Below are 72,089 nucleotides of genomic sequence, written 5' to 3'. Positions count from 1 at the left end.
GCCCACAAAGAATCAGAGCAAGCCATAACACCTAGTTCTGATATTTATTAAATATTTTAGACCTTATGGATTATACCCCTGAGGGAACTGGGGTTGTTTAGTCTGGAGAAGAGGAGGCTGAGGGGAGACCTCATCGCGCTCTACAACTACCTGGAAGGAGGTTGTAGCAAGGTGGGGGTCGGTCTCTTCTGCCAAGTAACAGCGATAGGACAAGAGGAAACGGCCTCAAGTTGCGCCAAGGGAGGTTTAGACTGGACATTAGGAGAAATTTCTTTACTGAAAGAGTGGTCAGGCCTTGGAACAGGCTGCCCAGGGAAGTGGTGGAGTCACCATCCCTGGAGGTATTTAAAAGACGTGTAGATGAGGCGCTTAGGGACATGGTGTAGTGGGCATGGTGTGTTGGGTTGACGGTTGGAGACGATGATCTTAGAGGTCTTTTCCAATCTGTATGATTCTATGATTCTATGCCAAGAAGCTCCCCTCTCTGCAGACAATATTAGGTATGGAGCCTTTGTTCTGAATACATTACTGCAAACGTGCATCTGAGATTGATTTCATATGATTTTTATGTGACTGTTACTGGATTTTGAGGCTAGACTGGGTTTTAAGCAGATCATTTTTGGTCAAACACAAGTTTCTTCCACCCTACATATGTGTTCCTCTGTCAGCAAGAAAAGGAAAATATGTAGAGCACATCATAACTGCTGTAAAGAAAAGATAAAGCACTTTTTATTGCTTGTATAATCCTCCAACAAATCACTGGCAGGTTTAGAAAGGACTCACTCTTCAGCTAGAGAATAAAGCAGAGTTCCCCAGGGAGCTTGCTACCAAATGTGGCTTTAAAGCCTAAAAATATCACCAGCTAAGAAGGAAGTCTTGGTTTTGGGAGATGCCCAGCAAATAACCCTAAATAAAACAACTTGCAATGTTTAAACCACTATTAAAGAAGAAAGGGGAGGGGGGAAAAAAAGAAAAAAAAAAATCAACAGTTAATGGTATGCTGTTGACTCATAAAAAGTTGAAAGCTGGAAGAGTTCTCTGAAGCACTTTGTTTGCTCAGGAAGCCCACACATTTCAGGATATAAGTAACAAATGAACATTCTGGCAGAACCAACATAAAGAAGAGCAAACAAATTTTTCTTCTTAATAAATATACTTTGAATTATGCTTCTTGGAAAAACCTGGTTATCCAATATTTTAATTCAAATGCAGTTTGACATGGCCAGGTTTCCTTTACTGCACAGCTTGTTAAAAACAAAGGCTACTTTTATGAAAAGCTAGGAATGATTTTACATTTCTTTAGTGACTTTGCACATCTTCTTTTCCCCCTAGAAAACGTTTCTGAAAATAGAGAACACCCCCCCCCCCCCCGATCTAGTTTTGCAGCAACTACCGGAGAGCATGGGGCACTCTCCTGAAGTTCTGCTGAAACACGCTGCGGCGGTGGAAGACAAAAGGACGAGTCGAACAACAAGAAGGAGCGGTGCACGAGGAATAGCACATTGCACAAACGAGTCCCCTGTGAGAGGAACAGCCTGACAGCAGCCAACAGGCACTGGTTTGCCATCGGCCTTCTTCTCACGATTCAGACAGATCAATTCATGTCAACATTCCTTTTTACTAACAGCAGAGGAAGAAACAAGCGCAACTTAGCAAAATTTAAAGGTAGTCAAAAGGTCTGAAAACAAAAAAAGTTAACCCTTTTCTAGTGCTATGGCCTGTTGCAGTGGTTCTTCGATATGTGTGTCTTTCATTACTTTACTGACAAAAGGATTAACGTGACTCTGTCTGCAGAGGCACAAAAACTGAGAAGACCAAGGACTATCTAGTGATGGGTTTACTACACAGCAGAAGGCGGTTGGTTTAAATGAGTAAAACCTGAATTTTTGTCACACTCACTGTTTTGATAATTACTCCCCAGCAAGACTCAAAAATATTTGGGTATCTACTAACCAGCAATAACAGACCAACGCTGTGAAATCTAACTCCTTCTCCACCTCAGAGGGAGCATGTGTGAGAGACCTCGTCGCTAAAATTCATAGCAATGTTTTCAGAATCTGGCCCTGGATCTCCTCTTTCACATTAGCTCACGTTAGTAACACCTCCTGCAGTGCTTTGGCTACTGACGGTGAGTAGAGAGACTATGCACAAGCCTTCCTCCCCGCCCTGAAAAAAGGGAGGAAACTTTTTAGGAATATTGCTATGGCTTTATTCCTGCACCGGCTTCTTCGGGTCTGTCAAGACTTTCCTTTTTAGTAGCCTGTATTTCAATCTCTTTTTCACAACCAAATCTAATAGCAAGTGTGTCTTAAAAAAACAACACACAAAGCAAAGAAAAAAGGCATCCTGATTTTTCCAGTTTTGCTGCTGCTGAGCAACACTGAAAACACAGAGTCATACCATCTTAAAAACAAGCATTACTTATTCTACACCTACACTATTCTTTAACAAGTCCTGCTGCTCACTTCTGAACTGATCCCACAGAATTTCTTCTATAAAGCTTTCTGAACACTTTTACAAGTATAAGTTTTCATAGCATTGTATGCATTTACACAGCTTTACTCTTCATAGTTAAAAAAACAAAAGGTATCATTAGACCACTGAATCATGACATACCAGAAGAGATGGCTTTTTCTATTTTTCTTTTTTTTTTTTTTTTTTTTTTTTTGAAACAAACCTAAAAACACATACCAGAAGAGTTTGGTTTTTCTATTTTTTCTTTAAAGCAAATTTTAAAACACTAGAGAAAGGTGAGAAGAAAAGCTCCTGCATAGTTCTTAAAACACTGGGTGTTGAAACGACAAAGTCAGACCCTCAAAAACTGGAGATGAAGAGGCATGGCATACACTAGTTACAGCACTTCAAAAACACGAGAAGATCGTGACATTCCAAAAAACATCAGTAAGCAAGCCATGCACTTGAAGTGATGATGTCAGTTTTGAGTTCAGTCTCCTTAAGAATTAAATATATTTTGGAAAGATTTTGTACAGCAGGTGTAGCTTACACTGACAAAGAACCATCTGACAAAGAGAATTTTCAAGATATTCTTTTAAAAATTGTAAATTCATATACGCAATCTGAATAATTAAGTTCTAATCTTGACAAAAATAAAAATCCCATTATTACAGAATGACTTCATGAACAGAAACTACCATAAGGTGATTACAAACTGAAATCTGGCAAAAAAGTGCTCAGTTGTCCCCATCTGAGCTCAATTTGAACTGACAATTGTTCTTCAAAATGTGTATTTTTATAGTTAACATAAAAGAGATTTTGAAAAAGAAAAATACAGATGTACCATGGTATAACAGGCTACTACTAGAGAAATAAGTACTTCCAACAACTACTAATTCAGGTTGCTATTCAACAATTTTATATATATATTTAAAGTATATGAAGAGCTCAAGTTTCAGGTGGTAGCACGCTGTTCCACTCTTACAGTCATTTTTGGGATAAAGCACCTGGCTGACATTGTGGAGAGTGACATTTTGCTGCTGGTTTTATTGGAGACATGAGTGAGTAAGGGGAACCAGGCTCCACCTACCACTGTTCCAAAGCTTGGAGGTATGGATATGAGCAGCACATTCCAGACTTACCTGAAGGGTAAGCATTCCATTTTTAGTATCACGTTTAACCCCACTCTTCTGCTTTCAAATGTTAAGTAGCTGTTAGAGCAGTACCCTCTCACCCAATTAGCCAAATCAGCACCGGGGCACTTGGGTCACAGAGAAATTTATGCACGCCAGGTGAGAACCGCACTGACAATTGTTCAGCACAGCTGGTCCTGCCAACAGGACCACCCTGAATAACTAAGTTCCATATAGATATTTCAAGTGTTTCAGTTAAGAAGGCTTTTCAAAATTTTGTGCTGATCTAGTCACATCTCTACAGTCCCACAGCCACCCGTTTTGTATGGATGAAACATACCACTTTCATAACAGATTTTTTGCGAACATAAATGCCATAGGAGGTTAGTGACCAGCCTGCCCTTTATTTTGCATCTTAATCACACAAAGCATCCTGGGGAGAGGCAGATCAACACTTGGCACAGAAGCAGAATTGCTGGGCTGAGAACTTCATTCGCAAGAATAAAAACTCATCCAGAACAAACTGAAGTCAGTGCAGGAGGCAGCTGCTCACAACAGGCCTGAATGGGGCTTTCTGGGAGAAATCATGCACTCGCAGCCACACAAGTACTCTGTGAACCTAACTCACCTGAAAACTAAGAATAGGAGGAAGTAAGTTTACTTTCAAAAATAAAACGGCAGCACAGATAAAGGAACAGCCTGGGCAGAAAACATCATTGTCTGGTTTGCGTTAACCGATGATCGGATTTCAAATCCTAGGCTTCACTTTAGTAACGGCCTTTCGCAGCTTCTGCTGCAACTTGACACAAGATGGGCAAGTGAGACCACACTGGACCATAGTCCTGCAGCACTCCTGCAGTCTCCAGTACAATGTTAAAGTGTCTTAATCCTATAAACAAATATTTAACCCCCAAACCGAAGAAATGCAGTTCATTATCACAAGAGAGCACTATACATGGCAAATTAAATGTCTGAAAGAACCACATACTTACGCTCTGTTAAGTGTCCATATAACCTAGGGCTTTGGTTTGCATTGTTTTGTTTGCAGGAAGGGTGTTTTATTACCTTAAGTCTCTGATTGAAAGCATCAAACAGCAGTTTGATTCCATCCTGAGTCAGGTTAAGGATGAGGTCATGGCTAAGAGGTGACTGCAAAACAAAAAAAGCTGTTAGGCTTTTAATTTCAAGGCTTCTTTGTAAGATATATATCATTGTATGAGTATAAATTGGTTACTTTGGAAAAACAAAACTGGCTCAGAAAACAACCACTTGTTCAAAGAATAACCGTAACGAAAACACATTTGGCCAAACCTCTCAACCCCTTCAGTTTCCTTATAAAAAGAAATAGAAGTGCCTGTGCGAGACCTGCACCCTGCAAGAACTCCCAAAAGAGTAGCTGTCCATTACTTTGAGTGGGGGAAAAAACAAAACAAAACAAACAAACAAAAACCACACAAAAAAAACCCCAAAACAACAACACAACCCCAAAAAACCAAACACCTTGAAAATGAACATTCCAAGTTTAGCAACAGAGACATCATGCAGGGACAGTCTGTTGCATTCTTGGCGCACAAAAATAATAGCCCATCTCACCGAGCCTCGCGTCAGAACCAAGCATACACTTGACAAAAAGATGGGGAGAGGGCTTTCCACTTCAAAAATCAAGGAGTGTCACAGTCTTTTTCAGGCCTCAAAAGGAAGGCTTCAGACTCTTATGTTGTGAATTTAGGTTTCCTTAGTTACTGTGAATCATAACAAGTAAAGGCTTAATTTGCAGTCTGCTGGAGTCAATAGGAGACATTCCACTGGCTTCACTGGTGTCTGTATAGGCTCTACGCCATCTCAGTCTGCTGCGACACTGGAAGCTGCCCACTCCCGTACCGGTGCAATCCACACATACACAGTCAGTTGGCCCTAATTCAGCTATTTGATCGTGTACCGTCTAAAACACATTTGCTTCAAAAAGCTCTACCCTCCACAACTGTCTCCTCAGAGGAGAAAAAAGGCTGAATTCCAGGCAGGCAGCAATAGTCATGCCCTAGAACTGCATTTATGTAGGAAAAGACAGAATGGGGATGAGACATCCCGGGCATATACAGGCTTCTAATGCGGGCAGCCACACCATATGAATTAAGCATAAGCTTTTTATGAATTAAGCATAAGCTATCTTAAAAACCGTTACTCTCCCCTTTGCTCTACTGGGAGAAGGTCTGTGTTTTGACTGTCAGAAGTCTAATTTTCATCCTAAATTTTCTCACCTCTTTATTCTCACATCAGCACTGTCTTCTAGCCTGGATACTTTTTGTGCATTCTCACGTGCATCTCCCACCCCTTCCCAAACCATGTATTTAAGTAATCAGATCCTAGACTTCACATTGCTAGGTCAAAACAAGCCACAGGGCTTTCAATCCCCTGTGATGCAGATTTCCCATTCCCCTCGATCACTCCAGTAGCTTTTCCTGAAGCAGGTTCAGTTCGAGCTCATCCTTGAACACCGGTGATCTGGCATGTAAGCTGTCTTCTAAATGAATTCTTCACAGCGCCTTGCACAACGGCATCAATACTTCACTATTGCTGGCAAACTTTTATGATACTGTGTAGAATTGAAGCAGTACTGCAATACAGCCTTAAGCCTGAGATAAAAAGGTCTACTGCTGATCCTGACAGTCTTTTTTTAAGTCCCTCATAAATCTAATTTAGAAAGGCTACAAACAGAGCAAAAAAACCTGTGTCATGTTGCATTTAAATATACCAACAGAGTTGTTCTGATATGGGATATGCTCTGCATTTCACTGGTTTCTAAGCAGAATTTTCATAAGGTCATTCCAAAATTAATGAAAGTATTAAAAGTACTTTTGAGTGGGTGGAAAAAAAAAAACAACCAAACATCTGAGGAAAAGCTTGATAATTAGTACAGCAAATAGCTTCTGTTCTATGCTGCCATATTTTCTATTAGAAGAAAAGTTTCAAGGGCACAAATTTAGTTCATGTGACTTTTAATACACAAAATAGAACCTCAAGTATGAAAGATGATGCCAGGAAGCAACAGGAGAGTCCTTCCTGAAGGAAGCAACTCAGATGTGCAGTTACACTGTCTAATCTACATAAAGCTGCAGGAAAAACTGTTATCACTGAACAATCCCATCGACACAAATCCAGAGGAAGACTCAGGAGAACGTACAAAGACAATTAAGTACCCCACTTAAACTGGCCAAAAAGGAGTTAAAATGCTTTAGTCACAGAAAAGGGTTCATTAAGCTTTTTTGGCACAGTTTGGGCATCCCATTTATGGCAAGTTAAAAAGAGCCACAGGCAGATCTAATTGCATTTAATTGTCATATAAATTTTTGAAAGGAAATACTCACTGCTGGAGTTCCAGGATCAGAAATGCAGTGCGTTAGATGCAACAACTTTAAATAACATTTGATCGCTATGCTCAAAGGTGTTCTTTTAGAAAGCAAAGAGGAAAGACATGAAGGCTTTCGGTATAGTTTAGCCAGATACAAGTTGTGCATGGCAAAGTTTATTTAAAGCTTTGAAACTTCCAAGAACTGCAGCAGCAGCTCTTTGTGCTCAGCTGCTGCTGAAGTGCAGGAGGGTGAAGATACAGCCAGACAGTCAACTGCAGGCCCCGAGTGGCATGTGGAAAAAATTGCACTGATACCAGGCAATGAATCGGAATCATATACAGAAAAAAATATCATCAGCACAACTACTCCACAAAGTCAAGAACTACTATTTTGTTGGACCATGCAGATGTTAAAAACATCTTTACATTTATCACAGTTTGGGGAGAAAAACCTTAACCCCCACCGCCCCTGCAGACAGAATAAAAACTCAGTGTACGTGGTCAAGCACAATGCAGCTTTCCATGAGGCGTAAAAAGCCAAGCAGCAGTATACCTTGCTTTCTAGCACTCGACCACTAATCCTGCGATTCTACAAACCTGAGAGGAACGGGAATCTCATCATTTATCTAAACAAACATAGAGATAATTCTGGAATGCACTGTGATTAAGAAAAACTAAAAAACCTCCAAAGCATACAAAAAACAAGGAATGCATTCACTGCCAGAAGGATGCTCCCATGTATTATGTACAAGGAGCTAGATTTTCAATTTGCAATTCAGTCATCATAAACCCCATAAATCTACATAATGTGAAACAAAAAAGGATAATTCATTTAGTTACATGAAATAGGCATCCAGCAGTAAACGCCAGAGTCGAGCTTGTTCCTCAGCCATTCAGTATTCACTGTGAATGCATGAGGCCTCAATCAGTATTTTGATACAAACTGACATTTTAGCAGACTTTGCCTTTTTCCTGATGCAAAGATCTGTAATCTACAACATATGAATATCATCTTCCGATTAACGTGCATTTCACATAACGCCCATTTGGAGAGTCACAATCCTCCTTTGTCCCGTCTCCTCTTCCCTTCCACTTCCTTCAAAGTAGAGGTGGGTATATAACACATTTTATTTGATCTAGCAGAAAGGTTTCACTTCCAGTCCCGTTTTTGATGGAAGTCAAACGTATTAGGAACTTAATGCTTAGTTAGGAAGAATGACTAAAACATCTACAGCTGGTTTAAATTATTGCATCCACTTTCTGCAGACAAAATTGCAGATCCAGAGAGAAAGCGTGGAAGCCTTTTCAGGGGGTTCATCACCACTGAACCAAACATGAAAGCGGGAAGTAATGAATGAGTCAGTACTTCAAAAATACTGCAATGCTCGACAATGATAACGTAAAAAGACTAAAATTAAATTATCCAGCTAATTACAGAACATTTCCCTTCTTAAAGGAAAAACAATACTACCCCACCACTGCATACACAAAACTGATACCTGTTACATCACTGCAGTGTGCTGAGGATTATTACACTGTTATAAAAGCTACAGCTCTGACGCGGTGGCACTAATTTGGTGTAATTCCATTTCAAGTAGCTCCACAATCCATACAACACGTTTGTTAGCATGACACAGTACCAGTATACCCCCCAATGCCTCAATTCCGGGACACAGCGAGGTGAACGACCTGGCCAGACCACGCACTACTCACCTGCTCACTGTAGAGAACCTGGACGTTTTTGATAATGCGACAGTGTTTCTGAAGAATTGCTACAGCCTGAGCCAACGGCATTCCTGTAAATAAAAACAGTGGCATTTCTTCAGTTCGGAGACCAGCTAACAGCGATTTTTAACAGAAAGGTTAGAGATGAGGTAACAGAGCCGTCATCAGCAAACAGAACATTACAACAGAAAGGTATGCAATCAACAAATAAGCCTAACTGATTCATGATATCGGCACAGACCTGTTTTTCTGAAACAGAAAAGTCACTGTTTATGTACGGGTTTGTTAGGCATATATGAAAGAAAAGTATCTCTAGCCACAAAATTAAACAGCAAGGTTCAGGCAGAAAAAGCACAGATCTTTCTACAATCTGTGCGCAAAATTTTCTGCTTTTTGGGGCCAACAATCCAGTAACTGATGCAATAGCCTATACCAAGCTCCAAGAGCTAGCTAGGGCACTCCTGTACATGTTCAACAGGCTCCTGGACCGCGTTTTATGGCTTACCCTTTATCAAGCTTGATGGAGTACTGAGTAGTCGTACAAGATAGAAACAAATACTAAAATGGAGCAATGATTCTCCTCAGACCTAACAGGCCACATTAGCTGCTGATACAGCTACATTTGCGTCGAGGAAGGAACTTTATCTTCCCAGTTTACAGACAAGATAAACATACTAAACAATTTGGTTCAGTTGAAGTAATACACTTAATAGTCGTTCACCCTCTAACACAATTTCAAGGGCTTTTTTTTTTTTTTGCTGTTTTTTTTTTCTTCAGTGTATATCTTATCTTTACAGCTATAAATTTTTGAAAGTGGAATGGAACAGCTGATTCTGCAGAAAGAACCACACCATCTCATCCTTTATCACGCTTAAAACCTTTGTTGCCTTTCCAAATGAAATGCGATCATGTTCCTGGATTCAAAGCAGGCATTTATAAAGCGAGGTTATGAGCTCATAACTGTGAAGTTTTATTTCCCTACTAATTGCTGCAAGTCAATTTAGATTAGTTATCTGACATTTTATTTGCATTCTTTGCCCCTTTCTTCTCTATTTATAGTTTTAAACATTAAGAAAGTTGCCTTGATTAGGGAAGATTTACCACAGGACCTACACTTTTATTTAGGTAACAGTTCAGGCATTCAAATTTTTAGTTACTTGCGACACCTCTCAAACTCAGACCACGTTCCAAAGCACCTTTTAGACATTATCTACCGTACCAAAGTGAGAAAACTCCCTCTCTCTCTCACACGCCTAGATCACCACAGGTACTGCTTTAACCTAATACTAGCATAACGCTAAAAAAAAAAAAATTATTGTTTTCACTGTTGCACTAAACTACGTGCCTGTCGCGCCCATACATTGCAGCTTTTCTGCAATTATGACATCAAGTTTTGGCAAAACAGGCTTATAGATTAGAACTACAGTGATTCAATTTGTAAATACTGTATACAACTGTTTCTGTTTCACATTAGCCCGTAATCCTGGAAACAATTTTTTTTTTGCAACTAGAAATTACACACCAGAAGATGATATAAAATCAAAAAGAATAGTTATTATTTTAATAACGGTAATAAAATTAAAACGCACAGAGCCACACAATAAAGCAGCACTGTTTCCCATTATCTAGGAAATAGCAGTTGCCTTGTCCTCTAAGCAGCTGAGTTTTAAAAAGACAGTTGTTATGTATTAGATAATATTTTCAAAATGGAACAGAAACATAAATAAGAGCAAGAAGGTAAGATCAAAGACGCCGCTGTGAAAGTTTCACACTTCTTAACCTAGTAAAAGCTATGATTCCAAAAAAAGTAAAGATGATTTAAAAGTATAAAAGCCATTTTCAAAGTCAGTATTTCCAGGAGACTTGCAGAGGTAAGACCATGAGCTCTTTTGAAAAAAGAAGCGGCAAAGGCTCAAGCAAAGCCAGCGAACACGCTGACAGGATCTATACGCCGATGGCAAGCGTCAGAAGAAGGTAAGGTTTCAGTAAAAAAGCATGCGGTTAAAAAAAGTGCGCACAAACACGAAGTTCAGTTTGTAGTCCGATGTAAACTGATGCAATCTTGGGCTGGTAAGTGTGCAAACAGATGGCTCATGTGACTCTCTTACTCAGAGCTTTCCCAAGCTGCAAGCAAATGGACATGGACTGATTCTGTTCCGTTTTCAGCAACTGAGAATCAAGCAGATTTTGCCAGGCAGCTGCTTAGCAAAGCTACGACGAGCAACTTAAGTTCTCCACGAACAGTTCGCAGAACCTAAAACGTGCATGGAGGAGCCAGTATCCTCCCTCTGCCTCCAGTAGCAGAGAGCCAAAGGAGGAGTAAAGAAACTGGGTTATTTTTCTCCACCCTTCTCACGCACACACACAACACCCCCTTTTCCTCAACATTCGTCAGCCTTTGCAGTCAAAGAGGAAAACAAAGAATTCTTTTTCCCCTGCTCACCAGTCAGGGGGAACGGGGAAGCAAACATGGTTTCCAGCACATCAGAGAGTCAACCAAACGGAGCCATGGCAAATAACGCCCACAAAGACCAGTGCTAGGGCTCTCCTATCACAAACTTTTCCCTTTTCTAAACGCTAGAGTGATACAAGCGACACAAGACACTCCTCTCGCATACGCTGGTCATGAACAACACGGCTTGAAGCGTTAGTCTATGCTGAGACAGTGCGTCTTGAAGGGGAGGGGGGCAGAGAAGTGAATAAAGATTAAGAGAGAAGAATACAAGAAAATCCAAGAGAAGATGAGTTGTAACACATTAAATAAAGAGAAGTGAAACTCAGTAGGAAAGGAAAGTATAAAAAACAAGAGAAATGCAAGTACGCCTGAGAAATTATATATCTCAAACGCTAATAATACAGCTATAGGCACTACAGAATAAGTATTTAATTGTTCTCCTTTAAAACGGCAGGAATGTAGCCCGAGAGGTGCAGCGACACAGGTATCTAATTGAACACAAAACTCAGCCTTGGTTAAATTTTTTATGCTCTGGTCACACAGTGAGTCAACACTGGAGCCAGAAACAGAATCCAAAAACTCATGTAAAAAATTTTCCTGGCATTTCCCCTCAGTCATCTCCATTGCGGACACAATACTGGAAGCCAGAGTCAGCAGCAGTTCAGGAATACTGCCATTAGTTCTGCTAAGAGCAGATCTAAACAAACGATGAGTAGAATACCGCTGGCAGCGAGAATCCCATTTACACGGGCGCTTCCAACCTCGCTACCACTAACACAGCCGAACCAGCTTTATCAGCGGGGACAACTTGCATACAATATCGCTAGCGCAGGACAAAGTTAAGTATCTTAATACCTAGTCAGCCTCCTGCTCTATACCAGCAGGTCATGCTAATTATATATTAGATGCATCACGTGGTGGCTATGTTTACTCCAAGAACTACAGCTGAGTTTCCTCCCTCTCACATCTATGCATGTGTGTGTCTGTACACATAGACAGAGACACAACGTATAATTTTAACCAGGAGATTGCATTAACGGGCTTCTTTGGGGGGGGGGGGTCTTGGGAAAATGAAAATCATTTTCTCTCTTCCCTTTTTTTGTTTTTGTAAGGAGGACGGGGGGAAGCCGGTACTACATATTTATGAAGATTGCCAGGGTATATACTTCAAGATAGCGTTTCTTTTCAGGTAATACAGGCACTGAAGGATGGCGGAAGGTCACGCAGAGCTGAGAGAGCGCAGTAACGTGTTAACGGTATAAGGAGATCACCGAGATTTCAAAGGGTGGGACCCGAGATACTATAATTAGCCTCCAAAAGCCATTCTAACACTCCCTGTAACCATCAAGTTGTACCAGACTCCGAAGTCGCAGCAGCATAAACAGCCCTTTGTGTTTGATGGGTTTCATATAAACAACTCCACGTCACAGCACCACTCCTTTGGTGCGACCCAAGTTCACGGCAGCTGTGTAACAGTGTTTTTAAGGAACAGCCTGTCCCCCTGCTGTCACAGGTGACAACAGCAGCAGCAGAAGTAGAAGTGTAACTCAAGTTCTGGCAGGTACAGATGGCTGCCACGCGGAACCCTGTTTACATGAGCCAAACTACTACTTCTACCATTAACTTTAGACAGAGCAACAGCAAAGATGGAAACCTGAGAGAAAGAGCCCAATGCCGCTGTCTCAAACAATCACTCGGAAAATGCGACAGCTACAGTATTTTCTGAGAGTTTTAAGGACTACCAACATCTGCTTGAAAGCACAGGCCATCTGAAGAGTCCATACCATACCATCCAATCCATTACCATCCGAGTTTCAACTGTAAATTTAAGTGCCCTGGGCTGAGCACCAGCCAAATTTCCATCAGCTGGGGACAAGTCCTTTCTCATCGCAGTAAACAGAGCAATGAGCGGTAGGGAGGGACCGCTCAGAGATGAAAAACACAAATCACTGGGGGGAGAAATACTTGTTATCTAACCCTGAGAAAACCTCTCAAAAGTTTACTTTCTCCACTATAATGTCGCAACCCAGCAACGACACAAAGAAATTGTGAAACTCAACCCATATTTATGGAGTTTGTACAGAAAAGCACGGTATTTATGCCAAGTATTAGCACGCAGTTGAAGATGCTGATATCACCTGACGTATTCAGGTGACAGTCAGTATATCCACGCCTCCTCTTTTAGGAGTTATTTTAAAAAATGACCAGTCTAAGACGGCAAGGCAAAACAAAACAAGGTAAACGAGTAGAAGAAAGCATACAAGCTGACAGACAAAGCACAATTCGGTGTGCAAGAGCTAAAGATGAGACTACACGCTACAAGGGAATCCTTAAAGCTCGTCCATCAGTATTTTTAGCGACAGAGAAAGGTGAGCTTTGACTCTCTCTCCCTTTCACTCTTGAACTCCCTGAAAGCGTTGGGAGAAACCTTACGGATCACGGGTGGACCCGAGCCACCCCGCTCAGGCAGACGGGGCCCCGGGGCAGCCAGCCGAGCTCCGCGGGGACACGGACACACACTTACCCAAGGTGAACTCCCATTGCTCGTTCCCCAGAGACCGCTCGGGCACCACCTCCAGATCTAGCATTGGCTCAGGTAGCGCGGAGGCCGCGGGCTGGCACGGCAGGTCACCCGGTCGCTGCGCCGGACCTCTGAGGGAAGCAGGAGGGACCTCTGAGTCACAGCGGAGCCCCCCCGGGCCGGGCTGAGGGCGGGAGCCCGGGCACCGCCGCCACAGCGACCGGCTCCCCCCTCACCGCCCCGCTGTCTGCGACACCCCCCCCCCCGCCCTGCCCCGGCCGGCCACCGGGCGCGGGCAGCCGCTGCCCCGCCCGCCCCCCCGGGGGAAGGGGAGCCGCCGCCGTCCCGCCGCTGGGCCCGGACGTACCGAGGGCGGCCCCGGCCCGGCGGGGGAGGGGAGCGGGGGGGGGCTATAACCCCCCTTCCCCCCGCGCTGCGGGGCTGCGACTCACCTCACTTGCGGCTGCTGAAAAAGTGCTTTGCAGCTGTCGTCAGGCGAGCCCGCGCGTGGGGCGGGGCGGAGGGCGGGGGCGGGGCCAGGGGAGGTACGCCCCGCCCTCAGACCGTGGGGGAGAGGGGAAGGTGTCGGCCTGGGGAGGGAGAGCCCGCGGGTTCGAGTCCCGCCGCGGGAGGCTGAGGGCTGCCCGGGGGGCGGTGGGTACAGCCCCACTGCCACCCCCTGTCCTTGTCTCCAGACGAGTGTCAGACCTACAGCACAAGCCCTAATTACACCGTGTCACAGCCCGCACGGTAAGCTCAGGATTAAAAAAAAGAAAAAAAGCAAACCCAAACCAACCCAGTGGCATCCAGTTTTTCCAGTTGAAAGGCCAGGGTGGGGGAAGGAGTTAAGGAGAAATTAGTCAGTGGCACGAGCAAAGTTACCGGAACAGCTCAGGAATGACTCAGAAAGGAAGAAAGTCCTAACGAGGTCATTGGCTTTGCAATGTTATTTGAGAAAAGAGGGGGATGGCCACCCAAGGGGTTGTGGTAGCCAAATCCTGAGCTTTTTTCCCTAAAGAAGTCCAACCTTTCCCCTGAGGTGGTGGTCACCACACACGAACCTGCTTTGCTCAGACCCAGAAGACCCCGGGTGCAAGCGGTTGGCATCCACGCAATGAATGAGGATGACGGAGCTCTCCCAAGACGCCGAGATGCTGCCGCCCTCCCGAGGCCGCCACCACCTTGGACACCCCACGTCAGACCATCACCCATTTCTTACAGCAAGAAATTTGATCCAAGAGGGATGGCACCAGGTCAAGCATTGCCCAACATAAGCAGGGAATTAAAAATAAACATGACAAAACCCAAGGGCACGTGAAGCGACGTGTCCGCTCGCACAAGTGATGGAAAAGTCAAGAGGGTCCAGAGGGTTTGGAAGCGGCTGTAATTCCTTCTGCTGGCAGGTCGAGGCTCCAGGAGGGGCAAGGAGTGGGGGGAGATGCATTTTTTCCACGTTTATTTGAGGGTGGTAGGAGAAAAACCTCTCCTTGGGTGATACCCATCTCCCGTCCCCTCTCCTCCGCTGCATCCGGCGGGGCGGTGATGCTCGGTCCTGCCTTGGCCCCACCATCCGCACCTTCCCGCGCGCCCCGTCCCGCGTGCCCACCGTGGCCCAGCGGGGGTCTGCAGCACGCCAGCACCGTCGCACGGAATAGCCATCGCACGGAATATCCATCGCACGGAATACCCCGCAGCGGGGTGGAAAATACCATTTAAGAAAATCCTTTGTGCAGCTAACTGCAGAAGTTTGAGTTTCTCATGTTAAAAAAAAAAAGAAAAAAAAAAGGGAAAAAAAAGAAAAAAAAGAAAAAAGAAAAAAAGAAAAAAAAAGGCAAAAAGAAAAAAGGCAAAAAGAAAAAAGGAAAAAAGAAAAAAGAAAAAAGGAAAAAAGGAAAAAAGAAAAAAGGAAAAAAGGAAAAAGGAAAAAAGAAAAAAGGAAAAAGGAAAAAGAAGAAAAAAGAAAAAAGAAAAAAAAAGAAAAAAGAAAAAAAGAAAAAAAAAGAAAAACAAAAAAGAAAAAACAAAATCCCCGCTGGGTTTTCCACCGCCTCTCCTTCCCACCAGCCTTCGCGTCAGACGCTCCGTGTGCTCCTCGGGTCCCCAGCCTGCTCCAGAGGTCCTGGCTCTCGGGTGGAAAAGCAGGAATTTGCTTTTCCCTCCTGCCCGAGGTGCTGCCGGGCGGGAGCTGCCGGGGGGGAGCTGCCGGCCGCACCCCCGCGGCCTTTCCACGGCAAAGCGCGGCTTTGCTCGCCCACCCCCACGGCCCGCAGGCCCCCACGGCGCGCGCCGCCTCCCGCCCAGCTGCGAAGAAAAGGTGTCCATTACAGCTTCAAACAACTCTTTTAACAACCAGTACATACAAATACCAACAGGCGTAGTCACACCCCTTTTTTCCAGGGGGAATCAAAGCGTTAATAAACAAATCCCGGTGGCGCTCGGGAGCCGGCGGGGCTCTAGCCACCGCCTGCCGCAGCACGGCCCTCGGGTCACGGAGCTGTCACAGCAGGCCGGATCTGAATGTGTACGGCGTGGAGCGAGCCCCGGGGCAATCAGCTTTCCCTTGAAGTCAGCTGCGCCTTGCTCTATTTATTATTCATGCCTCGCTTACTTTTTTAAAATCTAAGCACGGTGACATCTTAATATGCTGAAGAGCGCAGAGGTGCTGCCAATTTTTCCCCTTCCTTCCAGCCCTCCGACGCGTCTTCATTAGCTCAAAAAGAGAAACGAGCGGGGGCTGAGCCTCCATCACGAGCCTTCTAGTGCTCCGTATACGTATATGGTGACATCCATAAGGAACGGACTTCAGAGAAGAAATACCTTGCTAGAAAACTTGTGTGCCCCATTTATTTAATAGGGGGTGAAGGACACCCCAGCACCCAGCTCCAAGGGGGCCCGGGAGCCCGGCAGCCCTCGGGGAGGGGTGCTGGGTGGGAGGCAGGCAGCTGCAGCCCGGCCGGGCTTTGCGGAATCTCTTCTCCCGCGTTGGGCGATGCCCTTCGAACGCCCGGCGCTGCGAGCGGGGAATGCAACCGGGCTTTCGTTAAAAAAAAAAAAATGCAGTATCCTTTGAAAAAGATTTAAAATAATAAAGTTCAAAAGAATAAAGTTTAAAATAATAAAGTTCAAAAGAATAAAGTTTAAAATAATAAAGTTCAAAAGAATAGAGTTTAAAATAACAAGGTTTAAAATAATAAAGTTTAATATAATAAAGTTTAAAATAACAAAGTTTAAAATAACCAGCAGTGTATTGACAGGGGGCTCTCACCCAGGGAGCGTGCCAGCCCCGTCTACGTCTCCGAGCTTAAAATGCACCCCTTAAATAACTGGGAGGGCAGAGCGGGGCTGCCGGGGGCAGGCGGGGCGGCCGCACCCCCCGGCGGAGCTGGGTGCTCCTGGCCAGCCCGCGCGACGGCCGTGACTGCCCCGGGGTGCGGGCTGGGGGCGGCAGTAAGTCCCAGCCGGCTGCAAATCCCACCACAGCACCCCAGAATCGCAGAACCATTAAGGTTGGACAAGACCTCTAAGATCATCGAGTCCAACCGCCAACCCAACACCCCCATGCCCACTACACCATGTCCCTAAGGGCCTCATCTACACGTCTTTTAAATACCCCCAGGGATGGTGACTCCACCACTTCCCTGGGCAGCCTGTTCCAAGGCCTGACCACTCTTTCAGTACAGAAATTTCTCCTAATGTCCAATCTAAACCTCCCTTGGCGCAACTTGAGGCCATTTCCTCCCGTCCTATCGCTGTTACTTGGGAGAAGAGACCAACACCCACCTCGCTACAACCTCCTTTCAGGTAGTTGTAGAGCGCGATGAGGTCTCCCCTCAGCCTCCTCTTCTCCAGGCTAAACAACCCCAGTTCCCTCAGCCGCTCCTCATAAGACTTGTGCTCCAGGCCCTTCACCAGCTTCGTTGCCCTCCTCTGGACACGCTCCAGCACCTCCATGTCCTTCTTGTAGTGAGAGGCCCAAAACTGAACACAGGATTCGAGGTGCGGCCTCACCAGTGCCCAGTACAGGGGCACCATCACCTCCCTGCTCCTGCTGGCCACACGACTTCTGATGATAGAATCATAGAATCATTAAGGTTGGAAAAGACCCCTAAGAAGGAGAGCAAGCTGGAGACGGAGCACCTTCTGGTGCGCGTGCCCGCCGCCGAGCCCCAGCTCTCTGCTTCCCCGGGGCGCAGGAGAGCGCCCGCCGTGCCCCCCGGGCACCCTCCCTGGAGGGGCTGCTTTCCTTCCCGACCACAGCTCCCGTCCCACGGCCAAGAGGAGTAAAGAAAAAAAAAAAAACAAAAATCCCAACTCACTAGGAGGCAGAAAACCCACCCGAGGCTTCGTCCGGGTGGCCGGCGGTTGCACCACCGAAGGCCAGCGGCTCGCAGGCGGCTGTCGAGCCCCTTGCTGCGAAGGCAGGAGGAGGGGGTGGGCTGCCGAGGGGACCCTCGGCTCTGCAGGGGGGCTGGGGACCCGCCTGGGTCACCTCCATCTCCCCCGGGGAAGCCGTCCCGGGCGGCGATCCAGCCGCAAGGCGGGGTGGTTTGGGTTTTTTTGCACGGCTAAGGCAGTGGTTATGAAAAAATCCTGGCTCCCCCAGCACCAATTCTGCTCCTGACGCGGCCAGCACCGGCGAGCTGCCCGGGGACAACCCGCAACGGGTTGTCTTCAGGGGTGGGGGGGTGCCGGGGCCGGAGCTGCCCCCCGTGTCCCCGCCGTGGAGCAGGCGCTTTCCCTGGCCGGGGCTGGCGAAGGTGGCAAGTGGAGACTGATTTGGGCAACTGAAAGCAAACACCCCGAGAGTGACCCAGGGGCCCTCCCGCGCTCCCCCGGTGACACCAGGCGGGACGGCATTTTCAAGGCAGGCTGGGCAAAGCACCATCATTTCGGCAGCGGCTGGGGATGGGTAAAAATTAAAAAAAAAAAAAAAAAAATTGTTATTCTCACTCTCCAGATTATGGAGCAATTCTTGGAAAAGGAAAATACCCGAGTCCGGCTCAGGAAGCAACACACGGCTTTCTGAGAATTATAATCACTTTTTTTTTTTAAAGACCAGCTCAGTTGTTAATGTTTCAGACCAAAGGAAGGGCAGCGGCTGCCTCCGTCGGAGGTGATCCAGGTTCCCTGCTACCAAAGGCTTGCGATGCCATCACGTTTTGGGGCGGCATCGACAGCTATCGGGAATTACCGGGTTTTTACTTGATTTTCCTAAATTCCAGACATCTGCAGGGAGACGTTAGCAGGGAAGAGCTGGGTCTTGCAATCCACCTGTCAAAGGAAAGGGGAAAAAAGCTACCAGGAAGGACCAAAAATGCACCAGGGCTTGCAGGGCGCGGGGCTGCAGCCGGGCACGGGGAAAAGCGCCGGCGGCTGACGGTGAAGGCGAGCCGCCCTCTCCCGATGAGATTTAACAGCGACGCAAATCACGTCTGTAAGGAAATCTGCCCTGCGGCTGCCGGAAAAATGCGCTGGAACCAGACCCCAAACTTGGCAGCGCTGTTTTGGGAGGGGGGAAGATGTTTGCTGTAAAGCTCTGAAGTTGCTCTTATTTTTTTGGAGGTGCATTCCCTGCTGGAAAGCTTTGGGTTTGCAGTTAGGAAGGTTTCCAAACAGCGTTTGCAGCTCCTCCGGCTGCAGGGCAAGGGGGGCTTTGCTGGCGCTCCTGGGGGAAGCGTTGAGACTCTCCGGGGGGGATTTATCCCAACTCTCTGGGGGAATTTATCCACCTCCTCAAGGGGATTTATCCCACAACCAAGAGCTTCGGGTGCCCTGGGTTCCACTGAGGTGGGCAGCACCCCTGGACCCAGCTCGGGCAGAGCGATGCCGCACCCCGCACCCCGTCAGTGCCAGGGCGGGGGTCCCCGCCGGGCAGCGCCGAGCCCGGCCCCTCCCGGGGGAGACCCCTGGCTCCGTTTTCCCTGGCTCAGCGCTTCTCCCCTCCTGTCTGCACAAAGCTGGGATGTTTTCAATCACCCAGAAACCCTCTGGAGCGGCGGCCAAGGTTAACCCGGGCAGAACGTGCAGGGTCAGCACCCGGCCGGGCTGCGGGTTGCTGCCCAGCTGCGCTGCCGGCGGATGCTGCAACCAAGGGCCAGCCGGGCAGAAAGCGCCTTTTTTCAACCGGCCGGTTCCCTGCACGCACAGTCTCCAGCGTGTCCTGAGCCTCGTCCAGAAAGCCTCCGTGGGCCGGGGCTCGCACGCTCCGGGAGAGCGTCCTCCTCCCCGCCGGCCCCGGGGGACACTGGGCTCACAGCCCATCAACAGTACAGATTTTTGAGGTGATTCTGCGCTTGGCCAGGGGAAGGAAGGCGATGTGCGCCCGGCACGGGCCGGAGAGGACGGCGAGGCTTTCATAGAATCACAGAATCATTAAGGTTGGAGAAGACCTCCAAGATCATCGTGTCCAACCATCAACCCAACACCCCCATGCCCACTACACCATGTCCCTAAGGGCCTCATCTACACGACTTTTAAATAATTCCAGGGGTGGCGACTCAGCCACTTCCCTGGGCAGCCTGTTCCAAGGCCTGACCGCTCTTTCAGTAAAGAAATTTCTCCTAATGTCACTTCCCGCATCCCAGATTCGGGCGCCTGGCAGCTACAAAACCTCCCCTGCGGTTTTGCACCGTGCTTGGTGTCTAGAGATGGGCAGAAACGGGAGGCTCCCAGCGCCCACCCAAAGATGCCAAAACCCAGAAGAAGAGCAGGCGGCACGGCCCCTGCCCCTCGCCGGGCATTTCGCAGGGCCGGGGCCGGGGAGGAGGGCTGGTGGACGAGGACGAAGCGTTTCCAAGAAGGAAAGGGAGCAGCAGTAAAAGCTGGGGCAGGAGGGGCTGGTAACCGCTGGGCAGGGAGCCGGCGGTGCGGCAGGGCGAGGGTGACGGTCGTTCGGATCGGTGAGGACGGAGCCGCCGGTGTCGGGAGCTGGCGCGAGCGGAGCCTCCTTCGAGCGAGCGGGCGGCCGCTGCGTCCCTCCTTCGGCTGCTGCCTAAAACCCCGGCTTGGGGTTTTTAAACACACGTCAAAAACTCGTGGGAAAATTCACCCTGGGGCAGAGCACGGGGTTTCTATTAAAAAAAAAAAAAAAAAGAAAATTAAAGCACAGGTTTTATAAAAAAAAGTAAAGGATGGGTTTCTACAGAATCCCACAAAACTCTTATCCCAAGGGCTTACGGAGCCGGGAGTGCTGCGCGGGTGGTAGGGCTTTCACCTGGCTGAGTTTCGCCTCCGGAGACATTTCCAAAGGGGGTCTTTGAGCTTCAGAGCAGGCGAGGAGGAAGGCCCACGGGGCAAAGTGCATGGGGGGGGCAGAGGGGACGGCCCCCCACCAGCTCCGGCGCTCGGGGCTGCGTCACGTCTCGGGAGAGGAGGCAGAGCAGCAGGCGGGGGGTGGGAGCCCTCCCGGACCCCTGCAGAGCCCCGGCTGCCCGGCTCGTCCCTGACTTCTGGCGAACGAGCGGCGCGGGGGAGACTCGAACCTTACTCGCAGGCTGCGACGGAGAAAACAAACAAAAGAGCTGCGCGTTACGCCTCGCCCCCAGCCCCCTTTGCAGCCTGCTCACTTCACAGCGGGAAATTGCTTGGTCCGACACACGCTTTGCTGGAAATTCCTCCCCGCGGCCGAGCTTCCCTAAATGACGTTTGAGAGCGACCCCGGTCCCCGCAGCGCCGGGTTTTGGGGAGCAGCACGTGAAACTGCCCGGGCGCTCACTCAGGCGGGCGGTGGCTGCGTTCCCCGTAGCCATAGCTACGTTTCTGTCCCATTTTTGGTTTTTTATAGTTGTGGGACAGCAGCCAACCCCCCTGCAGCCCTTTGGGGGGCCGGGAGGAGCACCCGCACCCACCCTACGCTGCCGCTGGTGCTGCTGGCAGGGACTTCGCTGTGCAGAACCCCCACCGCCAGCCCAGCCCCGGCAAGAAAGGATCTCGCACCCAAAGGATCAGTTTTGCACCCAAACCAACGTCGTGCTTGCTGCCGCTGTCTCGTGGCATCCAGCCCACAGGGCAGAAAGCCATAAAACACTGAAAATCTGCTCTGCGGGGAGCTGAGCTCCCCTCCGCGCCTGCCCCAGGGCCGCACCGCCGGCCTCCCGAGCAAACCCTCCATCTCCGTTGACCGGTGCGTCACCATCACCCATATTTTCTTTGGAGCAAGAAATAGTTTCAGAGAGGTGGGGGGGCAGATCCCGTGCCACGTGCCGGGGGGTGAAGATGGCACGCAGGGAGCGGGAAACGTCCGCCGGTTGCTGCTCAGTTAAAGCCCCCAGCCTGAGCAACGGGCTAGAAGGCAAGGCAGGACATTAAAAGGGTGGCAGATCGTCAATGCAGTAACGAGGACAGCTTTTCAAAGGGCCCACTATCCGCCACCATTAAAAGTCTCTTACGAACTCACGACAGCGGAGCACGAGCTGGGTTTGCTGGCAAGAGAAGAGGTCCCGCTATGGCCGGCTGCTGCCGGCTGCCACGTGCCGTGCCGGAGAGCCGCGCGGGATGGCCGGCATCCCTCCCTGGGCAGAGGCGACCAGCTGGAGCGAGGTCCCTCCCGCAGACCCTGCTTTTCCACCCCGCTCCTGTTCCCTTTCCAGCCATCCCTTAAGCTCCTGGACCACAGGGTCTCATCACATTCCAGTTTATTCCCTCTGGTGCCAGTTTGCAGCAGGGTGCCCCATGGCCCCCCAGCACCTCCTGCCCTGGGTGCAGGAGCAGAGGGTGAGGTGGTTTGAAGGACACGGTGACTAAGACACCTGGGTGGGGTTGGTGGTTTCGGAGAGTCCCGCGCCCCGTGGGCCACCAGGTCCCGGCGGTCATAAGCCAGACGGGCTCCGCAGAGCAGAACCGAAAGCAGAACCAAAAAGAGGATCTGTCCTCTCCGCTGTGTGGGAGCATCCGCCGTGCGGCTCCGGGCCAGGGCCGTCGCTGCTGGGAAGGGGCTCGGGGGCTGCTCAGCGGCCGCAGCAGCTCTGGCCCGAGCCGAAGGCGAGCGCAGGGCAGCTCAGGAGCGGTCTGTGTGTGCCACGCTGCCTGTCCCTCCTTCCCTCCTCACCCTGGCTCCCAGTCCTCAAACGCAGCCGGAGCAAAGGACCTGGAGCTGCAGCACAGCCCGCGGGGCTGAGCATCCCCCAATGGCCCCCGCTCAGGGCTGAGGCAGCAGCGGCACAGGCTCCTGGCTCCGGGGATGGGCTACCCGGGCTGGCAGCAAGGTAGCCGAAGGCCCCGGGGTGTTAGGGAAGGCCACTGAGGAGCGGGACGGTGCTGGGAAGGGGACCGCAGCATCCCAGCATCCCTGGAGCAGGGGGAGAAGGGGCCGGGGTGCTGCACAGGGCTGCTCGGCTCTCGGCGGGGCGGGAGGGGACCTGGTGCTCTTTCTGGGTAGGTGACACGTCGCTCTGGGAAGGGAGATGCTCCGCAGCCTTCCCGGCTCGGAGGTGATGGTTAGACTGGTGTTTCTGGATGGAGCCACCCATTTCTTAAGAATCGTCTTCCGATAAGAGCTGTTCCCCGCACGGCTTTGTTTGCAAGCAGCAAACCTGTGCCCCCCCCCGCCAAGCCCTCTGCTCTCCTCCAGGCTTAGAGCTCCCGGGGTTTCACCAGGAGGTCGCTCCCCCCCGTGCGCTCGGAAACCGGGGTTGCAGAGAAATAGCTTGCCTTGGGAGAGGACTGCTGCTGCGGCAGCTGAGGCGCAGACCGGGGGCAGGTTCAGCATCAAGGCGGGCAGGATTTTAGAAGAGGCATGAGCACGTACTGCAGAAGAAAGCACGACGCACAGCAGAGAAATCCGCAGCCGTACCTCGAGCTGCGACCAACCCCGCCTGCCCCGCTGCCTTCCGGAGCCGAGAACAGCACCAAAACTGTACAAAATACAAACAAGGTGCTACACCGTTGAGTTAAAATGATCAAGTCAGCTGAAGAAGGCAGAAATGAGCCTCGGCAATTCATTGAATACATCGGGCCACCGAATGCCACTGAACGCCCAACTACCCGAGAAACTCGGGCAGCAAGGTGCCTTCGAGCAGGGACGCTGTCCCTGTCCAGCAGCGCTCTCAGACCCACCTCCCGCAACCTTACGATATGGTGTGTGATTACAAACAAGACCTAACTACAGCTCTGCGAAGGGCTCAGCTCCGCCGCGGCAGGAAGAGGAGAACGGGGACTCGCGAGCGTATCTGCAGCCGAAAGTGGGCTCACGCAGGGTGTTCAGGCGCCAGCACCCTTGCTAAGACACAGGGATATCCCTCTCATCGAACCCACTAATTGGCACCCAGAACCGCTGCACTAATTAGGAGCAGTACCGCATGCCCCCTCTTCTGCTCAAGACTCAAGCCAAGCGCCATTTTGGCCCACCCGAGGCGAGGGCAGACAGAAGGGTGTCCCCGCTAGACACGAAGGAAACGGTCGCTGTCAGGAATGGCTGCCCCGGGGGGTTCCCCCTTCCCTCCCACCCACCCCCATTTTCTCTTCCCAGCCGAGGCGCACGGGTACCTGCTCACTTCCCGAAAGCCAAGCCTTACCACCGAACCCCCGCGGTTAAATCTACCTTCGCGTGGCTTCTCCCGTGAACCGGCTTCCTTCCCCCCGCGCAGACCTCAGCTCTTCGCGTCCGAGATCTGCCCGAGGAGCACGGCCCGAAGAGCCACCATCACTGCCACGCAGACGCTCCCCAAATATCCCAGCAGCAGCACCACCGCCCCAGCCCTGTGCTTCGGTACCAGCGGATTTGCAGAAGCAGCTCTGAAGGCCAAGTGCATCCTGCAGCCAAAAAGTTTGTTATCTTACACGGCTCATTTTTCTAGGCCTATTCTGCTGGATTTTTGCACAGTGCGGACAGCAAACCCAGTGCTGTTGTAGCTAAAAGGGTCTGGGGATGCAAGCGGGCAAGGCTCCCGGGGACAGCCTCTTCCAGCAAACCAGCGGCTGGAAGAGAGAGGAGCTTTCAGGAGCTCTAGGTGGTTCTTCTGTTTTCGAGCTAACCCATCACCTGCTCTGGGACTGCATAGCATCACCCGCTAGAGGATTGCAAAGGGTGAAAGGTGAGAAGGCCACCAGTTTCTGGTGAAAACGAGCAAATTGCAGCCTGTGGAACAAGGGAAAAGTGGAGCACTGGGAAAACCCACGTCCCCCAAGACGCCACTGTCAGGTCTAACAGGCTGGAAATCACTGAGTTACTCATCAGAGGAGTTGTGGGGAGCAACAAAGACTTAGCAAAAGTCTCACCAGCTGTGATAAACTGTGGACCAGGACGAGTGAGCATAAGGCTAAGCAAGAAACATTCCCATTTCCGACTTCTTCCCCTCCCACAGGTGGTTTTTTCCACGGCCACCCACTGCAAGGTGACAGCAGCGGCCGAGGCAGCACTCTGCTCTTCTGCGTTAACTTTTTTCCCCTCGCTCCCGAGCTTTAAGAAACGTGCCCGAGGCAATTCTGGAAATCCACTTATCTCAACCTGTAATTGAGAAAGCTTTTTAATAAAGTTACTTAAACCCCGAGCAGCTCCGAGCGGTGCAGCAGCTGATGAATATGCATGTCCTGGGATTTACATTTCGTGGCGGTGCGAAGGCAGGATGTCAGGCAAATGAGTTATGAGAAATGCTGCCTATGCAAATGTTGGCTCTGCTGTAACTTCTCACTGCAGTTCTCATCCTTGAAGCCATTTTTGTCATTCTCTTATTTGCATTGGAAATGTAGTAACAAAATAACGTAACTTTACAGAAATTGGTCTATTTCTATGCAGACAGGATGGATTCATAAATACATCGGTAAGAGTGTGGAGTCCTGACCTAACGGTGCACAAAAAACCAAAACAGAAGTCCTGCCAAGACCCTGTCAGGCCATGCCGTTTCGGAGTTCTCGAAAACCATTCTCCTTCATTTAACTTCCCAGCCCTTACCTGAACAAGGCTCGTTATTAGACAAACCACCACAGACCTGCAGGAACAGAAAAGCTGCTGTTTTCACCCACAGTTTCATTTTCATAGTTCCCTGCTTTCAGAAGGGGGACCGGGACCCCAGACCAGGTCGGGCGATAGCTGCCGCTTCCTTCACGAGAGACGAGGAAACCCATTCATTCAGGTTTGGGAAACCTAAGTAAAACGGACTAAACAGTTAGTACTCGGATCCTCTGCAGTTAGGAAGAGGCCGTGTAACTGCAAGAGGTTAAAAAGGCAAGCCAGAAGTGACCATCCCTCCCCTGCTCCAGTTGGGCCCACCGACATCCTTCTCCCTTCCAGTAAGCTCCAGCATTTCCAGTTGTCTTTCGCTCCCCAGTTGAACACAGCCATCCCCATGCTAACCGAGAGGCAGGATTTTAAAAATCCTTTTCTGCCGCAGGTGCCTCCTGCAGGAAGGTTTTGAGATTCCCTCTGCTATTCATGCACCCGAGAGGCAAACTCAGCCCCAGAGGAGCCAGGGGACAAAGCGCCTCCGTCCTTCAGTGCCTCCACCCCAGAAAAGGCTTTAGGAGTGAAGTGCTCATCCACTTGCGATGCACCTTGGGCAGAGAAGTGAATCGTTCCATGAATTTGCGGGTAAACCAACGAGTTACCTAATGGCTTTACTAACTGCTCTTTAAATGCCTTTCAAAATGAACTGCTTTGATGGCAGAGCCTACAGCAGCTAACAAAGATACCGGCTGCCGTCAGGAACGGTTCGTCATTTATGCCCGTTTTAAAAGCTACCTCCCTCCCAAACTACAGGGCGCCTTCAGAAGCAGCGCAGGGCACAGCCAATGCCGTTTCTCTTAGGCACTCTCTGATCTGTTTAGTCAGATTTTAAAAGTATGAAATAAGGTTATACTATAAACGCTTCCAAAGCGGACCGCAGGTCTCAAGGTACGAAGGCGGCAATCCTCTACACGGTTTCAGTACATAACCACCACCGGCATTCAACATTAGATGTTTGAAGTTATAGCACAAAAAATTTTAGCAGCTTCAGAAGAGGTTTTCAGGTGTAGCACGTAACATTCGTATTTTCCCCCACAATATTTTACCACATTTCCCCATTTCCTCAACTTCAACGTGCGAACTACCTTGTTTTCCTCCTCGTCCAAAGCAGCATAATTAGCAAGGTTTAATGGCCGCTATAAACACGTGCCCGTAAACAATGCTCTTCCGCAAGCGCGCACAACCGTTACAACGCAGTAAGATTAAAAGAAAATTTCTCAGGGTTACTTACGCAGATACGTGCTTTCAGAGAAAGCAGGGCGTAGCAGTTATAAAAGGCACTGGAGTTTTAGGGCAGCAAAGTCCACGTTTTCCCCAAGGTATGCCCTTACGTGAGGAGTTTTGAGCGCGCCGTGAATACAGCCCCTAAACAGGGGGTGTGGGGGCTGGTTAGGCGACCGCTGGATGTCACTGTTGCTTTAACCACGGACGCCGAGGCAGCCTTCCGCGGGCGGCAGGTCGGCTCGTCACCCCAGAAGCACCCAACACGTCAGCGTGGGCTACCAGGATGTCAGAAATAAACGTACAGCAACGTGTTTTCACTACACAGAAGTTTATTATGAAAGTTAAACATACAACACAAAAAGTAGCAAAAGCAATCTTGTAGCTTAAGGCAACTCTTACAGGAGATGAATTCAAGAAAGATGATGCAACTTCAGTTTAAATAGAAATTATGAAAAATATCAAATTGCATCAATAACTTAAAATGCACTTTAAAAAGTCTGCACTAACCAGCAGAGGGTAAGGGCTTGTGATCTTAATGCCAGCATTAAGATATCGAAAGCAGCAGAATGCTAAATGATGATAGGGAAAGTTCAGTATTTACACAAAGATAGCAACGTTAATATCTGATAGCATAATTTCCTGTGTACTTATGGTTTAAAACCACTGTCTGAAACATTAGGAAAACCTTTTAAAATAAATCTTCAGACTATTCCATCAAAAATACACAGATGGCAGAGAAGATCCAAGGCTAGGGATGCGTGCAGATGCGTGCGTGTGTCCCTTAAATAACTCATTGCAGAAACACTTTAGAAAAATTATTTCTTTGGGGGAAGAAGAGCAAGAAGAACACGTGGCCACAGAGTGAAAAAGGTTATCTTCCAGGTGAATCACATTTAAATCGAAGTATCAAAATATTTCTATTTGATGACATTCTCACAGTTTACAGTTATTGACATTTTTAAGTGAATGTTAAATATGCATATTATTAACATACAAAGATTCTCCTTCACATTGACATCTGCTTACATTTTTGCAAGACCTCTTTTGCATCAATTGTTTTGCCATTAACGAGGAATGTAATTATCTTAATTATAGAATTTAATAGAGATTTAACCGTTCTAACCATATAGAGTTTCTACCTTCAAAATCATTCTTGAAATACTGAAGTCAGATCACCTATTTTAAAAAGGTACTTAAGTGACATTTTAATTAATCAAGCTGTACAGGAAGCACCACATTTTAACAAAGCCAAATGACATCACATTTCCAATCAATTTTCTTCAAATATTGGATGCAATGAAAAATTTGGAACAAGTCCATTCGCCATCACCCCAAATAAAACAAGATAATTCACACAGATTAACTCATCCCAAATCTTACCCTGTTAGAAAATGCAATATATACTGCAATGTAGTCTTAATTTGCATAAGATTTAACAGAAGTGTCCTATGCACAGTATGAGATTTTCTGCACACAACCTCATCTCAACTTTTCACCATTCAGCACAACTTTACAAAAAGCCTAAGATATAAAATATACTTAAAGCAGCTATCTTAAACATGATTTAATACATATCACCTTGGCAGCTGATCACTTTTGTTCCCAGTTTAACACGCTGTTGAATCTGATTGTAGAGTTGCAGTATCCCTTTTAAGAACTATTTAAAAAAATCCCTGAATAAAACAGAAGCCAGCCTGCGACTTCCTATGAGTTTCAGTAAAGTACTATATACAGGGGTATAATAACCACCCAAACTCACTTGATACAGAATAAAATCTAAGACAGATACTGGGGCAGAATGCATTAATGCATGAAAATATATATTTTAAGATTTTATCATTTAAAAAGTGGAACCAATGAATTGTTAGCAGTCAAAAGAATACTGCAACTGTAACGTTTACAAACCCACAAAGTTTGAAAACTGATTCCAACAGCTCTGATTCACTGGGTTTAGCTTGGAAATAATGCAAAATAATGTCAGCAGTTTTAAGAAGGTCTTGCAAATTTAGGAAAAAAGAAAACTGAAAGAAAGATAAGAATGCGTATCTAAAATAAAGCAGGAGCACAATAAGGACAATCAAAATTCCAAAAGCCCATATTAAAAAAATTAAGCTTGGAATGCATTGGCTTCCAGCAGTTTACAAAAAAAAAAAAAAAAAAAAAAACAAAACCAAAAAAAGTTTTAAATCTGTAATATCTTGACCTATTTTTAAGTGACAATTTTTATTACAGTTGAGAAAAATGGTTTTATAGCTGCATACGTTTCCATTTCACTAAAATAGTGCCAACAAAAATAAGTTTGCATAGAAAAACAAAATTTCAAATTGCCACTGGCTACATGCTTAAAATGGGAAATGCAGGTATTGTAACATAAACATAGTGCAAACCATGGCAGTTCATGGTGATTTTGACTGCCGCAGGTCAGGAAACAGACCATAGTATACCCAGTTATCACAGTTTCTGGTCTTTTATTAAATCCTTTGCCAAGTAGAAGCAATGCATGTGTGCAGACCCACGGTACGCCTGCTGCTGTTGATTAACGTAGTTTGAGATCATCGCCACTTCCTAGGTTAGATCCAGGACTAGGGTCTTGTTGTCTTCTTGCCTGCATTAGTAAACACATATTTACAATCAAAAAATGATTTAGAATTATTATCAGTTTAGTTAATTTCTTAATTAACTTAAGCGTATTAAGCACACAACTAAAACAATAATCAATTCTAAGGCAGAAACTTTGCATTTCAAGAGGTAACCAATGAATTAATTTTTAACATCAAAATCATTCTCTTCCCCCCTCAATTCAACAATCCCCCAGTACCAAGAGGAATTAAGAGGAGGGCTGTGGACCCAGCAGCCGGGCACTGTCCTCTCTCCGGAGGGGCAGAGAGCGCTGGTGCTCCAGCCTGGGGGCAGGCAAGGCTGGCACTCTCGAGGGAGCGGGCACACACACGCTCAGACTGCCCCAGAGGCCCTCCTGCAGCCAGGCTGAAACGCCTCTCAACATCATTGTAACAATCAGCAAGAGACTTCCAGAATAGTTAAGCAACAATTTTGTGTCTCTTCTTCCAAAACACATTTTCTTTCTGTGAAATTCCCTTCTGTAACCTTTTCTGTCAATGTTTTCAGGATCAAGATTCTGGGGAGAAAGACTACAATGCAAGATCGCAGAGTACGTTACATCATTTCCAAATAAATCTCCCCTCGGTATTTTTATGTGGGAAACATTTACTTTAGCTTTTTCTGGAACAAAGAGACTTGTAACATGATAAGCACACTAGCATAATTTAATCTGTAGATTGACACACATTTTAACAGTTCTTAAAAGTTGAGGTTTTACTGCAGCATGCATTTTTTTTTTTCCTTTGGTGCACCTGTAAAGTTAGCAGTAATACAAAACTGAGAACACTCCGGTACTTATGATTGTGCCCCTGTATTAAAAAAAAGTAACATTAAGTTCTCCTTTAAATAAACGATTCTGTTAAACAGTTTGAGTTGATGGCATTTTAAAGAGGAAGTTAAGGACAGTCAGTCATAGTAACATCAGTCACAGTAGAAGACACTGCTATCTACTTTCTCCCCCTGTACACATGCAGGCTGCTTCCAAGTAGCACACACAAATGCTGCAGGTAAATACTTAAAAACATGGATATACTTAAATTTTAAAGCAATACTTCGATTCTGGGAACATCTAATATATGCTAGCTGCTTTTTAAGACATTTTAGTATCGATACTTTTATTTAATGTTTACAGAGTGGATAGCTGGCACCTCAGCCTGTAACTATCATGCGACCCAAATAGTATCAGGGCCACATTCTCAGCTGGTGGAAGGCTTCACTACACAAGCATTACTCCGTGTAGCTCCATTACTTTCACCAGCTGCAATAATCCGCCACATTCAGTGCTTCAAAAAAAATGCTCTCCAAAAAATGCAAAACAAGTGACCGCTTCCCTCCCTTGAAAGACTTCTCGTGTTCTGCCGAAAGAGGCGGGACCAGACACAATGCAGGCAGTTCTACCACTGAAATATGCAGCTTAAGCAACTACCACGTTTACACCATCGCACTGAACAATAGGAGCACTTCAACCGAACTGTGACTAACAGCGAGGCGAGCGCTGCTCTTAGGTGCTCCCCGGGCTCTTCTGAGTCATATTTACTGACAGAGAGGAAGCCTCCCCGCCCGCGCGGCAGTTACCCCAGCTCACAGCCTGCTGCTTCGTCGCTCCCATACGAAACGGCAAGCGAGCCCAGTCTGTCAGCTCCCAAACGCTCTGGCACGTACTGCCAACGTCATTTTCTCTGATTTAGACTTTTCTTTCTCTGTTCGCTTCTTCCTCCCTTATCTACCATTTTTCTTGTCTGCCTAATTTTATGCTCCCGGTGCAATTGGTTAGCTTCACCCAAACAGAGAACTGTTGCTTCCTTCTCCTATTTCAATACCGATTTGAAGTTTTCCTTTCATGTGCAATGATCCCATCCTGATGCACAGAGTTCATTCAATAACTCCCTCTGGTAATCAGCATGTTTTCAGAGAAGACAATTCCCTCCTGCACTTTCTTTAGTGGTTGTATTGCCATTATTGTTTTGGAAACACCCTTGCTATTTTAAATACCACAATTGCTACCTACTACATTTATGCATCCAGTACTGTTGTTGGTTGCATTTTAGATATTTAGGGGTGACATGATCTTCTCTCGCTCTGCTCTATCTGCACTGGTCATACTCCGACTGAAGGAAACAATCTGCTTTTCCTACATGCAGAAGAACTCCGAACATGACAACCGACATCACTGCTGTGCACAAACCCACAGATTTCTCAGTAATCTTTCCGAGGAATCGCGTTAAAACTAACAGCTGTAATCACATACAGCGCTGAAGATTAAGCGCTAAAGGGCGTATTCCTTTCAGCCCCTGAAGCAACTTTTGCAAACTACCCTCTTTGTAGAGATGCAGAATATTGGGAGATGGCATTTAATTGAGATTTTCATATTACTTCCAAAAGCCAAATCATTCAGCTTTGACTATCAAGATCACTGTGGAAAAGTTAACAAGGGAAAGCCTGCACTTTTTTTTTTTCCCTTCAACAGAAAAGTAAACTGTGCTGTAAAGATTTTTCTTAATACAAAATGGTTCTTTAACAAATCTAAATAGATATTTCCTCACTAATGTAGGAGTTCTACTAAGATTAACAAAAGGATAACAGTTCCACTTTGCATATTTTTCTCCTACTGAACAGACTGTAACAAGATTTCTTCTGGTCTTAACTGCTGCCTCTTTCTTCTACAAGGAAACAAAGGCATGCGCTGTCTTTAAGAATTCCCAAAATCTTACTTATACCAATGTAGTTACCAATTTTGTACTCGATAAACATTTTTACACTTAACTAGAAAAAAACAGCAAGTTAATTGCTGCTACAACTACTGCTCTAAAAGCAACAGTTTCTTCTTCAGAAAACAAATCATATGCGCGGCAATTTTATTGTCAAATTTCAGTGAAGACTCCAAGGTATGGGCATATGGTTGCATTTATGCTCTGCCTAAAGTGGCCTTTTCTTTCAAAACATATGAAAGAATTCACATGATTCATGACCTCATTGCTACTTGTAGAGTTTGCAGAAGCCACTAGTGAACAACTACCAGATTTGCCCTTTCAAGTGATATGCAAAAGGCATGACAAATTACCCTCAAATGTACCGAAAGCAGTCATTACAATATCTTACACTAGTATATGTGGATAAAGGTGTAATTTTGCATTTCAGTAAGTGGGGATTTACACAAGCAACTGCAACATGTTGGAATGACAGCTCCGTCTCACTCAGACACCCTCCTTTACTTGTGCTAAACTACTATGCAGGAATACGTACACATGAAACACGCTTACTCTATCAGTCGCCATCCCACCAAGGCGCATGTGCGCAGTATGCAACTCCAACTGTGCTTTACATGCTGAAAAAAACCCCTGTAGAATCACCATGTATGTATGTGTCTAAAAAATAAAAAACACTTGTAAAAGATGGGAGAAATCACTTTGTATGTAGACAGAAAGCACACTGTGGAGCATCAGGCATCGAGTGACATTTTTGTCCAGACAATGGGCAAAATACAACTTTCGTAAGAAATGCCACAAGATCCTTAACACTCACTTGCAGAAGGAGTGTGACTACCGGTATGGTAGTATCTGGTAGTTCTCCTCAGTCTATTACAGGAAGCTAAAAGTTCCCTTTTACAGAGGTAAAAACAGCAATTTCCAGAATTCTCTCCTCAATTTGGGGTCTCATACTCTCAGCATAGCTAATCAATTCTCTGAATTGCGGTATTTGCTCTAATTTTTGAAACACATACCTCACGATGCCATGTAGAAGCATCAGAATTACTCTCAGTGAATAATGAGCTCAGCTTCTCAAAGATTAGGGAGACTTGCTTCAATTAAGAAAGATGCATCTATCTTTGCCATTGGGAAATGGAATACTCGGCCATCAGTCATGCGTAATGAGTCATGAGAAAACAGTAGTTATTCATCTTATCTCAGCATATTTCATTTTTCAATCAAATGCTGATTTTAAGTTTGAAGGAGCGCTACTTCCAATGTTACTCATCTGCTATTTAGTGAAAGGATCACAAATATTTGTTTGCAAGAAAAACTTGTAAATAGTACACAGATCCCACCACAGTTGTAATTTCCTTAAAGATGAATGTATTTTAACCAACACTGCCAGTTTCCTTCCAAATATCCTGAAACTGTATAGTTAATGCGACAGACACATAGGGAGTTTCAATACCCAAAAATACTTCGCACTCAGCTTTCATGAAGCCATGCAAATCTTCTGCAATACGGAAGGAATTACAACTGGCCACAAGCCATTTAAAACCTCTAACGCTGGAGACGGTATGATGACCGACTGAAAGAATTGCAGGAACGTATCTGGCAAAAAAACATTTCAAAGCCTCCTATAACATGCTATTCTAGATTTATTCATGCTGAACTCATAATGCTGATACCATAGCGGTAATATACTAACAACCAAGAGAAAAGTTACTAACAAAATCATTTTGACTTGAGGGTAAACAAATGCAAAAAGTATCCCCCTGCAATACTCTTACACCTATTCTCTCTTTCAACCCTGTTACCTCTGAGCTTTTCCCAAGCCTAAACATAGGCTAACTGGTATGGGCTAAGAGTCATATCGAAGAGATCGACGCAGTAATATTTTCTTCTTAACAAATTAGATAGCTTCAAGTCATCAAATCATTAACTTAGAATCGTGACTATTCTGGACAAGGATCGTGTTGGAGCATTTACATCTGTTACCGGGGCACTTAAGTAGAACAGATTAAGAATAATAGCAATTAAGGAAGGCGGCACACAAGCAGTTCCTCCAGCAGCCAAGACAGTCAGACACCATCCTCCTCCTCCAGCCACTCAATCCTGACCCACGCTGCAGCTGATTGTGCTTTCAAAAGTGCCAATAAAACTCCTTAAGCTGGCTTTGAGAAAGCATCTGTAACTACCCCCTTCCTGTGCATGTTCAGAGGCCTCCGACATAGCGACGGAAACCAACTCCTTTTACCACATGAGTTCATCAGGAAAAGATAATGCAGTCCCACCGTGTGGTTTACACGATAGCTCTGAGAAAGCAGAACTGGGAAAGTTGGAGGTAAATTTAGTAAGGATGGATGGGGTTGCCATGAAGATGGCCCTCCCTTTCGATGAATCACTTAAAAAAAACAGCAGGCAACATTGGGACCTCTGAATACTAGGCAGTGAAGTCACAAGAACAACAATATGCACTGCATATATAACTTGGGACACTGGTGAAGAGGAGGGAGATAATTTGAAGAAGAGCTGTCACAAAGACTAGCCAAAATAAAGTCTCTCCATGGACAACTCTACTGCAATTCTTTAATTGCATTCTGGCAACTCCATACTGCTGAAACAGACAGAGCAGATGCATTATGTGCCTTGGCATCTGTCATCTATAATTTACTAAATAAGTGAAAAATCAGGCTATGTTATGAAAAACTAAACAGTGAACATTTGGATTCTCTTAGAAGGACTGTCAACCTCCTGAAAAGGATTAAAAAAAAAAAAAAACCCTGAGAACACATTGCAGATACTTTTCTAAAAAGCATACAACCGCAGGACAAAAAAACCCTAAACAAAAAAAAAACCTACCCTGAAATAAAGAGAGCAATACTCAGAAAAATGACCAGTTACAATCAAGCACACCTCCCACATTAGCCCTGCTAACTGAGGCAGACCCACATCAAGAAAAGCAACAAACTGAAAGCTCTTCTCTGAGCTGCTGGTTAATAACAGCCTCTCCCGTAGAGATTTGAATATGGTTAAAATGCTGGCCATGCCTCCACTTCAATTACCCTTACTCAATAGTAACTCAGCCTTCTCAGAATTAAAGTCAGCAAAACCAGGCCACTACAACATAGTAAGAATGACAGCTTATATATAATAGAACTTCTCTGGTCACGGTTATAGCCTGATGAAGCACCCTGTATGCTTTCAGGTCTCGGGGGGGCTTAGAAAGAGACTCTCCTCAATCTTCACTTCGCAGAACAACTTCAGCTACAGCAGCATCATCACTACGTACTGCATCTATGAGCCGCTGGCAGTCAGTAGGGGATATGATTTTTACCACGCTCCTAGCAGGCGTAGCTATCAGCGTGAGACTTTATAGCCTAGATCCAGTCTCTGGAGTTGCTTTGTTTGCTGGCCATAACATCCATTTTGCAATCACCTCTCCTTTTCACTTGAACCTGGGAAGAAGCAGCCTTGAGCTTTCTTAATTATGTCAAGCACCACTTAAATTATGCAAATAATGGAAAACAGTCTCTCAAATTTGGTAAGAGATCTGGATGTTAGACTGAAGTCCTTGTAGAACGATTAATGTTGTGAACTCTATACCCGATTGTCGTCTTTATTCCTACATCCATTTTCATTGCCTTTTAACCTCACTGAAAGTCAAAATAAACAATTTTCTTCACAAAAGCCATAGATAAAAATCGCTTAGCACCTACCTCCACCAAGATTTCACTTCAAGCTTCCAACGATCTACTTCCTAGAAACAGGGTACTCTTCACTAAAAACACACATCAATTGTGCTATACTCAGCTATATGCTGAGTCTGCTCTCCCACCACCAGCCGCTTGAGAGCTACAGAGCACGACCAGGCCAAGCAACATAATCTGCTTACCAATCCTGATGCACTCTCTTGCCTGAAATCTTTGCAACGGTTGCATCTTTGTTGAAAAGCTATCGCAAAGCTACAGATTCTGGTACACCACATTGGTAACTGGACTAAAGTAACAGGAAGCCAAGAAAGGAAAAAGCACGGCAAGAGTATACTTCTTAAGAGCTGCAAGTACAGACTAAAATTTTTACTTTTGTATGAAAACTTCTCTTCCAAGGGAAAAAAGCTTGAAATGCTCCCTCTTTTAGAACGTATTGTTTGAAGGCTGGTATAAAGGTTATAAATTTATAATTAATATTGATTGCCTCCAGACAGTATTCCTCTGTTGCTCAGCCCCTTTCTAACCTTCATTGACTGAAAGAAGACGCTTATATTACAGTATTCCCTGATTTGCAAGATTGATCTCCTCTGTACTACAGTCAGCATTGATTCTGTACAGCACAAATTGTTTTTCTGATATATGCATTCCATAGCACTTTTACACAAATACCAGCTATTTAAAGTTCTTGTGAAACAGTCTAGTTATAACGTTACTGGCCTACTTGTACTGTACTTTGCATTGTAGAACCTTTTGAGGCAACACATATTCACACACATACTTTAATGCTTTTTTCTAAATTATGTTGTATTCATCCTGAATATAAATAAATCATATATATATATATATATATGCATGCTAATATACACACACAAGCATATACCAAGTCTGCACTACCCACTGCATGTGAAGAATTAACAGTTTGGGTTTGTTTGGGTTTCTTTTCCAAAAAGCTGCATTAAAGGTTATACTATTTTTAAACCATTGTCAGTTTGGAGAGTACATACAATAAGTAGTAATTAACTTCAGCATAATTAAATGAAATACATCTCTCCCATTTAAACTCGTAATTCCCAACAAACAGTGAAAATGTGTAGAAATCCAGGGCAGGACTGAGTATTTAAAATTTAGGTAAATTTTTACTCCAGCAATTTTTAAAGGGTGGGGTTGGTGGGGTTTTTTGGTGCTTTGTATTGAGAGGGATTTCTAGTGGAAGAAACAAAAGTTTCAAAACAGTTTGGTTTTTTTCATCAAAAGAAAGGTTTTTAAAATGGGATTTCATGCAGTTTCCTAAAATGTCTCTGCTTAGCCATTAATGTAATTTATATTTAGCACAAGACCACAAACAGACAGATTGCTAGACTAGACTGTTTCAGGGAAGAGCAAACCACTCTGCCTCTTTACTCACAGTGTTGCTAAAATAAAGAGCATGGCAGTAACGTAGGAAATGAACACGAAATAGAAAAATAGGACATTTCAAAAATGCTGGTTGAACAAATTGCATTGGAAAACTGAGAAGAGATCTGACCCACCCCTAGGTAAAGCAATCAGTAGAACATCTTTAGCTAAGTTCAAGAGTGACAGAGCAGGACAAACTGTGCCCTCAAATAGATCACTTCAATTTTGAAGTTATAGTTTGCCTACACAAAACAAAACATCACAAAAAACTATCTGCACACAGCAACACCCAAGATAGCCTCTTCTCTTTATCCATCCCCTTGCTGAAAATCCACCGCTTTGTCCCTTCTGCTCCAGTGAAGAGCTGGCAGGAGGCACCTGCTTGCTGCTTTTCCGAACACAGGCCATTACTTTCAATGTATTCCAATTTCACCAACCGAGGGCTGTTCAAACCTCTCAAAGTCATTCTGGACAGCGTAACGCATTTTGCGTCATGCTACTATGGCCAGAGACTGAATAAAAACCAAAAGCTTTTACTGAAAGTCAAGCATGTCTGGACAGCAACGTCACAGTAACTTCTGCAGAACACTTGTTATCCTGACACTGAACTCTGGTCATTCATACTGAAACCATACCAAACAGAAGAAAACACTAGTATTGACTCTCTCGACCAAGAAACAAGGGGATAAAGAGATAGTGAAAATTAAGCATCTGCCTCACTAATATCCCTCCAGTCTCCTCACTCTCTTCTATCAGTTTGACAAAGGGAAACGTACAAATACTTCAAGTTCACATTCCTGTTCAGTGGCACGAGTTCCCGAACACACCCCCAAAGCAATGGCCTTGGACCAAGCTCCCCATGGTGCGGTACTTGCTCACGGAAAGAGAACTTTGCCTTCGACCAGTATGAAGCCATTAAATAGTGCAAGTTTGCCAAGTAGCTCCTAAACTTATGAAGCTTCATACAATCATTTATTTTTACAATAGTTTTTAACGGGGGATAAGGTCTTTCCCTCACGTGTATCATTGAACATGTACTGTCTCAGCATTCCAACGTTTCTGTAAAGTGAAAGCCATCGGAATACATTATTAATTTTGAAGACATTAATTAAAGACACTCACTGAGTTGAAAAGCATCTTTGCAACAAAAGAAACCTGAACAGTGAGGCAGGATTTGCGGTATCCAATGAGGCCGAGCTACATAAGTTGAGAGAAAAACCCCAAAGTGTCTTGTATTCAAAACTGAAACTATGTTAAAAATATGACAGGACGCAGTTCAACTCAGAGGCACTTAAAAACTGCAGTGAAAATTCCTAAATCCACTCACACCGAATTTACATTGGAGGCGTGCTGTAATTGCACAAAAACACGATCACTTCTGGAAATTCAAGCAGAACCTACCAACCACTACTGATTCTGCCCTCAGATGCAAAGAATACGTTCATTAAAATACAGATCTGTTCTGCTAATGAAGTCATCAATGGAAGGGATACAATGTGATGAAAGGAAGGCAAACAAACCTGACAGCACTCTGAGGGTTTTTTTGGTTGGTGTTTTTGTTTGTTTTGGGTTTTGTTTGTTTGTTTTTATTGGTCCATTGTTTTTTGCAGGATACTTAAAAATGAAAATTAGTATAGCGATTATTCCTAAATTGTTACTGCACTTGCTATTTTTTCCCCCTTCAAGTATCACCATTCTAATATCCAGCTGCCACATACAAGCCATTTTAACTGTTTTCAACAACCTTTGCTGATCACTCCTAGGCAAGGATATATCACTTTGTTTTAAAAGTCTACAGAGAGACTTAGAATAGGGAATCTTTTCTACACAGAAAGCTGTATAACTAAAGAACTGAATCTGATCATTTTCATATGCTGCCAGGCTTTGGATGGATAAATGTTTCCAAAGAGCTGGCGCCTCTGTTTTGGGTAGGAGTGGGTGGAATATTGCAGGATTCCCCTTCCCTCCCCCACTGAAGCAGAATCTGGTCTCTATTAAAGGCATTTCAGCTGTAATTCCACTGTCTGAAATATCCTGATTTTATACAGTGTTGCAATTCCTAAAACAATCATTAACACTGATGAGATCCTGTTCCAGGTCGGGCAATTCCGAGTTTCACTGTCCATGCCAAACTTAGCAGGGAAGAAAAATTTTAAGTTTTAGTAATGATGGAAGGTGTATAGATATCAATTTAAAAAGATTATGCTGAGGGGATCTTCATCTGCGTGTAGTGTAACATACATAAAAATTCACTCAGCGCACTTAGAATCCACCTTTTCTAGCTGCCCTATAGAAATCTTCAAGTACCACCTCTGTAGTGCAACCAAAGATACTATTTGACCTATTGAAATTACACAAACAGTGCACAATACAGTTTGGACTAACATTTTTATAGCTGTCAGCAATGCAGTCATCAGAAGGCTACAACTGACAAACCGAATTTCCAAGCTGACCGATCATGTGAGCATTGGAAAATTCGATACAGGCCATAAATACAACAAACATGGGAATGCACATTTATGCATTATTTTCTATTGAGAATTCTAAATGACCATGAGCACCAGTAAGTGCTTACTGATTAAAGTTCATTTGATTCTGCCTGAAGGCTCTTTTAGAACACAACCGAAGTGAAAGTCAGGGAAACAATGAATGGTTTGGAAACCTGATTCCTCCTTAGGAATGCACTGTAAGTCTATCTCTGCTCTCTCCTCTGCCCTGCCCCAAAAGATCCTGATTTTTATGCAGTCCTAAGATCCAGAGTGCAAAAGCCCATCTGTAAACATTCCAGATATGCGACCAGGACGTCTTCCCCCAAACACACAAATTAAAACTGAAATGTAAAACCCAATTATAGAACTACAAGTAATTGAGGCAAAGATCTCTTCGTTATACATATTAAACATGTACAGTAAAATAAAGTATGCATAACAAGATGTATTGCAATTATTAAAAACCTGTATTTGATATCACATAAGTTTGAATTACTTTTGACAATGTTTTTCATTCTGCTTAAACATATTTCAAGTCAGTAATTTTTCCTTTTCTTCCTTTCTGTAGGTGATCTATGCCAGTGCTTTAGAGCTGGGACAACGACTATGTTGTTGTTTTAAGAGAAAATGGGTACTGGCAGCTAGTAAGGACATCATTTAATAACAACTGCCTGCTGCCTTATTAAAAGCAAGAGTCTTTTCAGAAGTTATTGAACCCAGCTCCTGCAGCTGGCCAGGGATGTTGCTTTTTGTGTCTCAGTGTCGTAAGTTTTGATGTCTGTCCTGAAGCCCCAGGTACTGATATTACCTCCACCTCACTGTTAACTGAAAGAGTTTTTGCGCATCCTAGCTGCAAAGAAGTCTTTTCTACACTTGGAGGAAAGAATAAGTCTCACAGAACTCCAGAAGTTATTTCAGCAAGCCTCATTCTTTTTCAACCTTCAGCATTCAATAAGCACATGGCTGCTTCTTTGTAGTAACAGGAGTGGGGAAGAAGGGCACAGTAAAGGAAAATACATCAACAAAAGCTTGAAGTAAATTGAGGTCAAGGACACAAGGCTGGGCTTAAAGTTCCTACTGTGTTGTTAAAATTAAGGCAGGCTGCCACAGATCTTCACGAACAGCTTTAAGTTAATTCTACCTTCCTTTTGACCTGAACTTACAAACAGGTTCCAGCTATGCTGTGTCAGAGACAGAATGATTCGGGTAATCTAGCTGTGGCTCCAAGGATCCAGTGTAGCGAGGCCTCCAAGGCAAGGATTTTACCTTCGCCACAGCTCACATCTGACCTGGCTACATCAGTGTTTGCAAGGAGACGCACACCAGCCATCCCTTCACAGTGAGAGATATTACCCTCTGCCTCTGCCTTTTCCCTCTCGTTCTCAGCGTCTTCCACTTGTACTTGGAAGAGAAGAAAGTCTGTCTAATCATCTCAATTATCAGTAACAATGCCAGAAGTAGCTTAGCAATAACAATAATCACATTTTCTAAAAACCTGAGAAGCAGCAGATTGATCACATTTGATTATAGTAAAGTCAGGCTGTACTGATAAGCAGGGAGTAGGAAACAGTTAGTAAGGGAAAGAAATTCAAAGTGTTTGTCTTCTCCCTATTCTCTGCCTGACCTACAGCCTGCCTTAACTTGCCAACTCTCCTTATGTATTACTCGTCCTCTTACAGCTCTTGCCTTTCTGACATCTCAGAGCAGCTGGTTTCCATTCCCTTTTCTGGCTCCTCTTTCCTTGATCCCAGTAATTTCTGCTCTCATCAAGAAAGAACAAGATTCAAGACCCTGGGGCCCTAAAGCAGCAAAGAACAAGATACGGGGAACTACACCAGTGAAACAGAGGAGTAAGACTCCCTGTCAGTAAGAAAAAGGTGAGAAGAAAATAAAACTAGCCTGTACAAGAAAGCAGACTGTGGCATCTGATTAAATTCACTGGTAATGTTTTCCACAACATGGGATAGCGAGCTACAAAATTATGTGCCTCTAGCTCCCGAAGCCTTTCCAGTGTTCATGAGAAATGCATGGGGCAAAGGATCCCTCTCTCCGCTACTGAAGTATCCTTTGTGAGAGAGATGGCAGCTCTGCGCACAAATGTATCCTTACAGCTTAAGTACCCACAGAAAAGGCCATCTACAGAAAGGAAGAGAGGATAAAATCAGAGAATTCTTATCAAAACTTCAAAAACTTGAAATTCATTTTACAAGAGTTAAAAACAATGCATTTTGCAATTTTTATATGACAACATCGAACAGCAAACACAAAATACACAACATTGTACAAACAGACAAATAAATGGAAACAATCTAAAGTTTTGGGAAAGTACTAACCAGTTACTGACAGCAGCTGTGAAACCCTCACCTCCATTTCCTCCCGATGAGACCTGTCTCTATCCTCGAATTCACGAGTTCTTCGCCGAGCTTCTTCGAAGGCTTGTTGTGCCAATGCATCCTCCTGCTACCAAAGCAGATGACACAGAGTGACACAAAAGGCTACCCTTGTTTCTACCAGATCACATTTCTTTTGAATATTAGGGATCACTGGGCAGCAAAGACAAGTATGTCCTACAGAATCTGCTGGAACACACATAAGTTCCAGCAAATGCCAATATAGGTTAATGAAGTAACACTCACCTTCATCAATGCAGTAGAGAGAACCAAAGCTGCAGCACAGCTACTACTAAAATACATTTTCAAAGGAGAACTGCTTTTCAAAAGTAGTTTAAAAAGGTGCTGGTTTTTTAAAAGTTAGGAATTCTCAAGTTATATGGAAGAGGCAATACATTTTATTCTCCTTATAAAAGCCATTTTGAAGACCGTATTCACAGGTATATCTAGATAGAGTTCACTAGCATCTTTATATAAATAATGGTAATTTAATTCTATGTCATTTAAAAAATACTATCTAAGTTACAAACCAAAGAAATCCACCATTTTTTCAAAAGCTCCTGCAGGTGCATCAGTATGATCATTCGTAATCCTTATGCATCATTTAAATTATTTAAATTTAGACGCATAAGGAAGTGCAAAGCAGAAGTTACTCCTCCACTAATTCGTACATATTCACATACAATGTGAAGAAACCTGCAGGTTTTCAACAGCCCCGTTGTTTATTTTACTCTCGACAGTGGCTTATGCACAGGAATAGATTTAATAAATTAATGCTCAAAAAAATCCTTTGAATCATATTTTCTGTTATAAAAGGTTTTAAATAAAGTGCTATTAATATGTAAGCCATTATTAATTGGGTTACAAATTATTTCTCTCAAAGAGACCTTTTAGCACATATTTCGCTCAGAATGAAAATAAATGGCTCTGTTCCCCACCAGACTCTTAAAAAGTTCGGAATGGAGGAGTCGAGTCTAAAGAGGTTCCACAAAACTGTAAGGGATAAACCGTATTGCTTCTCCCCCTCCTAACTCCTCAACTATAATTACTAACTCTGCTTATGATTCCCACATACACAGAAATGTTATTTTCAAGTCAATAGATTTAAAAAAGAAAAAAAACAACCAACCAACCTTGACTGTTAGGAGACAAAAACATGCTGAGAACCCAACTAAATTTTAATATACCAAGGGATTAAGTGCATAAATTTTTTAATTTAAGATAAAGCATCTCTAGTCTGAGAGAATGCTAAATTGCTTTTTTTGCCATCAGCACAATCGTGCACCCTGAAGCTACTTTGTGAAATGATGTGAAGGAGTGCCCCTCGCGGCCTAACACAGTTAAATACAAACATCTGCCAATCGGTAACTCCGCACAGCCAGGTCCCCAGAAAGCTATGCTGAAAGGCAATGTTTAAAGCTGCCAATAAGATAACATTTTAACACTACTTACTATTTTTAAAAGTAGAATTTGGCCCTATCTTAATGTTCACGCAATGCATAGCAACCAAGGTCAGACAGCGGAAAGTAAGTTTGTTCTTAATAATGCAGAAGGATAGAGATAAAATAGATAAGCTTGTCTCCCAGATGACTACAGAAAAGCTGCCTTATTTCTAATTTACAAAAGCCATGTATGTCTTTATTACCCTCTTTTTTTTTTTAAACAGACTTAAATGAAAACAGATTTTTTTTTTGTAAAAGATTTTTGCATTTTACCATCATTTAAAGTGGTCATGAAATAAATAGCTAACATATAGCCTCAGCCAAATATTTTAAAGAAATGATCATAACCAAAAGAAACAAAATTAGAAATTCATAGGAAAAGAATCAGTATGCTGACATCCAGCAATGAACACACGTTGACAGCTGAAACACTGGCTTACTAACGTCTAAGAAAGGGGGAGAAAAAAGCATCAGAACTTTTTTTTTTTTAAGTAAAAAAATTCTGCTCTACTCCTGGTGATGTGTTATAACAGAAATTAACAAACGTCTCAGGATCTTGTACAACAGGAATTTAACAAATTTTTTTCAAATGTCACTCAAATCTAGTAATTATAGCCTAGCGAATTCAGCTGTATGAAACACCATCATTTATCCATCTTAGTTTTAATCAATAAAAATGCTCCTGGTTTGAATCTACTAAGAAAAAGAAGAATAAGCAAAGTATGAGCCGTATCATCATGAGAACAGAACAAAACCCCCCAACCCAGAAAAACAAAAAAGAGAAGCTTAAACAGCCTAAACACACCCCTACTCACACACATACCTCCCCCCGCCCCCAGCAGCCTGGTAGGAAAAGACTTTGTGAGAACAACCATTTATCACTACCGAATCTACATAGCAAGAATGCTCTATGACAGAAGAGAGAGAAAAGTACTGAAGACAGAAACAGTCTTTTAATGACACTCAAGATAAAGATCAAATCCAGGGAAATTTTAGCCCCAAATGGGGAAGATATTCAAGCACGTATGTAGAGCTTTGTGTGTGATAGTCCACTGAACTCTGACCAAGAAGCTGAATCGGGGCCTCCAGTAACAGAAAGTAAGACTGCTTAGTAGTAAGACATTAATAGGCTATGAATTAAACAGAAACAACACTAGCTTAAAAGTTACAATTGAAATACTTCATTGTTACGCATGTGGTTTTTCTTCCTAAAATATTTTTTGACCTGGTGAGGGATAGCACCATTTCCAAAGCGTGGCAGCAAAGAAAAATTTTATCCGATCCCAGCATTAGTTAGTAAGAAGTAGTAAGAGAGGAAGGAAAATGCAGGAGCACTACATTTGTGTAAGGCAAGCCTTCCAGAAAATGGGAGTAACGGGTGTGTATGGGGGGGTGCGTGAATGCCAATAGGACCTCTTATTACAAAAGACAGCGGGTACCACAGGCACTACACTGCACAGTATGAGGCACTTAAACCCGTTCTGACATCAGTGTTGTTTTGGGATCAAAGTTAGCAGTTAGGTCAATCGCCACTAGCAATATTAAAACAGTTTTAAAAAAGGAAGCAAAATGACAGATACAGGAAAGAGGAAACTGAAGAATGTAAAAGATTGCCCAAATGTTTACAATACTAACAAATACATACATAAAAAACACAATGCAACATCTCTGAGTCTGTATAGTGCCTTACGACACCCATTACTCTTAGGTACCGCTACTCCTGTAGCAAGTAAGATGACCAATGTCCTCCTCATAATCATTGAGAAACACAAACTGAAAACAAATTACACACCTGTGACCGAGTGCAAACATATCTCTGCAGATCCACACTGGGTCATACCACCAGCTCAGCACCCTGCACTCAAAACTCAAGAAAGCACTGACACCTGAGAGCGTGCATTCCCTCACAAAAAAAACCCTAAGACTAAATCACATGCTCAGTGCACAAACACTTTCTGAAGACAGCAAAAAGGAATTCTTAAGTGTAGTTAAGACAGCGTATACACATCAGGAAACTAAAATAATCCAAGAGCATGCAAAAACATTTATCAGGAAATTAAAAAGAGAAAAATTGAACCCACAGGTCACCTGACCATCCTCCTTTTTGGAAGGGTGCCCACTTTTTTCAGGAACTATACAATTTTGGAAAAGAGTGACACTATCTTCTTCTGAGCGCACGTTCAAAGCAGTCTCCTCTCAGTTCAGAAGTCATTCAGACTTAGCACTCTGCATCAAACAACTGTCATAGATCAAGAATCTTGGGATTTATCTTGCACAATCCTCAAGTGTCTACATTTGACCTTGCTTTGTAATCCATTACAGTCTAAAGGCCTTCTAATCAATGGAGTCTACAGCAGTTACTCTCTTTCCAAAGAACACGCTGCTGCAACAGGAACTTAGCTAGCTCAAATGCCGACACCCAGCTTTGGAAGAAGTGAATGCCGCAGCGAAGAGTAGCATTCAACTAAAAGCTTGGTTCTGTGGCTTTTTTGGCAGATTAACAAAAGGTGGCAGGACTATTCTCAGAATAGCATACCCTCTCTTTCTAGGCATCCTGAAGAAAGCATGCAGGGCTGCGACTATTTCAAAGACACTGTTTCGACACAAAGTATTTCTATTTAACTCAGAACATAGTCACAATAACATGATCTCATGAACATGCAAATTGGTTTCTTAGGTTAGGGAGAGGCAAGGCACCACAAAGCTTGCAACTATACATATAAAATTAGATTTGAATACTTCCAGCTCTTGAACGGAAACAAATTAATCAATATGCCCTCCAGTTCTGCATGCCCAGAATAGAGGAGTGCTCTTTGTATTTAGGTGGAATCAAAGGGTTCCTACCTGTTACGTAGAGACCAACTGTGGCTGTAGAACGACTAAAAGGGAAACTGCAAGGAAGTGAGGACTGAGAACAAGAGGCACAGAGTGGAAACAGAAAATGCATCCTTATCTAACTCAGCTCCAGTGCACAACTGCCGGAAGCAATCCCCCAGAGGACTTTGTGCCACCGGGGGGCCCAATGTTAAGGTAATTTGGAAAAGCAAACAGTTTGTGTGAATAATAAGTTTTTGCAAAAATCACCCGTATGTATGAAACACATGAGATGTAACAAAGAAAGACAAAGGGAATCACCACCATGACGCAAATCAGTTCAATTATTAAGATGAGTGAGTTGGTGTGAGTCCCTGAGTTTAAGGGAACAAAAGGAAGGAGATAGAGACAGCTCCAATTTTATTATGCTATCAAGGTGAAAAAGAGAGTTACCATTTAAGAGACATTGAACAACGGTTCAAAGTGAATTACTCAAGTTTCCAGAAAAGTTAGGGGAAGTCATGATGGTCTTGGGTGAAAGAAGAAGTCTCCAGAGAGAAGTTAGGAGAAAATGGCTATATACAGGTACAGAGTAAATTATTAAGAATCATTTGCTGGAGTACCAATACAGAACTTGGAGGAAAAAAAAACAGGCTGCAGGAAATTGCTCACCCTTCTTCTTTTCTCAGCGTGCTTACAAACCCTTGTATTCAGAAGCACTTTGGACCATGGCTTCATATAATTCTAACATTTCTAAATTATCAAACTACAGAAATGAACTGCTGAGTTCACCATAAAACATAGTTTCCAAGCCATAACTCTGGTAACTGATGTTACTACATCCAATTTATTGTCCACTGCAGAGACAGGTGATCTGCGTGGAAGCCCACACAAACATCTCAAAAGCAAAGGTCTGTCTCAAGTCTGACTAAATTAAGGAACTCTACAGCTGCGTAAGTGAAACTTATATGCACTTAAAAAGTAATTTCCTGTATGTTTATTCTGTTCTTGTGCATGTCCGAAGACTCAGCTGCTAGACAGTCACTTTGGTGTAGGAAGTGGGTAGATAGGAAGTAGGTTTCTTAAAAGCTGCCCTACCTTATCAGAGCAGAGAGTCTACTACTGTTAAAAGAACAAACGGAAAAACCCTATTCGCACTCCCCATATGTAATAAAACAAAAAGCTACTTACAAAAACCACCTTAAAATAAACAGCCAGAAGAGACTTGCCAGTTAAATTGTTCCAAGTTACAGACATAGCTTTTCAAATACTTTAAGATTTACTACTCTGTAGCATAGTAATCGTGCTAAGTCACCCACAAAGTTGTAAACTACAGATGATTCCTACCCCTAATATTTTGATCTAATTAAAACACTAGTTTAGCTACAACCACATATTTCTGAACTTCTATACTGTAAATTTTCTTTGGAATTTGTACTCCAAGTGAAGACAGAAAACAAGCAAATTAGAACGTGTGATCACTACCTGACTGCGTGTTTCCTTCCGGAAGGACAAACAAATGTCTAAGGCACAGCAGCCATGGGCAGACTGTCTTACCTGTGCTCTCTCTTCATCAAATTCCAGGCAGCCCATACCATCCAGTCTCTGTAGATCTATCCAGCCTTTCCAGATTACACAGACACCATTGAGAATCATAGGTGCCTTCAAGTACACCTGAAATAAAAGTAAAACACATGCTATGAATTTAAAAGCATTTACACCGTGCCTGCACAATGAAAATACTGTTGCGGGAAGCTTCTATATGTATTCTTAGAAGAACATTCAAACCAGCTGGTAACATGAGACTCCACTTAACAGCTTCTCCTGCCTCCTTTCCAAGAACTCTTTTAATCAAGTGCGTGCTGTAACTTTTGCCTACTGTACTGGATGGAATAAATTTAAGTTGTGTTCTCATTTTATAAACTGGCATGCACCAGGATTTGGTTAGAACTCTGTTACTGCTTTCAGTTAAAGTAACTGTTTTTCTTGTCAGCTTACCTTCGTGTCACAAAGAAAGCGGCACACTGCCAGACAGGGAAGATCCTTTACAGCACGTTTAAATGGTTAAATGAACACATGCCTTCCTACTCCCAAGAAGCACTGTATTTTACTCCAATACATGAGCTCTTTCAACAAAGAACAAGCACCGGTTTCAGTCCTCCTCAAATTTACAAACTAGTCAGAGTTTAGTAAAATACACTATATATACACCATGCTAAAAATAAGAAAGTCTTCCTGTGTCTATTCTAGCTTTTCAAAAGAAGCAACACCAGATGATCAAAACCCATCTACAGCACCAACATGCACAGTGCCTTGTGCTGCAGCAAGGAATAATGCATGAGCTTAAGGCCCTACATCTAGATAATGGTAGATGATACAGTGATTTAAAGCAGAAGTATTTCCCCTTCTAAAGACCAGAGATTAATCTCCACACAGGAAATTTAAAAAGAAGCAAATACAACACTAAATGAGTTTGACACCCTATAGTTAACGACATCAGCCTTAAAAAAAAAAAAAAAAAAAAAGCAAAATTTTCTAAATTGCTAGAAAAAAAAAATCAACCTCCAGTAGTTATTTCAGCCTACTTGGCAAGTCAAACCCCTCACGGAACAGAAGTTTGTCTATACTGAATTGCCAGAGAGGCAAACCATGCACACAGGCCAGCACTCACTTCAGATTTAAAGACTGCCTAGATATTCAAAATCCTGTCGAGTCTTTTTGGTCTTCAGGAGAGGCCCAGCTACGTAGAGGAATTTTCACACATCTCCTCTAACAGCTCTAACTTCATCCTCTGGCAAATCCTCAAAGTATAATTGATGCTTAGCGCTATAGCGCATTTCAAAGCACCCCGACTGTGCCTACCTGCCCAGTTCCACACTTATCAGCTAAGGTCACTCAAGCAGAAAAACGAAAGGCAAAGAGTTACAGGAGGTACGAAAAAAAGGTAAGCCTTCCTTACGCAAAGGCTGTCCTGGTAAAATTAAGTACTGAACACCACGAAAGGCGATCCGTAAGTGGAAGAAAGGGAACAAATAACATGAAACCAACTGACAAACAAGTAATGTTATTTGCCAAAGAAAATACACATTTGATCTCTGAGCTTGATTTTTACAATTTATCACACTTCAGTATGAAGTGATATACTCTAGAAGTTTGAATTAGTACCATACGCCATAGCTCAATAACAAAGAAATAAACATTAGTTCAAGCATTATCTTCTTTGTAACAGCTCTCCTACTGCAGGGTCTCCGCTAGAAAGAGCGGGGACTGGTTTGCTGTCCTTGTATTCACAGGCTAGCTATGCAAGTCATCAACCTATGTCTTCCGTGATGACAGCACACTATGCAGGGTGCAGATCTACCAGCCCACTGCCTTTGCGAGCAGAGGCATCAGAACCAGCATGAGTAAGATGTGGACTACCAGGAAACCACCTCCCACAGCCCTCATTTCAAGATTAATCATTTCAAACATAAGAAATGCAACATCACTCCCTTTCAGCACAGTCTTCACTCATTCATCACACAAGAAATAAATGAAGTACACACCATCAATTTAATAGATGCGTTTAATTAGTTTAGAAGTGAAAGACAGTTAAAGAGGCTATTAGAATCAAGTGTCATTCTCTTCTAAGAAGAATGCAGAATAATTCAAAAGGAAAAAAAGGCAGCATAACCTAACTATGGGTCTGTGAAGATGAAACAGTCTGTACTCTAATGCTAATTACTTTTTGCAGAAGCAAACAAGCATTTTGCTGATCTTCATTTAGGGTTTACATTTCACCTGGCCTCCCCTATCCTTCTGGCCCCAGCAAAAGCCTGGGAAATCAAAAGTTACATAGGACTTCACGCAGATGACAAAATCTAGCTTTTCAAGTTGTCCAGAATGAGACATTTTTTTTGTTTCTTTGACTAGGAATATTATGCTGCCACTAACTGCCTCGTTTCAGCGGCTGTTCAATTGCCTTGGTCACTGCAGCTACCAGTGCATTATGTGCAAACTTCGTAGCGCAGTGCAAACAGTAGGCAGCTCAGACGCAGCTGCTGAGGGCTCAGTACTTCAAATGCAACGCCTTACCATCACCTGGAAGCCTGAGCTGTGCTGGAAATTCAGAGAAAGTCTTCAGAAGTCAAAGGGGAAAAGGGAAATAGGTTGACAGAGCCGATGTGATTACTGATGCCTACTATCTGCCCTAAGCACACTGACCCACAGCTGAGCTGCTGACAAAGCAGCTTGTGAACCACTGGCATGCAGCCTGACCTTTCGAGATAAAGTACTCCGCCTTTGCTCCTGAATCAGAGCCCTTAAAGCCTTACACCACTGGATTCAGTAGGTCTTCAAAACACAGATAGTAAACGTTTTTCACCTCAGAAAGGATGAATTCCTTAGCAAGATATTTGAGTTTTGAAATTACTACATAATCATTCAGACTTAGTATAATTCATATTGAAACCACATGCGCTTATGCAGGAACCTCTCTCTCATTAAAACACACAATAAAGCATACTGGTGCGTCTTCCTTTATTTTAGAGAAGGGAATTTAGACTCCTTTTCTCCCTCTCCTCTTTCTGGAGAATGGAAACCACCTAAGACTGTAGCCAAAACCGTTTAACCACATATTTCCTTCTCTTCAGATAAAGCCATGCTGGTTCCCTTTCAATTTCCGAACTTAACAGAATTATTAGTAAATTACTGCTCTTATCTATGAGCACATGATCTGTTATGGCACCTCAAAATCCAGCACAAAGTTGTCTTTTAAAAACTTTCAGAATTCTCTATTAAGAAAGCTGCCTTAAGACAGTCACAGCAAGAGAGGAAAGGCAAAAGCCACAGTATTTCTATAAAGACCCCAACTTCCCCCCTTAATATTATTGAGCTATGCAATTTGATTAAAAGTAGATAAAAGGATGTCTTTGTTGGAATAACTCTTTCCAGGTTTTGTTGCTAAACCCAGATTAACTGCACTTATATAATTTTATAAATCCTCCCCACACCTCTGGGTGCTTTTCATAATAATATTTGGAAGTCAGTCTTGTAAAACTCAGACGCTTAGGTAAAAAGCACTAGAGAGCAGAGGAAGAAGGAGGGGTTGGAAGTCAGGCAATTACCAATTTCGTATTCGGTGGACGAATTTAATGCTACATAAACACAATTACAGGGACATACAAGAGGGAAAGATATATTATACAGCTGCCTCCTTTCAGAGTACAGTCCATCCTATAAACCAAATGAGGTATGGCTTTTCTGACTGTGACAGTAAACAGTTGTGTAACTTAGTTAAGCATTATTATACACACGTTGAAGGAGGAGAATAAGTTCCCCCTCATTTTGCACCCTCATTTTCCACACACCAGCACAGCCAAAGCTAATTAGTTTGTTAGATTTTGAGACCGAGGTAAACTGTCACATACTGAAATCTGCAATTTGTACTAGCTTATACCAGCTGAATTTTTGTCCAGGTGGCTGTTATACAAAAGTTTAATTTCACCACAAACTACATCTTCCATTTCCAACTCCTACTACAAATCAAAGTAGCATTAGAATTTTTTAAGCAAGAAAAGTAGATGTGTTATTTTTACATTGGAAACAGGCTTTTAGTGTTAGAACAAACATTCTGCTTGCTGACTGAACAACCAGCAAGAGTAAACACTCTTATCTCCCGGCAGATTATCTGGATGGAAGACAAACAGCACCATAAACACACATAAACTTGAGAAGGTGCTGCATGAATACGTTAGGCTCTAAGTTGTTGAGCTGTGTTCATGCTTTCTCAGCCTACCAGCTGGCTTGATCTCAAAGACCTCTGTGCCACACCTTCAATATATAGTGTATCTCACCTTCCTTTTTGTACCCTTTCAACTAATCTGTTATTTCTTTTCATCTGCATTTAAATGAGCAACCCTCTCCTCCAACTCCAAGTAACTGGGAGTTAGCTTTATTGTTAAAAATAGGCCGGGACCTGGTTCCTCTAACACCATTCGCTCATATTTTAAAAACCAAACTTGATTTGAATATAGTGAAGCAAAGGACAATTCTCAATGACTTTAAAAGCTGCTTTACTTGAGCACAAGACGCAAAACCTCAGTTTCACATCCTATTTTAGTCCTCTAGTAAATCCTTATCTCGCAACACCAGGGTATTTAACTGATGTGCTATAGATACGCTATCTGCATGCTCCACCCACACATCCTGCAGTTACAGAAAATGTTCCTTCTCCCTAAAGCAACCAAGCCATTTCCTCCCCCAGAGACTGCACACAGTTCTCACCACCCACTGACTAATGAATCAGCACGCTCCCAACGCAACGGCCACGGCCAGCGATAGGCCCAGCTTCACCCCCCAGGAACCGCCGGCCCCCAGTGAAGCCATGCAGTCCCCTCCCTTCTGTTTTCATTTTCCCAGCACACTGGAGCAAAATGCATTCTTTCGGAAGAGGCTCCGTTCTGACTCACCGTATGCCTCATCACACACGCATCTGCCCATTCATAACTGCTCACACAAGCTGCCTCTCTGTTGAGCCAGGTGCGTATGTCCCAGTTTTGATCCCACCTTCCCCTGAATCATACCCCACTTTTAAATATTTAAACAGCAGTCTCCCCAGTGACTTCATATATGAAACACTAAGAAAGAAACAGCTGTAAACATTTACTCCAAGTAAGAAAGATGTTAAATCTGTCAAGGCTAACCTCACCATTTCAGCTTCTCTTAACATGGTCTGCACACACTTCTGAGTAAAAGGAGACTACCTATTCAACATGTTAAAATAGGAAATTATGTATTCATCTGTTTCCTTTAACAGAAATACACATTTTCATGAATAAAATGCTGTGGTCTTGCCATACAGATTGGGCAAATGTGAAGTTGAGTCAGTCCTCCCTCCCCAAACACCAGGACTCTCACTTGCATATGATAATGAGAGAAGGGTTGCCTGGCTTCCACAAAGGGGGCAGAGCATACGAGAGGAAGCAATCTATGAAAGGTAACAAAAAGCAAAAAGTTTTTCTAAAACTTTGCAACAGAATTTATACACTAAAATCCTCAATTATTTGGGGAGCAAAACAGAATAGTGTCTTCATTAGCATGAAGATGTAACCAAATTTACAGCAAAAGCTGACAGGTCCATACAAGGCTTCAGGCTACACTTTTAGATAGTGATCACTCATATTTTAAAAGAAACTAATGAAAAATAACCAAGTCATGGACAGAGTTTACATCACTTATCAGACTCTGTCAGTCCAATTCTGAAACAAAACCTTTGTAACATAGTTTTAACTGGGAATGAAACAGTAAATAGAAACAGATGAAAAGAATCCCATCTAGAAGTCACTATGAGTGAAATAGACCTTTTAGTGTTTTTAATCTTAGAACAATAGACACATCATGACAAACCATAAGAGCTCAAGAATCCAACAAATTTAGATCAATCCTTCTGTCTCATGCCTCAAAGCATTATTCTTCCTTTAAACACAAAAAGAAAATGTTTTCTAAGTTATGTTGAAAGCTACATCTTGAAACAGCTTCCACTGTATGAAAATGAGGTTTTGTTAAAATTTAAACCTTACACTATTTTGCAAAAACGCAAAGGAAGCGATACTTCCTGACAAAAGAAGTCTTTCCGAAACAGTTGTACACGGATGACCAAACTCTGGCTTTCAAGATGAATACAGCTCTACGTTTCTCAAGGGTGGCACCACCGTCACAACTGTACCACGCCACCAACAACAGGCCCTTGCTGGTTGACAGGCGGCTGCCAACGTGGGACTGCCGGGACGGTGCTGGCCGGAGCAGCAGGGCTGCCCAGGGACAGCAGAGCCTGCGGTGCCCAGCACCATCGCTCCTCTGCCTGTGACCTGGTCCTATACCTCCTCCTTCTTGTGATGGCACAAAGACATTTCACTTGCAACTTTAGACTAAGTAAATAATTCGATAAGAGCCTGGTAAGATCAGGAATGACCAGGCCTACTGTAGTGCATGAAATATTCTTTGGAAAAAGCCCGTTTCAGCTTCTCAGTTTTCCTTTTTCCTCTTTCCTCTACATTACCTACATATGCCATAACACCCACCCAAAACCCAAACACAAATAAACCAAAAAACCAACAACCCAGGCATTAGTGTTTTTACAGACAACAAGAATAATTTCTGGAAAGAAAGTTTAACATTCAAAATGAAATAGGGTTACTCTATTTCATCAGCTATGACAAAGGTTGATTCCTCAAGCAAAACCAGAAATATTAACAAAACAGTATGCTTGCTAAGAGTCTCGATATAGACTGTTATGCTTAGGAAAAAAATATGAAGAAAATAAAAGTTGTAAATGCAGTCTTTCATACTACAATGTTTTAAGATCACAAAAAGCAGTGGAAACACAAACTCACCGACTATGAGGAACAAAATATTTTGAAGAAAAGAATTTACTGAAATACAAAATATCCCACGAATTGCTAACTGCCTGTACTAGAATTTTAATAGCAGCAAGTAAAAATAGCTGAGCACAGGGCTAATTTAACTACTATTTGCAGGGTGTTGTATATAAGCAGTTAAAATTGTTGTTAAAGATTTTAAATCCCTCTATTTCTCCCCCTTCAGAGCAATATATGCCTTGTTCATTCTGCTTCCGCGTACTGGAGCTGATTAAGATAAATTTAAAGCCTAAAGTGTATTAGAAAAGTGGCAACTATGATTTAATTTCTCAGAAAGATTTTTAATTTAGTCTGACCTTTATCAAAATACTGTACCTGCCAGATTCAGGAGACAGAGGAATACAATTTTTTTTAATGTAAGCTTTACTCTTAGACGCACCTCCCCCACCCCCCATGGAAGCCTATGAATTTATACATGCCTATATATACATGCTAATGTCAAAGGTGATTCAAATACAGCTTGAAATATCAGCCTAAGGCATTTCACAGCCAAAGAAAAAAAAAAAAAAAAATCAAAAAACTTGAGCCGTAAGTTCCATTCAAGAACACCACCACCAACAACAAAAAAATCTATTTTAGCTCTCTAATTATAGCAAAAGATGTTTGGATAACAAGTGATAGCATTCCCTTAGTATATTCCGTCAGGAAAGAATGCATTCCATTCACAAGTGCAAAACCATCTCAGAAAATACTTGCTACAATTTTCAACTTCAGAGCAAAACCTGATGGTCTGCTATTACGTACTTCGTTCAATTTTTAAGTATGCTTATATAAATCACCTGTTTTTATTACAAATAAAACTAAAGTTTCAGATAAAATTCAGATGCCGCACAATGCATTTTTACAATTCTATGTAGTAAAAATATCCATGTGTGGACTCACATTAAAAATGTCTTTGTCATTAGTATCAAAGCTGTGACAAAACCTCTCTCAACATGCTTTCTGTATTACTGAAATACTACAGTGATGGTTTTTGTTTTGGTTTCTAAAACTTCAAAAAAGAACAGGAGAAGAATCTTCTTCACTTTACTGGAAAGACAGAATTTACAAGTCACTTTTAGAAAACCTGGTTATTTTTATGGGTTTTTGGTTGTTGTTTGTTGGGATTTTTCTGCATAGTTAGCTCAACTGTGCAATCATGACTCCTTTTCGAAAGCAGATCAATGTTGCATGATATTATGCAGGTTACTATTCCAGTTAAGTAAAAAACAAGTCTGTAAGAACAGACACGAAGCATTAAGGATGTCAGAACAAATGCGATTAAGATCTGTGGAGACTACAGCATTTTATTCCTGGGCTGAGATCACTGGTCAGTACTTATGGTTAGAAGTTAACAGAGCAAAATACTAAAATGCTACTGCAGAGAAATTATATTCATCATTTAGTAACAAATAAGTCTCCAGACACAGTTCCAAAATACTGCAACTGCTCGACTAAGCAGGAAACATACACTACACTTGACCAAAACCACCAGAAAACCCCTAATACAAAGCAAAAAGCAGGTGGCTTCTTGGTTTCGCACTTGTTTTGTCACTACAAAAAGGTCTAATGCCTTCCAACGTGAAATGCATCTCATGCCCAGGTTCACTCCATTTGCCTTCAAAAAGACAAAACCAACCATTCAGCTGGAACTGAGAATCAACAAAAATGCAGTAAGCAGAATATAAGGATAGTCTGAAAGGCAAATACAGGCCGGGGTTTTACCAAGTCTTTTATCAGTATATCTTTACCACTAGATTCTACATGAGAAAGATGCTGGATTTTAAATCTACTCTCCCGAAACAGCATGCATTAAAAAAAGACTCAATTTTTCTTGCAACATTTGAAAAGAATAATGTTTTTGCAGCAAAATATTGCTAGGAGACTGCTGCTGTTTTGCTGCTGCAAGCATGCATGTAACTGACAAATGCTTACGCTCACAAAACCAGTTAACTAACAGGGACACACACTGTTTTCTGCCACGTTGAATATATTTTCCAGACGGAAATTTCAAAATTGGTTGGGAAATTAGTTCTTTTCAAGCTTTCAGAAAATAGCATAGCAAAAAGCAGTTTTAACTAGAAACTCCAATAAAGGGTTTGGAAATAGAGCTTTGTATCATTTACATACCATGCTACCTGCGTGCAAATAAATAGTCTATTAAACCTGTATTTTTTACATGAAAATTTGAAACATGTCATGCAAGTATACTCAACTAGAAGGTACCTGATTTTGATAACAGGGGAAAGCAACTAATAAAAACCATCCAGGAACTGACCCGAGCAGGAGAGAGGCAAGAAAAGTTGCCTCTTCTGCCCTTTGGCTTTCATCACCTTCTTGAGCACTTTGATGGCCTCACCCTTCCCCCTTAAGTCTGGAAAAACTGCATGAACATTTATTCAACAGGTAGTACTGCATCAAGCCTTAAAATAATGCAAGTTAGTAATTTTTTTTTGTCTGTTGTATACCATAACAACTACTTAGCTTTCATTACTCAACAAAATGTCAGTGTCATAATTATTCTGTAGAAAACTATCAGCTTCTGCTGAGAAACATCACTAGCAATGGCTGTGAATTTTCTTCAACACAGTAATTAGCACTTTCAGATATATGTTTAATACCAAGTTCTTCAAACAGCAAAATCTTGGAAAAAAATCAACACAGTTATAAAGATAGTGAATAATATAAATACAGCTTTGGTTAGCCAAAATGCAACAAGAATTCTCCCAGCACAAGACCAGGAAAGGACAGAACCAACACTGCATGATCCACAGGAGAGGGGAACGGATTTAAATTCTTACGCACTATTTATTTTTATTCCCTATAAACCACCTACTGATTCATTTTCTTGAAGTTCAAAAAATGTATAGCTGCCATGAGCTATACTTCCTCAAAAGTCTGATTCTCTCTATCAGAATAAAGCTTAAAACAAAAAAATCACACTGCTTTTCTGAATGCTTTGTCAAGAAAGTGCCATCCTGGATGTTTCATGAACAGTCTTCTGCTGTAAGACCTTGTGAAGTGATTACAGACAACAGCCTTCTGGTTTGCTACAGCTAAAATCCCGATAGTTTTCTGCAATGAAAACCCACCCAGCTACCAGGCTGTGCAATCACATTACAGGGTACTGAATGCTGATTCCCCTAGTTGGAGGCATCTGGACATGAGATGATTGCCCACTGCCCCTCTACCCAAGTGAAAATGCTTGCCCTCATTAGGAAAAAAAGAAAAAAAAAAGAAAGAAAAGTAAAAATCAGAGAAGTATGCAAGCTTTATAAAGAAATCTCAAAACGCTCTTTAGTAGCACGAGAAAAATACACTGCTAGGGTTGTTTTACTTTGTCTAGATGCCTTCCTGCCTTAGTTTTTCCTATTCTTATGCATTTTTTAGGCTTGTATTAGTTTTCCAAAAGGAAAGAGAAAAGTCCAATAGTGCCTCTACTGAAGAATGTAAGCTTTCCCCTTTTTTAATCAATTTTATTTTTTTTAAAGGAATACATTGGCTGAAAAGAAGCTAAAAATTTCTTGTCACCTCTGATCTGTTTTGTCAAACAATGCTGGCTACTCCTCAACCGCCATCAAGAGATATTTCGTCATGACATAAGAGCCCCCACTCAGTGTTCCATTGCTGCTTTCTTCCCTAGATTTCAGACCTAAAAAATATTTGAAATATGCGACAGACAACACTTTGTCCTTGGTCACTGTATTTCAACAGAAAAGTAGAAGTTTAATGATTCTTACTGTAAAAATTATGCCAGGTTTAAGAACTCTCTGTCACCTTCCATAGGTTTTATCTTCTGCATTTATACTGAAATGAACAGATAAAACAATTTGCATAGCCAGAAGTCCCACAACATAGAGCTGCTGCCTGCAACTGTTTAAGCAAAGTAACTTAAATACAGAAGAAGGCAGAAGTATTGCACAGACTCCTCAAGTAGCTACAATTTGGATCTCACATACAAGTCTCGGTATTCATGCAACAGAAAATATATGGACTTTCTGCTTAGACAAAACATCTGCAGCATCAGCTATTCCCCAAAAAATGATCCTTTCATTAGCACTCATGTTCTTGGAATAGCAGTTTTGTGCAAGAGTCCTAATTTTTTTTTTCCATATTATTGTCACAGTACATATTTCACCAGGCCAACTTGTTAAATATCAAATATGCAATTATGCAAGCTAATTAGCTCATTTTATTACTTGTACTTTGGACAATAAAGCTTGAAGAAACATTTCAGTAACTTTCAGAAAAATGACAGTTTCTTGTAGCAAATGTTTCATCATCTTATTGAATTTTTCTTTTTTTAAATATGAAGTATTAAGTGATTTTTCACAAAGAAACAGACATCCTCCAACAGCAATGCTCTTTCTTTTCTCATTCATTTACAAGAAGAGCAGAGAAGCATAATGTTAACAACTTTGCTTCGTAAGTGGAGACTGATATGCAAACAAGAGGATTCAACAATCCAAATACCTGGATTTCTTCCACTATCTATGCTGCAGAGATCTCAAGTACGGCTTTCATCCACACAGCACTCATCTGTCCTTATATATAGCTGGCAAAACTTAGCTCACTAACTCTGCTTTTATTCCTCTTCTGGGAAACTTTAGGAGGATGGTATGAGTAAATTTTAAGTCTTGTCTATACAACTCTAATGGGCATTTAGACCACTGGAAAAAGTTCAAGGCGATATATAAAATATGACTGAATAACTGCTTCTACAACATGTAATAAAAAGTAATCAAAAGCAGGTTTACTGACGGAAGATCTTAAGTACTTCGGACCTACAGAAAGGGTTGATAGGTAGGCATCACAAACAGCACAGCCGCGCTGGAAGTACTGTTCATAAGCTTTGTTTCAAAACGGCATCGTCACTGCACGCTCCGTAATGCATGAACAAGGCTGTGTGCAGTAACAAAAGTATTCGGAGGATGGGGGGGAGCAAAAGGATTATGGGAAAAGGCTGTGGATATTTGTCACATGAGAGATGCCTGGTGTGACTCATGCTCTAGTGGCGGAGGGCACCCTATGATAAATCACTCTTCAGGAACAACTGTCCAAGTCTCAGCCAGTGGCTGCTTGCCAGCGCAGGACAACATGTACCTAACAAGCTATGAGCTCTAAAGGTTTCTCTTCCCAAAATCCAAGCTCCTAACTGTTAATAGTGTATAAACTGCATGCAGATAGAGGCATCTCCCAATTTTGAGGGAAAGTGAATATGCAAAGATACACTATGACTACCTGGCTTCACATGGAGTTTCAATTAAATAGCTCTCCTCTATGCAATAGCAGGTCATAACGAGTAACACCTCAAAATATCTAGGCAAAACAAGGAAAAGCTTCTCTCTCCTCTAAAGCAAAAATAGTATAGGAGCATAAACAAAGAAATGACATATCAGGACAAAAAAAAAAAAAGAAAAAAGAAACTGAGCAGTCTCTGCTAAATAAAAGACTCTCAAGCACAAACAATAATAAAATCTAGAATCACAAGCATCTACAGAAAACTAGTATTTTACCCAAACCATGTAGATGATCCTGGATGAAAACTGATCAAGGGGACCATCCAGGAAAGTGGATTCTTCTCATTCACCAAGCCTTTGCAGGACTCCCACCACACAAGTCCAAGCAAAAATTAAGCCGTTTAGCTGGGCTGGGTACAAACTGGATACGCCACCAAACCCATTTATCTGCTATCAGATTAACCGCACAGACTTTCTTGTTTAAAGCTTACAGAAAAAGCCCGAGAAAGATAAAAAGGAATGACAGTGAAGTGGACTTCATCAGGGCAACACCACTTCCCTCGGCTGAAGCGGGCAAAAGCACCTCAAAGGGCCCGAGCACGCAGATGGTTCAGCAGCTGATGTGCCTTCACTGACCACCTGCTCTTCACAGAGGAATCTCGCCCAGTTACCACAACGTTTTGGGGTTGTGGGGTCATCAGGTAGACCCAAGTAGGAAGATGAACAGTTGTTTAAGGGTGCTCAGGAAAAGCACCAGCCCTGAGGACAGGCACCAGTCAGATCTTCCCTGCTCCGCATTCCTGAAATAAGCTGAAACTAAGCTGGAAGAGGAATTCTGTATCATTCTGTTAGCACAAAGGGACAGAACAGCAGAAGAACATGATAAAAATCTGACCCCAAAATATCCTCATCCTAACCCACCGGTGCACTAAGGGACTAGCCCAAAAATCAGTCAAGGACTGTACAGAGCTACGCAATGAACCTCAGCTCAAGTTCAGATCTGTAGGCAACAAGAGCGTTCCGCAAGAGAAAGCGTTTATGAGCAGGACAGCTCCTGGGAACCAAAATGTCCTCACCAGATGCCCTCACATATTAAGAGATGATCGACAAAGAACACGCATGGTTAACACTTAGAAGGTTGACAACTGCTATTTTTCTAAGTTACATCTTACACCCCCATATGCCTCCGCCACTTACAAACAGCTCCGTGAACTTTTGTTAGGTGATGCCCAACTCTTCAGGGTTGTAGTGCTGTCTCCTGAAGTTCTTTAAACAGAGAACTTCACAATAATTTGAAGGAGCATTAAATAACTACAGACAAATAAAAGGATGAAGTCTTAATAACTGTTAAGACCATATGCATCTCATGGCTGAGATGGTTTGCCCTATGTGGTGGCACATCTCAGTATGATCTTTAATTAACATTACGGCTCTAGCATACCTTTTTTTTTCTAAATCCCTAACATCAGACATCTTTTCCCACTGATCTGGAAAAAAATTAAACTCAAATCCTTTTTGTCCAGAAACTCAGTGGACTGCAGGGAACACATACAAGTAACTGCTAACTGTAAGAGCATTTTAGATGGTGACAATGCAAAAACCCCAAATATTGCTGGACTGAAAATATAGGAACTTAAGGAATATGGCTCTTTAGCACTACAACAAGGGTAAAGCGAGAGCTGAAACTGTAAATCAGTTTCCCAGACACCCTTACCGATTTTTTTTAAAAGTAAAGGTACCTAAGGAAAGAAAAAAGCAAGCTGCTACTTCAACTTTGTCAGAATGACTTAATATTCCATCTAAATTCTTCAGAAAGCGGTGGGGACCAAAGAACGTAAAACTTCCGATTCAATACAGGTTAGCACTGATACTCAGGTATTTCTCATTAAGCCTTCGCTTTCCCAGCAAATTCCACTGGGTACACTGTGATCCTATGTTTGACTGGAAACTGCATTTGCTCAGAAAATGGAGCAGCCAATACACCATCCCAATTATTATGAAATTTTATTCCTAAAGTCAGAACAGAAAAAGTCAATTTGGGGACAAGTCCTATCTATCAAACCTCTAGTGAGAAAAGAGGACACAAGTGGAAAACTGGTGCTGTTGGCTGCCATTTAAATATAGTTTTTATTCAAATACAGCACCTTTCTTTCTCATTCCATTTCTGTAACTGCTGCAACGTCTGCAGCACAACAGAGATTTTCAGTTTTTTAGATTCATCCAAGCACTTAACATCAATTCATAAACAAATCAAATTTCCTAGTTACAACAGAAAAAACCGCACATGAGTAGAAATTCAGCATCTTCATGAAGAAAACTGAAGTCCAGCAATATTTAGTTATAGCTAGAACAAAGTTAATGGTCTACTGAGTAGAAATCCTCGCTACATCACACATGTGGCACACCAGGCACTCTGAATCAATTTAAATCATGTCTGATGTGCTTTCCTCCAGAGTTGCGGATTTCACAGTGCATTATACTGAAATAAGCCTGTGTTGAAGAGTCTGGTTTATGAGCAGCTGCCGCCGAACAGGAAGTTAAGCTGCATTAGAAACGAGATGGAGAATAGTATTATAAAGGGGAGGGGAAGTAAAATGACTTCACACGCTTCATCAGTGTAGTAACTGGTATTTAAACAATAAAAAAGAATATCCGAGAACTAATGTTCTTGCAGGTAAGAAGGACCAGAGCTATATAAACATCTCGAATAACAAATGAAAACCGGGGACATTTTATCTTACTGTAAGAAGTATACAAAATGACTCATGCAAAGAAAGTTAATCACACAGCTCTCAACAAAACAAGGGGGCTTTCAATAAAGTAAGATTTTAAGAAGCACTGAAGTCCACATACACAGAGTTCAGCCTGAAGTTCATACGGTATCAGTATAAAACTGAAGTAAAAATTAAAGAACTTCTTTAAGCACATAAAACTAGTCCAAGTAATTAATGATACCGGAGAACCAAGGTGAAAATAAAGCTCTCCCATTTCATTCCAGGGTTCAATTATGTGAGATTTCAGGCAATAACATTACACTACTATACTGTATGCCTCTGAATTTCTTAACAATATCTATTCATTTATTCTTTTTAAAGAAAAAAATTAAGAACTGGGCATTAGCTGACAACACAAAGGATCAGGAAGCCTTGGCATGGTTCGGATATCCAGAAACAGGACATACACTGAATTTGACGCACCCCACACACACCCACAATCACAATGAAATACAATGTTCTATGATTTTTACAGTCTAGGGACCTATTTTTAGTGCTACTTTTTCTTTCGCTATGACAAACCTAAAAAATTGCTCAAATACACAATTAAATTTGCTACAGGTCAAAGACAGCACAGAATGTTAAAACTATCTCACAAAAATGTTAAGCTTGAGTTCAAAATGAGTAGAAACATTAAGTGAACACTTAGCTATCCAATTCTTGAATTAATGAAGACAGGGTATCCACTAGAGCCTACCCACCCATCGTGAACATCAGATGCATCAAATTAAAAGGCAAATCAAGCATAGGAAAAACCCCTCAGTTAAGAAACACCAGAATGAAAAACCTCAAGCCTATGAAGTAGATATTCACGGAATCCTGACTTTCACATGGATTCACAAGGGTGTTGCTCTTTCTAAAAATCAACCATTTAAGAAGCAATTCTAGCAGATGCTGCATTGGTAGCTTTGTCAATCTGTGTACAAAACTGCTTAGGCACAATAGTGACATACTTCAACTCCGAATAAACTATTTTGGGCCATCATTTGCTTAGCCAAACACCGAAGCAGAATTCCAGAATAAAAATATTCTAGCCTTGGTAAGTTTATCTACATTCTAGATCTCAAACTAATGCCTAAAATAATAATTAACTGACAGCTCCCCCCATAGCCTTTTTTTATTCATATAATTAAAAACATGCCTTGCTGGCTTAAATCCAGTGATGAACAAACACACATTATGCACCGCCTCAAGAATCAAAGCTCATAAAACAACGTTGCACAGAGCTACAAAAATCACATGGTGTTAAGAGACTGCTGAAGCCTATGAAAGAAATTCTTAATACAACCAAATGACAAAAATCTATAGAGGACAAAATCTCAGCCAATTCATATGAAACATTTAACTGTTTCTGTTGATAACACAAGAAACACTCTCCCATTCTGCTTACTCCTCTTCTGAAGTTATGGGAGTGGCTTACTTTCTGACAAGTTTAATTCTGTGCAGAGCAAGCCTGCATTTGCATGTGATTTACACTAGCAAAGTTTGATTACAATGGTGAATTTGTGATTTGTTCATACTACAGCATAACACGATTCCCATTTATTAGTTTGTCCACCTTTAGCCTCATTCAGATGAATTCTTCTAAGCATTTTAGCAAAGCAGTCTAGAATTTACTGTAAACACACATAAAACAGGGAGTGGCATTCATTAAGGAGGCTCATGTTCTATTTTAATACACAGCATATCTACCACGCTCTTACATGATTAAGACAACACAAGAAAATGGATGTAGTAGTTCAGTACTTTAAGAATTCATTCAGAGAAAACAAAGTTAAAAAAATCATAGGAGTAAATAAAATTAGTTTTGAACTGGCAAGAAGAGAGACTTCAGTCTTCTTACACATTACAAGAAAAATTCCTCATTCAATTGTGAGCCAGAATCAATATTTTTCAATAAGAGCCAGATTCAATTCAGTTTCCTTAGCAAAGCAGTCAGTACCCAGCATAGCCAACTTCGCTCCTTCTCCCCCAATTTGTCAAACTTCTGCAAGCCTCACAGGACTAAATGGAAAACAATTTTTTTCCCAAAAACCTCATTAACTTGAATTCCAAATACCATATCTGCCCTCAGGAATTTTTTTTTTCTTCCAATCAAGTTTTCCCACTACAGGAAATATTTATCTTCCACCTAGCAGCATTTAAAAGACCCAATATGCCATTAAACCTGAATGTGTTTCAAGTATTTCCTCCTCCAGCCTGGTAGGTTTGGTAGCATTAGCTGTTACTTGTTACAAGAGTGGGTAGAAAATTTTAGGCAAAAGCAAGAATTTTGTAGGCTATTAAAAATCTTTGAAGTAAAAGATTTATACAGAAATGAGCCTGAAACAGAAAGGCTATGGGCTTAAGTGCTGGTCCAAACCTACTGAGGTCTGCAGAAAGTTTCCTATTGAATTCAGTGATCTTTGGATCAGTCCCAAAGCATCTACAGTAGCATAGATAAGAGACAGCATCTACATTTTAAAGGTGTGTTTTTCCTGTAAAACAACACCAGCTGTAAATGATTTCAGCGACTTTATTCTGATGAGACTAAGCAAGGTTTATGACTTTAAATCTAATACAACTTCACAGTAACCATCACTGTCATTAGGGAATTCTAGCTTTCGATATCAGTCTATGGGACAACCACCTCAGAAAAAAAAATATTCAAAAATCAATTCTGAAAGCGATGCTGCTTCTGTATTATAGCTCATGGTGAAACTGAGAAAAAAGCTTCATTCCACTAAGCAGCACGCTGAATGCTTGCTGTATCAACTGGCAGCCTGAGACCCAATGAAGTAACCAGTTCAAAGTGTAAATTTTCCTTCGTCTACCACAATTCACTGGTCAAAGCCTAATTTCTGAACCATTTTAGAAGCACCTACTCAACACCAAGTTTAAATTGTTCCCCAAAATTTTATCATAGCATGAGAGTAGAAATAAGGTTCTGCTCTTCAGAATAATAAAAAACGTCCAGCACTGCCCACGTGTTTCCCTCCAGAAATATTAACATGCTTTAAAACAAAAGTGATATCAGATTTTATCCTACCAGCTTCCAGATGTACTCATGTGACTACCTACAGGCACCAAGATGTGAAATATTAGTAATTCCGCATCATACATGCGGATCATACTAATAAGATCATAAGCACAACATAAAAATTCCTTTCAGTCGCAACAATTTCCTTCTTACCTTGCCTCCTTCTCTTTCAAAGTCGACATATTCCCGGGTTGGTGTCTGTCGCTGCTCCCCCTGCCAGCTGGCCGGAAAAAACTGGAGAGACAGATTGGTTCCTGTGGCCACAAAAGCCTTTTAGAAAAATCAATACAAACAGGATCAGGGAGCAAGACATTACATAAATTATGCAGGCAGTCATTTATTTTTACATCAGTTTATGTCTTAAGCCAGGCAGCATAGAGAATACTTAAAGTCAAAAACATGCACTCATCATTTTTCTTAAGTATTAAGTTACAAACATCTGATTCCATTTTGACAACATTTGCCATTGGCTGCTTCGGATATAAAATACAACATGGAATCAATACTTCTTTCAAATCAGTTTTGCTGACATTAGAATCTGTCCTTTCAGTTCCGTCTGGACATCCTGCACCAGCGTAGTACCTGCAACATTAAAAATTGCCCATGTTTTTTAAAGAGCTTGCATATCTCTAGAAAAAGTACTACTGAAGGAAAATGAACTCCCGAGACCTCCTACTAGGGACAACTTTTTTTGAAAGAAAAGGACTCGTTTCCTTTCACAATCTACTTGTACATAGAGAAACACTTATCTGAACTGAAATGTAAATATTCCTATTTTATCGTCTACAGGCAAGCAGCATCAATATACAGCTCAATTAACTTCACAGGACGAAGTCCTCTTGCCACATTAAGACACTGGTGAAACCCAAATCAGCAGATGCTGTGTCAGTGAGAACAGGCAACCATAGGAATTCTTCTCAGCTGCAGCCCTTTGTAAAATCGTTAAAGGGACTGACTTAACCATATTAGAAAAAGCGTACGTTGCTTTCAAGTAAATGATTTTCTATGGTTTCAAATGAGAGTAAGATTCAGTTTTCTTTATAAACTTTCTGTATTTATTTGTATGTCTTATCAACTCCAAGCCACGAAGAGTATGTCAATTTCTAGACATGAAATAAAAAATTATTTTTGCAAGTAGAAGTCGGATTCACAGTATTTATATCCTTCTCTGGTACACGTGAGTATGTCCTGTAAGCATGCGAATACTCGAACATGCTCCCAGAATATAAGCCTACTCAAAATCCCAGGGTTAAATGTAATTTGTTGCAATCAAATAACTGCATTGATTACCACGATCACTTAGATTTAAATGGTCACTAATGCAGAATACAGTTCTTCTTAAAAGCTATACAAATATTACTCTAATAGTTGGAATTTCCTGACAAGCAGATTCCTTTCAAGCAACCCAGAATTCAGCAACTTTATGGTGTAACTGTACGGCTACCTATGACACAATAGCTCTACATGTTATTTAAGATAGTTCCGGTCATGTACTGCAATGCTGTCTGTCACAGGATTAATACCTCCCATTTTGAAAGTACAAGTGCTTTGTCTTGACTTTTTCCCCTCCGCCAAGGGAGGTTAATACTCTGCAATCAGGTTCCATTCCAGACTATCCTTAAAAGCAGATTTTTTTTTTTTTTTTTAAAAAATCTCCTGTTAAGCACATTCTCAATGTCATGAAAATTGACAAATCGGTCCTACCAATACTGGGGGGGGATACTGTATTGGTACATTAATATTTGTTTGCCCTACAATATGTAAAGACAAACATTTCAACTGAGGATACACTTGCACAAATAGGAAGCATCAAAACTGCGAGGGCTGCAGACCATCAGCATCAGGCTGACTAGCTTGTATTATCCCTTTGCTTTTCTAAATGATTCTAATTACACATCAACAAAAAAATTATACCTATCTCCAAATATTTTTGACTTGTAAGTCATCGCTACTTAGTCTGTTCAAGAACTACCTTCCCACCTCCGAGCACCTTTAGCAAATACGTGTTTTATACTCCTTAATTTATACACTTAAAAGAAAATGCCAAGGAGTGAGATCTTTGAGTGTAAACCAGCTGACTGCTGCAGCTCTCCGGAGCACTCCCGTTTCTGCACGCCCAAGGATACTGGGTCAGAAGTACCATACTTGCTTTCTGGGAGACCGAGCCAGACAGCAAGTGCCCAATGCCTCCCTGCTTCCACCCCCCAACTTGTGCTAGAGGGCCATGAAAAACCATGGGAAAAATATCAGAGAAAAGAAGAAAATGAAAGTACACAAATTCCCGCATCCTCATGGAGTCATGCGGGCAACGTTTAAACCATAGGCTATTTAAAAAGCTATGTAGATATTTATTCTCTGCATTTTTGAAGCCTGTTCCCTCCCTTTGAACAGATAAAACCATCCAATTAAAATACCCACGTGCTTCTCAAATCAAAACCATAGGTCAATACTGAAAAACTCAAGAACAGTCTCACTAGTAACCACACAGGACTACACCAAACCCAATAATTTTCTGCTAGTAACAAGCATATTTTAAAAAATTAAAAAAAAAAAAAAAATCACACCACTAGTTTGGCCTTAAAACTTGAAAGTAAGAAAATTATAGTTTTCTATACAGAGCCTTTTAAAGCTCAGTCTGAAATGCTATCATACATACATGCCCCAAATTTTGCAAAAAGCTTATCAGGTAGTACAAGGGCGATCTGACCCACACGAGACAACGTAAATACGAGCACCTTCCAAACAGATAGGTAGTTAGGAAGTCTCCCAAAACAAACTGAACATGTAAAGCTATTTTCAAGTTATCAAAGCAATACCAGTAAACCCAGAATCTTTTTTTAATATTTCACAGTTACTGGTAATTATTTTCTTTATTCAAGCAAGAGTTATTTAACAGAAGTAACCAACAACCTACTGCCAGTTTTACATTAAATCCCTAAACTGTTCTCTGGGTTTTTTTTGCCTGCTTAAAAATATGTAAGGTCATTTGCAAAGGCTCCCTTTGGAGATAAAAGAATAAATCCTTGATGTCTGGAAAAACATTCAAGACTAAAAAAAAAGTAAAATTGCTAGGTCTTTTTAACATCAGTCATTACACACACTACATTTCTAAATAAACCTGACTACTTGTGCCCTGTTCACAAAACAAAACCAGATGTTTCAGATCAAGAAATTTAGAGGCTGTTTTATAATTAAGTAGAAGTAAAAATACATAGAACAGGCATCACTGGTTGCTTCCAAGGGATGAAGTTCTGGCAGAGAAAGACAGCAACAGGCTTAGAAGTACAAAGGTGAAACTACAGTGATTTCCCATTTATATAAATAACCACACAGACTGCATTAGAAAGCTAGTTTACAAGCTACATGTCCTTTTTCTTTTTTTTTTAAAAAAAAAAAAGGGAAGGACTTAGGTATACTATGCACTTTCACCTGTTCAGGAACTTCAAATGCTAGCAAACTACGTTTTCCTTACCTCCCCATTGTTTCCCTGGTGACTTTTTAAAGGAAGCAAACATGCGCAATGAAAAATGAATGTTTAAAAAAAAAAAAAAAGTAAAATTAAGAGACTGGCTAAAGGGGGCCTCTTACAAAATAATATTACAGGTTCTAAGACCACTGATAACAAGCAGGGATAAGATTCAGGTAAAATAAAGTTACTTAGTGACAGATAACCATGTACTTCAGTGTATATCCTTTTACGCACAAAGGCAAATGAACAAGATCAGTTGCAGTCACTGGTGTTCAATTGTATTTGTTTGGATGAGCATAAGAATAATTTCACTGTGAACTGACTAGCAATATCTATACCACACGAAATTAAAGCATCATCATAAACCAAACGTGGTGAGAGCAGGGGTTATTTTCTATGGGAAGGGAATTTTTACATCGTTTTTCATTATATACTGTAAATGAAAAAGAGGTTACTTCTGCATTTTAAGAACAGCGAAGAGTTAAGAACTTAACAACAATACTATGAGATGCTGATCCTATAGAAGGAACATATAGTTGAAATCAAACCAGGAAATAACTAGTCAGTTCTTGGCTACTCCGAGCCATGCTTCATCTCGCTTCTTAATCCACAAGAAGAGAGTAGTAGTCTGTAACTAACCTTAATGAATGAGAAAAACGGGGCTGAAGTTGCAAGTTTCAAAGCCTAATTTTAAAAGCATTTGATTTAGTTCACAAATACATCAAACAGCTCATTCGAGACTTTTAGCTAAGCGTCTTCTAAACAATTTTACTCATTTCTGAAAGCTACTGTTTCCGGGGGGGGGAAAAAAAGGGGAAAAAAAAAAGAGAGAAAAAAAGCTGATATTGAAGTAAGCAGCTTACAATCGCCACACGTGCCCGGGGAAGGAAGCACAGCCAATTCGCACTGGCGGGTGGCTCTGAAGGCTCCCAGAGACCTTCCTCCCCTCCCTGTCACCTCCCTCCACCCCGGCGCTGAAGCCAACTACATTTTTACTGCTCTAGCGAAGGCAGAGCGAGCTGACACATTCTAGCGAAAAAGCACTATTCTACAGGGGAAAGAAATACCGCCTTTTAGCGAACGCCTCCTTTCCCTCGGCGTTTTAAGGGCGGCAGATGTCGGTTTTTTTCCTGAAGGAAAACTTTCCAGGACGGCGCGGCCACCCAGACCGACCCACACCGCGCTCCGTCCGCGCCCGCCACGCCCAGCGTGTTAGCCTAGTGACTTCGAAGCCTTCCTCCTCCTCAAAGGCTCCCTGAAACTTTTTATTCTTTAATAAAGAACGAGGGGCAACGCGGCGGAGGGGCCCGCCCGTCACCCCGCCGCGGCTGACAGGCGCCGGCGGCCGCCCCGGCCCGGTCCCGGCGGGCCCCGAGGGGAGCGCGGCGCCACTTACGATCTCGGAGCGGCCGTCGCGGCAGGCGTTCTGGAAGCGGGCCTGCCTCTCCTCGTGGGGCCGGTCCCTGAAGCCGGTGTATTTAATCTGCGGAGAACAGGGCGCGCAATCAGGAGGGGCCAATCCCGGCGATAAGGGGGCAGCGGAGTGCACAGACTGCGCCTCCCGCGCCGCCGGGCTCGGCTCCCCCGCCGCGGCTGAGGCGAGGCGCGGGGCTCCCTCCGCGGCCCGCGGAAACTTTCCCCGCGGCGGGCGGGCGGAGGGAAGGGGGGGGGGGCCGCCGCCGCCGCCTCACCTCGCACTCGCGGCTCAGCTTCCTGAAGAACTCCTCGTTCTCGAACTTGCTCCGCTGGTCGGGGACAACCCGCGGCATGGTGGTGGGGCCGCCGCCGGCTGCCCTCCCTCCCTCCCGCCCGCCCCGCGCTGTCCCAGCCCCAGCGCTCGCCTCGCCCTTTGTTAGCCCCCGCCGGCGGCGCCCCCCTCCCTCCTCCTCCTCCCGCCTCCCCCCGCCGCGCGCGCAGAGTAGCAGCAGCCGCCGCCGGAGCTCGCGCTGCCGCCGCGCGCCGCCCGCTCCCGCCCCCCCCCTCCCTCCTCTCTCCCCCCCCGACTTCCTCCCCGGCTCGTAAACTCCTGCCGAACAGCCGCACCATTCACAACTCCGCCGCCGCCGCCGCGCATGCGCCGCGGGGGCTCGCGCGCCTCCCTCAGAGGCGGGAAGCGGGGTGAGGGGGGTGCGTCAGTGCTTCCCCCCCCTCCCCGCGGCGGGTGTGACTCAACCCCTCGGGGCCGAGGGGAGCGGGGTCGCTCCCCCGCGCTCCCCCCCGGTAACGCGGCTCGTCTCGATGGCTTCCGGCTTCCTGCTTCGAGGGGAGCAGCCTCAGCCCGGCCGCGGGCGGGCGGCGGCCGTCCCCCTCTGCCCCGCTCTCCCCTCACAGGGGGGACGCGGCCGGGCCGCCCGCTGCACCTGCTCCGGCCCGTCCCGCTTGGGTTGGGAGAGGTGGCCGCGTCGTGCCCCCCCCCTCCAGCCGCGGGTGGTGGTGAGGAGGGGGCAGGTCGCACCGGCCTCCTCTGGCTCCCTCAGGGTCAGCGGGGGCTGACCCCGGCCCAGGGTAAAGGCCTGGCTGAGCCCGAAGGACGGCCGGACCTCACCGCTGCCGAGGGACCCTCCGCCCCGCTGTCCGGCTGCCGTCCAAAGCAGGGCTATCCCGGCGCTGCATCAGCCCCTCTGCCTGCTCGGTCCCAGCAGCAGCGGCTGAGCCGCACACAGACAGCGGGCGAGGGGCCTGTTCTGAGGAGAGCAGAAGCACCCACCGTTTCAGAACCCGCAGCAGGGCTGCTCGGTGTCTTTGAAATCTTGGTGTCGGCCTAGAGCGAAAAAACCCAGCACTTGTGTTCACCAGCACTTCAAAAGTTCAGTTACTCGCGTGCTAAAAACACAGCGCCA

The 72,089-nt window shown here is 43.3% G+C and overlaps 2 protein-coding genes across 6 annotated transcripts in view; both read right to left on the bottom strand.

The window, feature by feature from the left end:
- Positions 1-14,156, bottom strand: part of PHAF1 (phagophore assembly factor 1) — a 36,539-nt gene extending 22,383 nt beyond the window's left edge. For 3 of the 4 annotated variants that reach the window (XM_075161015.1, XM_075161017.1, XM_075161018.1), the window contains exons 1-4: positions 14,090-14,156; positions 13,641-13,768; positions 8,650-8,732; positions 4,653-4,736 (exon numbers count right to left, since the gene is read on the bottom strand). In XM_075161015.1, coding sequence (XP_075017116.1) covers positions 4,653-4,736; positions 8,650-8,732; positions 13,641-13,704 — 231 coding nt within the window. In that variant the 5' untranslated portion in view covers positions 13,705-13,768; positions 14,090-14,156. Of the gene's footprint in view, positions 1-4,652; positions 4,737-8,649; positions 8,733-13,640; positions 13,769-14,004; positions 14,030-14,089 lie in introns of those variants that run through there. The other variant, XM_075161016.1, reaches the window with a different exon arrangement.
- Positions 14,157-27,110: 12,954 nt separating this feature from the next.
- On the bottom strand, positions 27,111-71,053 carry CBFB (core-binding factor subunit beta). Of its 2 annotated transcripts, none has more exons than XM_075161000.1 (6): positions 70,941-71,053; positions 70,646-70,732; positions 65,934-66,050; positions 47,909-48,025; positions 42,039-42,165; positions 27,111-29,404 (listed from the first exon to the last, which is right to left on the bottom strand). In XM_075161000.1, exons 1-6 carry the CDS (start codon positions 71,016-71,018, stop codon positions 29,382-29,384), a joined length of 549 nt encoding a protein of 182 aa, XP_075017101.1. In that variant the 5' UTR covers positions 71,019-71,053; the 3' UTR covers positions 27,111-29,381. The 2 variants fall into 2 exon arrangements, with proteins under 2 accessions (XP_075017101.1, XP_075017100.1); XM_075160999.1 differs by having other exon boundaries at positions 42,070-42,165.
- Positions 71,054-72,089: the final 1,036 nt, after the last annotated feature.

This window comes from Calonectris borealis, chromosome 12, assembly GCF_964195595.1.
Source record: "Calonectris borealis chromosome 12, bCalBor7.hap1.2, whole genome shotgun sequence".
NCBI lineage: Eukaryota > Metazoa > Chordata > Aves > Procellariiformes > Procellariidae > Calonectris > Calonectris borealis.
This window is presented reverse-complemented; position numbering and strand designations above follow the sequence as displayed.

Bases quoted from the DNA above. Each gene is read 5' to 3' on its own strand.
- CBFB (XM_075160999.1), bottom strand. From the start codon at position 71,018: ATGCCGCGGGTTGTCCCCGACCAGCGGAGCAAGTTCGAGAACGAGGAG. The intron at 70,733-70,940 runs GTGAGGCGGCGG...TGTTCTCCGCAG, and splicing joins AGCTGAGCCGCGAGTGCGAG to ATTAAATACACCGGCTTCAG. The intron at 42,166-47,908 runs GTAAGACAGTCT...CTGCTTTGGTAG, and splicing joins TTGATGAAGAGAGAGCACAG to CAGGAGGATGCATTGGCACA.